The following is a 72,089-nucleotide window of genomic DNA, read 5'->3' on the forward strand; positions in this document are numbered from 1 at the left end:
ACTGTACTAGGGACTTTTAAGTAAAATCAATATATCAATTGGATATGATCTAATATTACCAGGTTTTTGAGAGAAAGCATGTACACTTTACCACTGGTTAGTATTAGTCACATGGTCAGAGTCCTATTGCAAACAAAAATGAACTTAAACAAAAAGTAGGAGTGAGCAAGAAGTTTGAGGGTAAACCTGCAAAAAGGGCTATTTTCAACAAGAGGGCTTTAAATTAAAATTCCCAGACAAAAAACATGATATGTTCACCTGTTTCCAATCCAAGATTATCACTTATTAAAAGTAATAAGGTACCCCATGTTATCCTGTGGGAGAGGTAGGCCGCACAGTAGTGAAAAACAAAATTAGGAGTTTTTCACAACCAGCAACATATAAAACATAAAGCACATGTCCAGCCTTCTCCCTGCTCTATAGGCTACCTAGGACCTGCCTTAGGGGTGACTTATATGTAATAAAAGGGGAGTTAAAGCCTTCACAAAGGGGTTATATTGCAAAGTCGAACTGGCAGTTTAAAACTGCATTCAGGCTGTTATGGCAGGCTTGAACATGTTTTAAGGGGCTACATAAGTGTGTGGCACATTAAGTGTTTCAGGCCCACTAGTAGCAATTAATTTACAGACAATGGGTATATCGTATAACACTTTACTGGGGCTTACAACTAAATTAAAGATGCCAATCAAGTGCAATCCACTTTTACAATGTTTTAGGAGTGAGCACAAGAACTTTAGCACTGGTTAGCAGTGGTAAAGTGCACAGATTCCTAACACCAACAGAAACAAACTCAGGAAAATAGGAGGGTGAAGGCAATATGTTTGGAGGACGACAAACCTTAGGCTGACAGGTCTAACAAACCCGTAACGTAAGCTATAGTTTAAGATATCGAAGTAAAATAAGGTCATGTTGGTTATTGCACTCAAAAATATAGTGCTGTGCTGAAAATAAATTGAAGACTTACTTTGGCACAGTAAGGAACAGTGGAACTGCATGCTGACATTTGTCATTTTAGGTACAGCTTTCCGTTCAGCATGACCCTCAAACCCCTTGCTTCGGTCCTTGCTAAAATATACTCATTCATCAAGTTCAGAAACCAAGGGGCATATTTACAAGAGAATGGCAGCATTAAGCTAAAATTGCTAAAGCCGCACTCTACCATTCTGAAATCGCACTGATGCACAATAATGTGGCACCCCCTGCATTTCCCCTAACACTGCCGCCTAATTTAGCTGCCTATTGCCAATGCAAGCACCCTTGCACTGAAGTGCATGGGTGCCTGCATTGCAGGGAATGAATCAGCCATGTGCAGGAAGGTGTCCCTTCCAGCACATTAACAATCAGTAATGGCGATTTGTGACTTCTATGTGTGCTGCTTTATGCTGCACACATAGAAGTTGCAACTCCTCATTTTGTAATGATATTTCATGTCCAGGAAGGGACACCTTTCTGCACATGAACAATCACTGTTGGTGACTTGCTCTTTCTGTGTGTGATGCAGAATGTAGCACACATAGAGACAGCACAAAAGAGGAGAAATTAATAATTTTTAAGTTTAAGATCAGGTATTCTCTGGTCTTATTTTTGGCGCTACCTACTATTTATGCCACCCTTGTAAATAGGGCCAAGTGGCAAAATTCAATGGGTGTTGCAGTGGACGCACACCGCACCATCCATTGCATGCCCCGTTCATCTTAAGTTCTGCATGAAAGGGGGCCTTATTCACAAGGCAGCATTAAGCCTTGTAAATAAGGTGAAGGGCTTACCATCATAGGAATGTTCCTGTGGTGATAAGCCCTTGTAAATATGCCGTCAAATTTTGTAAAAATGTTTACTTTTCTTCCTAAAACTATGAGTGTTGTCCATGAAAGACTGGCATTTGAATGGAAGATCAAAGAGTTTGAATAGGTTAGCAGGTAAATATTAAAGACATATGGAGATAAAGATGGATGTTACAGAACAGCACATGCCAAGGTCATCAAGGCATGAAAGGTACCAACACTGATTATTTGAGATACTTATTTTATGCTGTACTCAATCAAAGTTAAGATTTTGTTCATGGCTGTCACAGACAGAACCCTCATGCTAATAATCATGAGGGGATCTATAGCATCAAAATTTCTAGAGAAATCCTGGAAAATGTTGATGGCTGCACTTCTGCTATGCAGCATTCAGAACTTCCTGCCCAACGAGGAGAATGCAAAAGACACACAATTAATGGACGGAATGCAGAACAAATCAAAACATTCACCCCAGTCAAGAATCTGGGTTAAATCCATCATTCTTTTGCTCACCATGTAGGAGTCCTAGGAGAATTGCCTTGGATCACATATGAAGAAAGTTTTCCGTATCTAGATAATTGTGCACTTCTTAAACCGTTCGCCATTGGATTATTGTAAATTTCGCTAGAACCAAATAGAAGTAGCGCATTTGGATGCACGTAATGTTGGTATATTGTGGTCAAGTAGTAAACAACCTTTACAACGAAACTTTTACAACGCACTACCATTACGACGCAACTTTTACAACGCAAACCATTACAACACATTTCGCTGGGGGGCGCTCTAGGATAGGGAATAGGTTTAATGTACTATCCAACACCTTCCCTACTATCCACAGGGACTGGAGTTGGAAAAGTAAATTAAACTATTCACTATCCAGCGCCCCAAAGCACTATGCGTTGTAAAGGCATGCATTGTAAAAACCGTGTTGTAAAGGCATGCGTGGTAAAAGCATGCGTTGTAGCGTCATACATCCTGGTCAAGTTGAATCCCTTTCCTACCCTACTGACATGTATACATAATAGAAATGTATCCTGAGGTTCCTGTTAAGACGTTTTGTACACACCAAAACACCCTCCCAAAATTTGCCCAAGCTTGGAGCAAACAGGGGCAAAAATATCTGCATGTGCAGTAATCCACACAATGAAGAGTACTAGGCAATCCCCTCTTAATGTATCATTATACAGCTACCTCAGTGATATATTGACCAGGAGTTATATTTCTGAGGATGAAAGTGTCTGCATACTTTTCAAAAGTGTTCTTGGTAGTGGAAGTTCACAATTTGCTGCACCAGTTAATAGTGAACGTCTGGTGAAGTATTGTTGTTTATTTCCTACATTGTGCTTACAAAGAAATTGCAATCTGTTGTATGTGTCTATGATTGTAGGACTTAACATTGTTTGCACACATTACATGGTTTGTACAGTACAACACAACACTAGTCCTTAGGTAGAGCATCACATGTACATCCAACAGAAGCTTTGTTGTTTTTTGGGACTTTAAGATTTTAGGCTATATTAAATAATTGTTTAAAAACACTTTGAACTTCTCAAATCTATTGTACCCTTGAACAATAACTTCATTGTTACCGATATAATTGTTGACATTTCTATAATGTCATCAAACAGTTTATGTTCAATGTTAATATTAAAGGTATTGGTGAATTTATTAGAGCAAGTAACTCTTAACTTTTAAGTTTTTATCAAGAAAGCTATAAACATTACTTTTATTGGCTTTTTTTTAGAGCATATGTTTTATAGCACTCCTGTGCAAGACACTTCTTTCTGTACAATGTATGATTAATGCCACCATATTTAATTGCTTTTAGAAGTGTAGAGTTGTAGTTTTGTTTTGTCTGCAGTGTTTTCAAATGATGCATTTGTTTAGTCTGAGAAACATAAAACAATATTTTCAGAACCGCAAGTGTAATTACAATCTCAAAAAATAGATGGGGACGGTTTACTCAGTTGGTCCAGTGAACCAGCTTCTTGTTCATATAGCAGTTCTAATGACAAAATATATAAAAATGAAATAAGCAATCTCTCAGTCGTAAACATCGCTCTTTATTACTAATTGCACATAGACTTTAATAATTGACCATAACTTGTTTATTACGTAATGCTGCTTCTAGGCACTATACTTAAAAAGTGCAACGTTTATCCAATGTAATGATACTTAACGTACTTACTGAGTCAGAGAGAATAAAAATGGGTAACCACAGGTCCCATTAGAGTCTGTATAATTGGACAGGCTACATGAGCTTGATTTGCACTGTGTGCGTCCTCAGTTGGGGTCAAGTGTACAAAGATTTTTTGAGGACAAAGGTTCCGATTCGTGAAATTTTATTATTTGCGACTGCAAAAGGGCCTTTATCTATGTACCAGATCCAAACTGAGTTTACGTAAAGTTGCAGAATCACAATCGTGGTGTTGGAACTGGCCATTTTTGCGGGGTTATCCCCAAACATTTTGCCTTCCTCCTGTATTTTGTCTCACCTGTTTTTGTTGGGTTTATGACTCTGGGCACTTTACCACTGCTGATCAGTACTAAAGTGCATGTGCTCTCTCTTGTAAACTTGGCAAGATTGGTCTACACCTGTTTGGCACATTTAATTTACCTATACGTCTCTTGTACAGTGGTATTTCATATACCCAAGGCCTGTAAATTACTACTAGGGGGCTTTCAGTGCTGCTCGTGCCACCCACCGAAGTAGCCTTTTTCAAATCTGTCTCAGACCTCTGCCGCTGCAGGGCCTATGCGTGCAGTTTACTGCTGCAGTGGCGTGGCACTTAAAGTGGTTGCCACATCTGAAACTCCACTTTTGCTACATATAAGTAACCCCTAAGGTAGGCCCTAGCTAGCCCTAGGGGCAGGGTGCTGTGTAGGTAAAAGGTAGGACATGTGCCATAACTGTGTGGCATGTCTTGGTAGTGACAAACAGCCTATTTGGTTTCTCACTGCTGTGAGGCTACCCTCTCATAGGTTTGCATTGGGAATTCCCTGATCTGTACTTTAGTGGTAATTTCTGATATGAAAGGGGTAGCGTGGCCGTGTTTGGTATGTTTAGAATAGTAGTGATAAATCCTGCTTATTGGTGAAAATGGATTTGCTAAAACTATTTTAGAATTGCCACTTTTAGAAGTGGGCATTTATATGTGTTTATGACTCTATGTGACCTGCCTGGTTGTGTATTCACATTCTGGTTTAGATTGACAGGAGAACGGGATGTGCATTCACTCTAGATAGTCACAAGGGGGATTGAGGAGTGTCCTGCCTTTTGTGGGTGACTCAGCTTTGGGCTAAATAGAACTTGGCTACATTTAGAGTGGTGGAAGAAGCTTCCCATGCCCCTGAATAGGCCTGGTCTGTATTTAGAGTGGTGGGAGGAGTTGCACCTGCACCTGAATAGGGCAGTGCCTGACTTTCACAATGTTGCCTCAGCCACCCTGTAGTGTGTCTGGAGCCAGGGCTTGGGATGCAAATAAGAGTGTTATGCCCTTCTAAAAAGTGTTTGAAATGCCCCCAGAAAAAAGACTTGTGGAGTTTCAGTACAAGGGATGTGACCCCATATGTTATAACACTGTGTGGACCTGTAACCAGACGCTGCTGCCGGGTCTACACCAGAGGACTGCTGGACAGCCAGGAGGAACTGACTTGGGGCACAATTACTCTGAAAGAGCTAACCTGCTGCCTGTAGGGCTGAAATAAGGAGGTCACCCAGAGCTCTCCAAGGAGTGCTATTATGCCCCTTGTCCTGGCCAGCTTAGCAACTGGAGAGTGATTGATTCCTTTGGGCTCTTGACTCTAAATCTTTGCGCTTGGAGCACTTACAATTGTTGGAGACAGTGTATGTGTGTTCTCCAGCTCAGGTGCATCAGTGTGTGAGCACTCCCTCTGTGGCACTAAGCACGTGGAGAGTTCCCTTTGCTGCACATTTTAATGAAGAGAGCTCTCGGCTGCAGTTAGAACTCCTGTTTTGGCATCTCTTTGTGCCCCGAGGCGCTGCTGCACCTTGAGCAGCCCTGAGAGGAGCGCTGTGCCTGCCTGATACGAGTGATTGGTGAGTGCTCCATGACCACTCCTAGCAGGCAATCTACGCTGTTGGAGGGAGGGGTGCTGTACAACAGGATTGATTGGCTGCCAGGAGCAACAATGAGGTCCATCAGCTTTCTCCCTGATAGGGCCCGGCTTCCCCTTTGAAGAGGAAGACCATGGCAGAGGAGCAGCTCCACCAAGCCAGTGCTGCAGAGGACATCATCATCTGCCACTCACCATAAGGGACGGCAGTGGCGAGACCCTGGATCCAGGACACACCCTTGGTGGAAAGCCAGGTTAGGGCAAGCAGGTCCGCTAGGCTGCTGTGGGAGACATGAATAATGCCTCAGACTGTAGAAATCAAAACTCCTTCTCAGGGGTCTCACTGATAAAGAAGAAGTTGGCACAGAAGCTGTAATATAAAAGAATATCTTTATTAAACTCAAATGAGTTGAGGCTACGTCACACAGAAGCCATAGCTACTGAATGAGGCAGCCTAAGGAGTACAGAAAGCTGGGGCTTTATATATGCTTAGGGTTACATAGTAAGCATAAATGCAAGGGGCAGTCCTGGCTCATGTAATGCCTAATATGGACATGCAAGATCTGCTTGCTCAACCAAGTGGGAGTAGCTAACAGTTTTCAGAGAGTAGTAAACACATTCCTATCTGAAACTAATCAGTAACAGCTGCAGACCCTACTGGGCATGTCTGGGCATGCGTTAAAGTGGGGGATGCTAAATATAGCCTGTTGCTGGACAGACTTCAGGCGCAGTTAACAAGAAGGTAGGACAAAGCACATGGTGAGCACATTGCAGCACATGGCAGACAAGATGGCTGCCAGAAATACAAAATGGCTTTCACAAAGCAGATAAGATAACTTCTAAATACAGGATGGCTCCTGCTAATGCTAACCCATTGCTGCCAATTTACAACAAGACCGCATCAGACGTCCCGGAAGGCCCCAGCAGCTGTTGGTTTTTGGCGTCATTTGTGAGTGGACTGAAGGGGGAAATTCCCATGGCCCTGGGGGCAGCTGCCTTTCACAGGCTTGTGCCGGGAACCCAGTGAGGTTTCCCCATGAAGCCCTTGTGTTGGCCTTCCGTTGGTTGCCCCCTTCATTTTACGAAGTATACCTGAGGCGGCGGGGGACTTTCTGGCTGTGGTAACAGCCGAACCCATAAAAAAACCTCAATGGAGGTCCCGATCTTGAAGCATGGCTAATTACCCCATTCCAAGTAGTAAGACCACAGTTGCTTCTGGCCCGGTACTTTGTTTTCTGTACTTCACAAAAAATACTCCAATAACACTATACCAGGACAAAGTGTCTAGTAGTGTTTAATATGAGGAAGACTACACTATAGACAGTAGTGAGGATTTTCTGTGCCACATAGAGTATAAAGGAGCTTAGGGGTGCTGGGCCCTATGGTCTTAGTGTGAGCCATGTTCTTTCACTCATCTGTGTTACTGCTACCTTTCATGCCCGGATATAATTCATATCGTGTTTGGTGCTTAAGATTGTCAGACTAGCCTTTAATCATGCAGTATGAGGATCCATGTCTTTTCATTTATGTATATAACTGCTGCATCAAATGCCCTGATGTTATGATTCATGTCCTCCATGCCTTGCATTTGTCAAGATAACAGGCATTAAATCAGGATTCCCCATGCATGTGCTGTGATGTTGATTAGGTAACCTGTCCAATCTCTAAAGTGTTTACTTGATTGCACTAGTGATGCAGTTATGACCATTGCCTTAGGGCAAAGGGATTTATGATCTAAGTGATGTCATGACATTCGCCTGGTTGGAGAATTGAATTGATTTATGTGATTGTGGTCTAATGTGTTTTTATGAAAAATACAAAGGATCTTTTTATATAACCTTGTGTGGAGTCTCTTTTTGTGGTGTGCCTAGTGTGTCACTGGTGTGTGTGTGTGGCACTAATGCCTTACAGATTGCCTCTGGGATAAACTGAGTGCTATGCCAAGCTACCAAGGGGGTGAGCAGGGGGTGTGTGTAGGTCTGTTACCCTGACTAGAGTGGTGGGTTCTGCTTGGCTTAGGTGCATACCCTAGACAATTAGAAACCCCATTTCTAACACTAGGTATGCAACTACGTTCCTAATTGGCTTTCAAAGAGACGTGCTTAGGGCATCCCTTGCAAATAGTGAATCGAAATGGATTGTATTAATGTAGTGCAACCAAAATCTGGTTGCAAAACATTAATATTTAACTAACTACTGAAAGGTAGTGGTAAACCATTCAAAAATGGAAAGGGTTGGAATTAATTAAAGAATGTCAAATCTTTGGCGGTGTTTGAGTTGGGATTAGAGTTAAGACCGAATTAAATTCTGCTTTTATTTTAGCAACAGGTTTGTCAAAGATGGGTAGAACATTGTGGCATTTCTTTTTGGTAGGTATGAATATCTGTGCTTTGTGTTCTTTACATCTTTTATAAAACTGAATAGAGATCTGATTGGGTTTCTGGATCGGAACATTTGTTCTTGGATGTAGATAGCTTTCGCTTTCTGAATTTTTGCTTCATACAGTTTTGGAGTTTTCTTTAGTTATTATTGTGATCTTTCTAATAAGCACAACCAAAAATAAAAGGAGAGGAAGGCATTAAAGGGAAGTGCAGGAACAGTAAACAGGGAAACAAAAACCAGTGAAGTTATCCAAAACCGTAGCAAAGTCAAGCGAGAATCAAAAAGCCAACACAACCTCGCAACATGTTGACAGGAACCGGACTAGGTTCCTACAAGTAGTAACTACAGCCCCACTCCTCTTGATCCGGAAACCCAGAAAGTGAGACATGTGAGTCACTAACAGAGGTCTAGGGTTCCTGTCTGAACTTCCAGTGACCCATTCTTCAGCACCATCATCCATGTGAGTCTGTTATCTAGTCTAAATTCTGGCATACCTCATGAACACTGCTCTTGAATTATTGATATTGTATTACGTGGTAGGCCTGGAGCAAAAAGTGGCCAACATGTAAAGAGGCCATTAGCATTCCCTCTAAGCTCTTTTAAGCAGAGGGCCTGCCTTGGACTCAAACTGTACCCTATTGAAGGGTCCCAAATAAGCCAAAACTGGTCTGGAGTTGTTTGTATTCTCTTTTTGAGGGGGCCACACACTTCAATTTGGTATGTATTGTTCCTGTCTGGAGCTGATTTGCACAAGGTGGGACTCTGTCTAGAGTGCCATGGTGGGTGAAAATATTTAGACTGGAATGCGGCTATTAACAATTGCCAGCAGCTGAGAATAATTCAGACTTTCCATCCATTGCCTTGATGTTTGTTGCTTTGGAAATACGGCACAGCCAAGGTTGTTCCCTCATTTGTCTTGAGGCAATTTTAAATTGTGACTTTACTCGCTTTGCACATGCTTAATGCATAATACAGATGTAAAACATGCATGTACTGCATCTTCTAGAATGTCAAAAGGGCCTGGGCACAAAAACGCCCCTTTAAAAATATGACACCCATGCATCTGTCAGCTCTTAAATCTCTGACCCATCCTGTCGCCTAAACGTAAGGGGATTATAGCGCTGAAGTAGAATAAGTAGCTAATGAAAATCAAAAGCACTGCACCACGTTATTCATACACCTGGCCCCAGTCATCAGAACAATCGTAAATGAGGCACACCCAACTCTTACTAAGGTTTGTGCCTATCACTGGAGATTAAACTCAACACCATCAACAATTGGTGCTTCAAAGGCTGCTCATACTGAGTGAGTACTATTAGAGTCATGCTGTGGTGTGGTATCTGGGGTTGTCTGTCTTGTCTTTCTCATTTGAATCCTTATTGCATTATGTTTCTATAAAATGCATCTTTAGGGTTGTGTGCTCTGAATAGGGCCAAATATACTATACTGCGATTATGTTTGAAACCTGTTGGATGGTTGCTTGAGCTTCTATGCAAAAATACACTCATGAGTACAACTTCATTCATTAGTGCATCTTTTTCCTGGAAGATTCAATTTTATAAGTTCTATCTCTCCCACCCAGTGACTCAAAAGAGTATTCGAGGTCTTGTAAGTTTGGTTCCTGTTGTAACTGAAAGTAGCTGGGGGCGTGGTCTGGACGCCGGCTAAGATGGCGGCGTGACCCGGAGGCTCCGTCACCATCCTCCGCACCTCACCGTTTTAGGGCAGATATTCCGCACCTACAGCGGACATGATCCTGGGCTCTTGCACCGGAACATGAGGAGAGCCTAACGCCCTCATTGTTTCCCGGTTTCGGCGAATTTTGGAGGTGTTTGCCACGGTGTCCCGTTTTCAGCGACCTGCGGCCGCCATTTTGAGTGCCGGCCGCGGTATCGAGCGGCGGCCGCCTGGAGGCTCCTAAAAGCTCCTGTTCTACTCCTTCGCCCTCTGGTGGGCTCTACACACCCAACTACATGCTGGTGAGCACCCAAGAGTGACTTTTATCTTTTTCCCTGCCTGTTACACCTTTTGCGGCTCGTCATTGCAGATATGGGCGCCATGTTGAGGCTCTTGTGATTCTCCTCACGACCTGCTGTTCCCCGGACCTTCAGTATGACCTGGGGGTGTTTGCTCGGTGGCCCCCCCTCAAGTACTCTTTCTTCATGCGCTTTTGAGATTGCCTGACTTTCCCAGGATAGCTCTATCTCCCAGCAGCGCTTCAGGAGTGTAGGACACACCTCTTTTGCGTGCCTCTTTGCTCCTCCACCTCTGTGTTCCTGCATGGGAGTGGGAATTGCCTCCTCATGATCTCCCAGTGTTTTCCTACTCTTGAATCCTTCTGGAGCATCACTTCTTCCCTCATGCTTGTCGCAAATTGCATCCTACTTTGCAACTCAACTGTCGTCGCTCTGTTGGTTTGAGGTGGTGTTTCCTCTTCTATCTACATTTACTGCATTTACTGCGCTTCTTACTACACCATAAGAGGTCCTCTTGCTCTATTTACTTTTTGACTCTTCTTGCTTGCTCCCCTATCATACATGGGGAAATTGCGCAATTTAAAGATTGCCGCGATTTCAAAGTTGCCTCTTAGTTCTGACTCTGATACTCCTGCACAAGATATGAAAGAAAGTATGCCGTCTAAATCTGATTCTCATCAAGGGGCCATCCCTAAGAATCATTCTGGAGGCAAACTGCCTACTCCCTCCGTTTCAGCCTCATCCAAACGCCTGAAGAAGGACCCACCATCCCCTGGGAGTGCCTCCTCTGCTTCTGCTATGGAGCTCATCTTGGAGGAGTTACATGCTTTCAAACCCTTTATGGAAGCCACCACAAGCAACATGCAAGCCATGCAGGAGAAATGGTCATCTCTGGACTCCCGAGTTTCCTCTTTGAAGTTATCCTCAGACTCTTTGCAATCCGCCTGTTCGCGCATCCCTTCAATAGAATCAGAGATCCTACAACTTAAACGTCTAACGGAGGATTTGGAAAATAGGAACCGCAGAAACAACCTGCGCTTATACAGACTTCCGGAACTCACAGAGGGATCCAACCCCACTCTCTTCTTCCAGTCCTTCCTGGCCAAGATCCTGGATGCTCCGGCCTTGTCTTCCATTAACATCCAGCGCGCTCATCGCCTCGGTCCTAGGACCACCTCCAAGCCAAGGGGCGTCATCATGTTGTTCCTGCAGTTCACTGACCTCTTGCAGGTCCTTTCAGCCGCCAAACTCAAAAAACAAATTATGTGGGAAGGCCATCATCTCTACCTCTCTCAGGATGTCTCCAAGGCCACTGCTGATCGAAGAAAGAGATCTTTGGACATGAGACCTCAACTCCGAGCTCTTGGCGCCAGATATGGTTTTTTGCATCCGTGTCTTTTCAAGGTTACTTACAAGGACAAGACGACCACATGTGAGGATCCTGCAGCTCTACGCGCCTTTCTTCAACACCACGTGCCGGATGTTATGGACACTTCCAAACCTGGTTGATTGGATTTTTACTTGCTTTGATCCTTTCATGATGAAGCTTTGATGTTCTCTTAATTGGCGTTGTTGCGGTATTGCGTTTCCCCTTCCTCATGGTTTCCGTTTTAATCTTTTTATACTGTTTCATTCCGAGTTACAACTTGGAATGTTAAGGGATTAAACAATCCCATTAAAAGGCAAAGGGTTCTATCGCATTTTGCTAGATTGCATACAGATGTTGCCTTCCTCCAGGAATCTCATCTGTCCGAGGAGGAGGCTCTCAAGCTGAAACGTTGTTGGGTGGGCCATGTTTTCTGCTCCCCTACTGTTGCTAAAAATATTGGCGTTGTGATTTTACTTCACAAAAAGTTAAATGTTACCTCTATTTTGCATGAATGTGATGTTAATGGTCGTTGGGTCAATGTTAACCTTTTAATTGATAACATTCCGCTCACTTTTTTCAATGTATATGCCCCTACAGGAATTGATAAATCTTTTTGGCCCTCTGTCTCGGACAAGCTTGTTTCCCTTTCTGGGGACTATATTCTCTTTGGTGGTGACTGCAACCAAATTATGGACCCCTTCCTGGATCGGAACTCTAAGACCAGATTTACTCCCTCCAAAATGCACTCTCAATTTGTCAAAACTTCCCAACACAACGCCCTAGTGGATATATGGAGATTGTGCAACCCAGACCTCAGGGAATACAGTTTCTTCTCCCCCCCGCACCATTCCCAATCCCGCATTGATCACATTTTCCTTAGCAAGTCCCTATCTCAACACGCCATCCGTTCTGAAATAGGCTCAATCCTCCTTTCTGACCATGCCCCTGTCTTTGTGTATTTGGATCTCCTCCCCTTTTCTCCGCCCTCGGGCAGATGGAGATTTAACAACACCCTGCTTCAAGACCCCAATTTCTGCTCCGAATTCTCTACCTTCGCTAACGAGTTCTTCCTTCTTAATCATACTCCCGATTCATCTTTCGTCATGGTTTGGGACTCCTTTAAAGCAGCTCTAGGGGTTTTATTATCAACTTCGTCGCGAAGCGGAAGAAACTTCGAGAAGCCAAATCGGCTCAAATCCTGACAGATATTAAGCGATTAGAGCTTGAATATTACTCCTCTTCTTCTGATTCCTCCCTTAAACGTCTTATCGAAGCAAAGATCTCCTTCAACAAGTTCACGACCGAAGCAGCCTCTAACATATTATTAAAATGTAATTCCAGGTACTACGGTGGTAAAAATAAGATGGGGAAGCTCCTTGCCAACTATTTGAAAATCCGGAAGGAGCGTACGAAAATTGAATCCATCTGTACTTCTTCAGGTGCCTCTTGTTTTAAGGATAAGCAAATTCTCTCTGAATTTGTCAACTTTTATGATACCTTATACACTCCTGAATCCGTTCCCTCACCCTCAGATCTTGATTCCTATTTCCAAACCTTACCCTCCCCTTCTACTTCCCACGTTAATCTTGCCTCATTAGACCTTGATATCTCCCTTTCAGAGATTTCTCTTGCGGTTTCTAAACTGTGTCATGGTAAAGCCCCTGGGCCCAACGGCTTTACTGTCGAGTTTTATACCCACTTTGCTTCTCGACTTCTTCCTAAACTCCTCCTTCTCTTCCAATCCTTCATTGCAAATTGTGCTTCGAGCGGTTCTTTTCAGCAGGCTTTGATTTGCCTGATTCCCAAGGAGGATAACGATCACTCTCTTTGCAAAAACTACCGCCCGATTTCTCTTGTTAACACGGATTACAAAATACTAGCTAAGATTCTCGCTCTCCGAATGGATCCCCTTCTTCCTGACCTACTTGGCCCTGAGCAATCTGGGTTCATGAAAGGTCGCCTCTCTTCGGACAATGCGCGTGTCTTCCTTAACATTATCAGCAAGTCTTCCCGGTTGAATCTTCCCTTTGCGGCTATATCCTTAGACGCGGAAAAAGCCTTTGATAGGATTGGTTGGGATTTCATGTTTCGAGCTCTCCATTGGTTTGGCATCTCTCCAAAATGTATTTCCCTCATTTCCTTGCTCTATTCTAATCCTCAAGCTTCCATTTTTGTTAACGGTATGACTTCCGATTATTTCTCTCTCCATAGGGATGTACGTCAAGGCTGTCCTCTCTCTCCTCTTCTTTTTGTTATGGCTTTAGAACCTTTTCTCACTAAAATCGGACAAGATGATACCATTTCCGGATTTCATTTTGGCTCCCAACAGGTTAAACTATCAGTATATGCGGATGATATCCTCTTTTATTGCTCTGACCCTCCCTCCTCTCTGCCTTCCTTTCTACAACAGGTCTCCTCGTTTTCTGCGGTATCTGGCTATCGATTGAATGTTGACAAGTGCGAGGTCCTTCCTCTGAATTCTCTCTGCCTCCAACATCATTTCGCCCAATCCGGTTTCTCGTGGCAATCCTCCAAAATTAAGTATTTAGGTGTCCTATTCGCTCCTACTCTCTCGGACACTCTTAAGCTTAATTTTACTTATCTCACTAAAAAGTTAGACACTAATATCACCCGTTGGCATCCACTCTTTTTGTCTTGGTGGGGGCGACTTAACTCTATCAAGATGATGCTCTCTCCCCTCCTTCTCTACACCCTTTCCATGCTCCCGATACGTATTCCCATTTCATACTTCAAAATAATTGATTCTCTACTTTTGAAATTCCTATGGCGTGGCAAACGCTCCAGAATCGCCCTTGCGACCCTTCGACAAGATAAAGCTCGCTCCGGTGTCCATTTTCCGGACTTTAGGCAGTACCATCGAGCTTTTTCTATGAAGCAAACTGCTCGGTGGCTCTCGGACGATCCCCCCTTTTATCCTCCCGTATGGCTGTCCATGGAATCTTCTTTCATCTCTCCCTTCACTTCCCGTGAAGTTCTGTCCTTCACATCTTGCTCGGCTCGCCTCCGCACCCCGGTTATCTCGCATTGCCGCACTCTTTTCCTTCCCTTCCTGTCTTCATCTTTCCCTTCCATTCAATCTTTTCAAGACCAACCTATTTGGTTCAATTCTCGTCTTCAAATTCGTAATCGCACGATTTACTGGAAGGTCTGGCATTCCCGTGGTTTATGTTGGATCTCTCAATTACTTTCTCATGGTGTTCCTTTATCTTTCTCAGTCTTACAGTCCTCTTTTCATCTACCCTCCAGCGCCCGCTCTCAATATGATTTGCTTTTACCTGTTCTCATCTCCTTTCTTCAGTCCCTACCTTCCTCATGTGATATGCCTGCTGATCGTCAGACCACCTCCTCCTTGCTAGTGTCTTCCCCCTCCGCCTCTTCTCTTTACAATTCTTTTCGGTGCTCAGTAGATAGTGCAAAATCTAAACTTGAGGTTACGTGGGAATCCGATTTTTCTCAGGAATGGTCCACCCTTCTTTGGGATAAGATCTGGTGTAAACTTCATAAAACCTCTAGAGCTGCTAATACTACCCAAACTTTGTATTTTCTTTATAACAGAACCTTATTTACTCCTCTCTCCCTCTCACGTTTCTCACCTGATACACCTTCCACCTGCTGGTCGTGCCCTTTTCCCTCAGCTGATCTCAAACACATGCTTTTCGAATGTCCACACATTTCCAAGTTCTGGATTTCCGTATGGGCTCAAATTCAGAAAATTTTTCACTTTCAAATCCCCTTCTCCCCTATCTTGATTTTTCTGGGCTCCTTATATCCTGAACTTCCTCAGTCCCCTGGCCACTACCAACTCCTGGATCTCTTAATTGCTATTGCTTTTCATACTATTACCTCTAACTGGAAACAAGCTGCCAATGTGTCTTATCGTTCCTGGTGGAATGCAGTCTGTTTCCATCACCGATTGGATACAAACTATGTCTCTCCCATCTCACTAGCTATCAAGCGGGACCTTTTATGGATCCCTTTGGTATCATATCTCTCTTCCACTGCTCCTGCTTGCCCTTCCTTAGCTCCTGATTCTGTTGAGGTTCGCAAACCACCTTGAATGTACTTTGCCTTTTTGTTTCATTGTTATTTCATCATTCGTATGCAGAACATTTATTTATCTTCTTTGTACCTTATATGCTCATATTTTACATGCTCATTGTAATACTTGTTTATTATTCTTTGTAATTTTCCTTAAGTTGTAATTATTATTAAACCCTTTTGCTGTTTCTTCTTTTCCTCCCCCCTTTCCCCCTTTTCTCTTATTTCAATAAAATCAAACTTAAAAATAAAAAGTAACTGAAAGTAGGTGAAATGCATTTGTGTGGAAACCTTTTTGTTTGGGAATACATAACAGAAATACATTGTAATCAACAATAAGGCAGAAAAGCAACGCCAGTGACGTAATTAACATCCTGAATCATCCATATTGAGGCACAATAACGAAAGAACCAACGACCATGGGCACAACTTCAGAGTTGCTGCAATGTAGGGGGTGCAGGCAGCATCAGTGATGAGAGGGAGGCATATAACACCTTGCCTGAGGGAAAGAAGGGGCTCCAGGCAGTACAGCGCCATGCAGACCGTCACAGTATCCTTCCTATTCGGGATTCTGCTGCAGTAAAGGAGCCTGACAGGAGCACAGGATGGAGTGTGAGCTCTAGTGCGCCTCCATCTGTAGTAGGGTAGGACTTTATTCGTTTGACTTTGTATGAACGTTGGCAGGCAAGGCATCACATATTTACAATCAATGTAAGAAAACCTCCGAATGTTGAGAGCAGCAATTCTAAAATCTCATAGGAGCAGTTTGCAATTGGTACATTGCAATGCAATGTGGAGTTCATCGATTTACAAATATTTTAAAATATATACAAACAAATGCATTACGCATGAATGTGAATATAAACTAGGTTAGTATGTGGAAAGTCACATGAAAAAAATATGTGCCAAATATACCCACGTCAGGAAAACTACTGACTGTTGCATAGGATTAATCAGCAATTTATGTAAGGACCAAAGGCCATATGTACAAGGAGTTAAAGCTGCCTTAAAAGCACTTTTTCGATGGTTTGGCAGAGATATCTATATCGCCATATGTACAAGCTGTCACTAACCTCTGTTAGCAGTAGTTTTTCTGCAAAAACATCCATAGAAAAGATCGCCACTTCTGTTAGCGATAATGACATGTAAAGGAGGCGATCCTGTGCAAAAACGTCCGCTAACCCCACTTTGCGATATTTACAAGGGAATATTTGAAGGTAGGAGGACCCAAAAATCTGCCTCTCACTGCAGTTAGAGGCAGTTTTTAAGACCAGAAAATAGCTGGTCTTAAAAATGGAGATAACACTTGGGGGCTCATTTCAGCAGGTTTTGGTGCTGGACAGTGCTGCAAGCAATGTTGCTGCGCTGCCCTGCCACAAAACTACAGGGCAGGAATGCGCACCATCAATAAGATAGTGAGAATTTCTGTGTCTCAGTCATGAAAAGTGTTGCAGCACTGCGACAAGACAGCGTTGCAACACTTTTCACTATGCCCTTCTTGCGACACCATGGAAGTGCTGTATTCACTGGACAGCACTCCATGACGCAAGTAATGACAGATATGTCTAGCATCTTGATGTATCTGTCTGCGCTAAAGTCATGCATTGCTGCAGTTGTGTCACAATCATGACGCAACTCCAGCAATGCATGGTGCCAGCATATCCATGTGGCACTCCGTCACCCTTACACCTGCCATCAGGCAGGCGTAAGAAACTGATGCATTGGCGTCCTACAATTGTTGCAGTGAAATATGATGGGTTTCCCTGTGCCACATCAATGAGGCCTTGTCATGTGGGAACGCACACTCTACATACGTCATAAATGATGCAGGTATGATGTAGCACAGGGCTTCACAAGGTGACACATATGCCTACATGCGCCACTTTGCAAACAAGGCGCAAAGTTGGGCTAGACTTTGCCTGGTCTTTTCTTGAGGGGTGCCAAGGTGTGAACACAGTTGGAGATTTATAGGTGGCGGTTGCATGCTGTGGTGTTATCACCTTTTTTTATAGTTAACAATGGTCCTTGGCTTCAAATTGGGAAAAAGATGAACACAGGCTAAAATAAGGACTGTGTGTTTTTCTTCAGTGTCCAGCCGGACATAGAAGTATTTATTTAGAGGATTTAAAGAATTCATGCATTTAAAGTGAAACAAGTCACACAATAATAACTGGGCACAAGCCTATACCAAGTCAGGAAAAGACAATACATAGGGGAGAAAGTAACAGGCAAACAAGCAGGAGAAACGGCGGCTTACAATACAATAAAATCTTAAGTAAGCTCTAACCCACTGTAACTGCGACACAAATCATAAATTGCAAAAGGAGCAGTACTGTGTAAACAGTCGACGAACGTTTCGATCCCTATCTCCAAGAATTATGTTGGGATCATCTTCAGGACTACAATAAGAGAGCTTTGCCTGATTGAATACAATTGCAAAAGCTTGTGGGGTTAAACAGGAGGGGAAAAAAGAAAAAAAGAATTGTCTTATGAATTATTTACATCAATAAAAAGCAAGTCAGTTGCAGTTCTATACATAGGGATGCAAACAAGTGCACATGCAGAGTTGTGCAGCGAGCCTTAGATAGCTATTTCCAAAGGGCACGGGTGATGATGTGCTCATATTTGGAAGAAGTGCAGGGTCATGCAGTCGTGCGAGCATTGTTTTGCCCACAATTGAAAGGAAAAACTGGTATTTATATTGTGCCAAGTGAGGGTGATGATTGTGATAGTAGCGGGGTGGTGGGTATGATATAGATTCCGTGCCGGGTGAAGCTACTGGTGAAGACCAGAGATTGTGGCCGATTGTGAGGGCGGCAGATTGTAAACTAACCGTGGCATTCAGGAGTAATGCGTACATGTCTTGGTAGTGGTGCAGTAATTGCACTTCTGAATCAAAACAGAAAAAAACGTAAGTGATTCGAAACCGCTGGTTGCGCGGTGGGTGATTGTGCCAAGACAAAGAATTACCTAAGTGGCCGTGCTCACGGGCGTAGGCAATGTCCCAGTTAGCAAGAGGCATGTATTTTGTGGGTATCGTGAGAACCTGTGTAAAGTAATAATGATTACGTTAGCGCTTAATGAGAGCGAGAATTCGTGCGGAGCGTAGCAACCAATATATTTCCTTACTCAGTACTTCTTGGCAAACCCCATGATGGCGTGAGCCTTCCACACGAGGAACCTAAATAAATAAATAAAGACAGCACGCGGTCCGTAAGTCAGGAGGACTGTTTGGACCTAGAGAGCAAGGGGTAGTGCGAGGTGCACCGAGGTGAAACTTACCGCTATTATAAGCGTCTCGGGACGAAACGATGGGTCCCGTTTTGGTCAGCGTGATGGCTGGATCAATAGTGCCGGTGGGGGAAGTGAGTCGTAATGTCCTCGCCCGCAGTGAGTGAAAGTGAGGAAGGACTACTTGTGATGACTTCATGAGGGGTATACAAAAATGTTTGTTTTCACCCTCGCTCCATCACATGCTTTAGTATCATAAACTACTTAGGGACTCATTTTGATGTAGGTTCGCCCGACACTGTTGCTGTTTGGAACCATCCAACTTTAGGTTGGCAGTTCAGACCACAGGATTAGGATGTACCTGCTGTGCCTGCCACACAGTGCAGGGATGTTTAGGGGGCACCTTAGGGGGATAGGGGGTTTGCTAGGGGTCCCCAAAGTAACTTTCAGACATCTTTTCCAAGTCGGAAAGATCGACATGGAAAAGCTGTCGGAAACTAATATCGTAATCCCTGAGGTAGAGCCGAGGCTGGCTCCGCTGTCATTCAAGGGATTACAATTCTGCTCTTCTTTCAATAGGCTCTGTGAGCCAATCAGAAGAGGAGCAGAATCCCCCCATGGATTTCCTTCTGACCACCATCATGATGAAATGGCAGTCAGAGGGAAACTCTGGATGTCGGACGGAAAGCCTCTGACAGACTGCCGGATGGCTTCTGCCCGACATCCAAATCGGGCCCTAGTTACCAAACATATTTCCATGAGAAAATTATTGTGCAGAAAGAGCCTACAAAGCAACAGAGCTCTCTAGTGGAGAGATGCAAATGTGAGGCTTGGAATATATGTGTTATTTGAAGTGAATGTAAAATCATCAAAAATGTGTCAACAAGATACCTCTTCTGGCCAACAAGCTTTTACTAAAGGGTTGTAATGGTAGAGAAATCTGAATAGTGACATGATCTTGAAAGGCCTAAATTCCTTTTAGTAATGTCCTTACACAAAATTAACAGCATGGTCGTCTCATGTGCAATGCCCATGGTGTAGGCCACTCGAGACATAGACAAACAAGCTAACAGTGGGCTTACCAACACTGTATAGCAACTGTCAGTAACTGTAATATGCTATCCATGCCTCCTCGTCACAGATTATATTAGGTTGGATCCAGGTAGTGAGGCTAAAAAAGTGTCTTTTAGGTGGCTCCTGCAAATAATAACTGGTAGTTTCATGGGCTTCAGCAGCTCCGTTAAAAGTTGCTTTTGGTCAGAAAAGGCTTGGAGCCAAATAGTGGAAGTTACAGTGCAAACACTATGCATGTGACTGCTTAGGGATACTCACTAGAGAAAGGCCACTCATCAGGGCCGGACTGGGAACCCACACCAGCCCTGGCAATTTTGTCAGACCGACTCCCACCCCCAGGGGAGGGGTGGGATGGGCACAATGTGAAGCACTGCTGCTTAACAAAACTAGCCCCCAGGACTGGTGTTTTTGTCACTGGGGGTTGATATTGCAGCATCTATGAAAGAGGCCTCCAGTAACAAAACCTTCCCCCCACTACTCCAAACCCGGCCCACACCCTTCCAGCCTCCCGGGCAAATGCCTGATGCATGCTATTGCAAGTCCGGCCCTACCACTCCTGATTTCTAAGTTCCCTTTGAAGCTGCAGCAAATATCCTGCAGACAACCTAGCCCGTCTCCAGTAGCTTTGTGCTTTTGTTTGTCCAGTGTCATTGCCAGCTTATGCAACAAAATGGCCGCACAGCAGCAAATGCCTAGAATCCCAAAAGCCCTATTTATTTACAGTACCATCAGCTCTATCGGGAGCAGATTGGACGTTGCTTCCTCTTCGATAAATTACCTACTGTTGGCTACTCCAGCGCCCATCCATGCCAGACCCCTGGCCCCAATACCTCTACCCTCACAGGCTTTCAAATTGCTTACACTTGCATATGCTTAAACATGAGCTCATGCATACTTACAAACATACATTCATAGACATTCAGTCCCAGACACCCATGCTGAGACAGTCAAACAAACAAATACATGAGGTCCCAAATACTCACAAAGACAGTCGCACAGACATACACATGCGCTCTCTGGTACACAGACACACACTCATGCAAGTCTGAGGCTGATAAACACAAATCGTATCTGAGTCAGTCCTCTTTGACATGAGCTTGAACACAGTTTGCCTGCAGAGCAGACCCATGAGTCATGACTCCCCCGGCTCCTAACTGCATCAAGAAGCACAACAGGACCAAGTCCACAAGGTTCTACTCAATCACAAGCTGGAATGGCAGTAAAGTAAACGTTTTTCTTTTTTCCAACTTCTGATAGGTCAAGAGAGCAGATGATTGACAAGCTCTGAAGCTCCATAATCTGACGTACTGCAGTACCTGAAGCTAGTGCTGCATGTCAGTTATGTATTGTGATAGTGCAAGGCTAGGCTGTGAGAGCCACTGCCTGACACATGCACACTTGAACCAGGGAGCCCTCTTTTGTGACAAAGGTGATATTACAGTTTTTACATGAGAAATATTTTCATGGAAAAGCTGTAACATGGCCAGCAATTAGAATTAGTAGCAGAGTGAGATGGCAGGTAGGAATACTGGCTCCCTCTCTGGAAGAGCCATACTGCCAACAATTCTTTTTAAGTTTTTGAAGTTCACACTTTTGCTGCAGAGGCAGGTTTCTGGTCTTCAACAACATAGGCCCCTAGTTTCTTGGTGATTTCTGATTTTTAAATGCTGATTGATCTTCCACTGTCAAAATCAGTGTCTGCAGTGCTGTCCATGGTCTGCAACTTTTCCACCTTCCCTGTATGCTTTTATCATTACCATTGCTGCTGCATACAATTTAACATGCCCTGCTCCCCACCTGAGCCATATCTGACCTTGTACTTTAATATCACCCAAACTCCTTATTGTAAGACAATTGCAGTTGTTTCCATGCAATTGTTTTTATGAGATAGAAAAGAACACTGACAAAGGTCAGTGCTATAATAGCATACAAAGATTTGCAATCTGCTCAAAGTCGATAAATAGTTCAATTACTTCACAATAAAGTCATGGCCGAAACTGTTGATACCTCCAAACTCATTGCCAAAAATAGCCAAGTAGGTAATAGGCTAAAAATGCACTGCTTTTTTAACACAACAAGTTATATGGAAAAAACTGTAAAAAAAAATGTCATATTTTCCATATAGTTTATTTGTATTAGTCTTATTGTAAACTGTTTTATTTCAGTTTAGTTCATGTGGCCACACTTAAAAAAACACAAATAATCTCTCTCCCTCTGTCTCCCCTAGTGCCTCTCTCCGTGTGTCTCTCTCACTCTCCTGTCTCTCGCTCTGCTTCCTACTCTATTATTTTACTTTCTCTTCCCCTCTCTTTCTTTCACCCTCTCTCTTGCTATCTACTTGTGCCCAAATTTACATTGCTGCATTGCATCAGAGGGTGAGCAAAAAACACTGCCACAATCTACTCAGGTACATGCTGTTTTTCTCTCCACTAGCACTGTTGCACTTTAGACTGCCATGCTTCAATCACGTCACCCTTACTTCACAGTGCAAGGGTGTGTGTGTACTCTTTCAATCATGGATTTTGCAGAGGAAAGTTATGCTTCCAGTGCAAAAACGTTGCTTTATACTTTTCCCACTTTGCATGTGTGCAGTACGGTGCAGCAAGTAGGAAATATGAGGAAAGTTTTACAACTTGGTCTACCTTTACTCCTGCCTCAACGAGGCATATTTTTGTTACAAATCCCTGATAACAAATATTAGTACCTAGGGATTTGTGTCAAAGTCAATGGCCGACGCCATGGAAACGCCCAAGTACTGGCATTCGCCCTCTTGATGCATTGTGTCCCGCAGAGCTATTGTGCTTCATTTTAGGCAAGCTTTCAATACAAATCATGATTTTCACTGAAAACTAAAATCAACCACAATCTTTTGCTCTGGTTTTGCTACACTTTTGTGATGCAAACAAGGTGTAAGGTGTTAGTTAATTGAGGCCAAAATACTCGCAGTATCTGACAGCATAAACCATGAAGGTTAGTAGTATTTACGAATGTTGCAAGCACACAGTTTTTCTCCACTGGCACAGGGAGACCGTACAGTCTTTGGCTTTAAGGCATTATTTTGAGGATTTGCACAATTCGATACGTACTTCAAATGTGGAAAGGTTTATGGTCTCCTCTAGCTTTGTAAGTCAAGAGTTTTCTGAGGGCAATCAGAGGTACAATACATATATGTATCCTTTTTAAATAACATCATTGTATTTGTCACATATGTGCTCGTCTTTTATACATTTAGAGTGGGTCTGCCTCAGCAAGTCAAGAGGTGAATATATTTTCTTCTTATATGGAAAATAATCTTATTGAACTGTAGATACCAATAATTCCATACAATATGTTCACTTAGTGATCCCAAGGCTGGTGGTAGGGTATCCATAGGAAATTGTCTATAGAACTGAACTGTATATTTATTGTGATTATCAGTGCATCATGGCACTGCAAACACACGTCGCACGACAACATAACCTCAACATCATCTCCTATGCCGACACCCAGCAGATCATATCCCTCACCGAAGACCCCCACACCGTCAAAGCCAACCTCCACCATGGAATGAAGGCCGTCGCCGACTGGATGAAGGACAGCAGACTGAAGCTGAACTCAGACAAGATGGAGGTCCTCATCCTCGGACCCACCCCATCAGCCTGGGACGACTCCTGGTGGCCCACATTGCTAGGCACAGCCCCGAAACCCACCAACCAGGCACGCAACCTGGTGTTCATCCTCGACTCCGCCCTCTCCATGACCAAGCAAGTCAACGCCGTCTTCGCATCCTGCTTCAACACCCTCCGAATGCTCCGCAGAACCTTCAACTGGATCCCTTCCAACACGAGAAAAAACGTCACCCAGGCCCTCATCACCAGCAGACTCGACTACGGGAACGCCCTCTACTCAGGAACAACAACCAAGCTCCTGAGACGACTACAACGAATCCAGAACGCCTCGGCATGACTGATCCTCGATGTCCCCCGACGCAGCCACATCACACCCCACCTGAGAGGCCTACACTGGCTCCCCGTCAACAAGAGGATCTCCTTCAAACTCCTCATCTACGCACACAAAGCACTACACAACACCGGACCAACATACCTCAATGACCGATTTAGCTTCCACACCCCCACCCGCAGCCTCCTCTCTGCCAACCTCGCCCTCGCCACAGTCCCTCGCATCCGGAAAACCACCACCGGCGACAGATCCTTCTCCTACCTCGCCGTCAAGACCTGGAACGCTCTCCCTACCAGCCTAAGACAGAACCAGGACCTTCTGGCCTTCAGAAGACTTCTCAAGACCTGGCTCTTTGATCAGTACCAGCCCCCACCCCAGCGCCTTGAGACCCTTACGGGTATGTAGCGCGCTTTAGAAATGCATTGATTGATTGATTGATTGAATGAGCCTTTGATACACCAAAGTGCCCTAATCCCATTTAGCCACTGCACACACACAAAGTATGGAGTGTGTAGATAGTGTATCATTCATGTGGCCTTCTGTCTCGGTAACCAATTTTTAGTAAATTTTTGTATATAACATGGGCATGCAGCTATCTACCTTTTATTAATTATGTAGCTCAAATTTCACAAACTTCCTAGTAATAAAATGTTAAAAGAAAGCTTTTTGAATCTTACATGTGCTGCGTATGCACAGCCATTCTTTCAATGATACAGTGATAGAGAGAAGGAGAGGAAGAGAGAAAGAGAAAGAAAGAGAGGGAGAGCCGATTGTTAACCCGTGCATTGCACATCCTCCCAAATCAAATCCGTCGATTAACAAAGTATAATCCACTGAGTAAAAGACCCAGAACCATTACAAATTGGGGCAAATTCACGAAAGTATGTGGAGTATATAAATTAGTACCCCTTTACACACTCTAACACATCTTTATGAATTGCCCTCAAAACATCTAAAACTGAAATAAAAAGGGAGCATTCATAACATTTTGACATAGAATTATTGCAAATAGAAAGGACTGTGCCATATTTTCCCTTTTTCTGACATAGAGCTGGGTAGATCAAGGGCAGGTCACAACGCCATTTTGAAAGTATGTAAAAGAGTATGTCTGAAATACTACTACCTTACCTACAGATTGTTTTCTGAATCAGCCCCAAAGTCACCAAAGTATCTTTTTAATGCATACTGTTTTTTACTGCAAACGATACAATGCATTACAAAATCATTTAGTCCAAAGTCTGCAATTAAAAGACAAACCCTAATATATATAAAAAAGCAAAACTAGAAGAAATGACATGTTACACAGGTGCACAGGTAGAATTACATCTTAAGAATTAATCCATATGCAAAAGACTCACAAATAAACTTACACATCCATACAACATTACAAGCAAACATTTTCATAGCAACACTCCAAGAACATTATAAATAATAATTGATTGTTGAAGCACAGTAAAACACAGCAGTGACATCTCAAATAACCCCATATTTGCCTTAGAAATATACTCTCACAATTCTGGAGCTGAAGAATACCACAAGAAATCCTCTGGTTGAAAATAGTCCATGAAGGAATACCCAATGAATACAAAAATGGTAAACATCCAAAAAGAAAAATATCCACTTAGGTAAGGTTCCATCTCAAATTAATCAATGCCCTTAAAAAACCTAAAATCCATTAACAACAAGAGTTGCAAATGGCAAACCAAAAACATAGGAATATGGTTGGAAATGTTGAATCCCAGAGAAACGGTTATGGTTACCTGAGATTGCTCACGCCCTGCGATTCACTGCTCATGACCTCACATATTACATTGCTCATGACATGGTCAGTGACATCACTGATGATATCACTGATGACATCTACACTGACATCGCTAATGACATCACTGATGATATCATCCCATGAGTGTGTTTCGTAAATGTTTCTGAGGCTTAAAGATATATAGTAAGCTACAGCATAGGATGAATTACTACTCTTTTTGTACTAGTAATTGGCCATACTCTTTTTGCTTATCTCATTTGAGCGGCTATGTTACTGTCTGTATCAGTATGTTTGTGTATGCCTGAGTGGCTGTGCGGGTGTGTTAGTGGGTGCGTGAGTAGCTGTAAGGGTGAGTGAGTGGCTGTATTGGAGAGTGAGTATATGTGTGAGTGGCTGAATGGGTGAGTTAGTGGCTGTGTGAGTGGATTCATAGGTGTGTGAGTAGGTGTGTGTGTGGCTGTATAGGTGACTTAGTGGCTGTGAGAGTGACTTTATAGGTGAGGGAGTGGGTGTGTGACTGAGTGTATGTGTGACTGAGTACTTTGAGTGTGTGTATAGGTAAGTGAGTGGATGTGAGTAGTTGTATTGGAGAGTGAATGTCTGTGTAAGTGGCTGTATTGGTGTGTGGGAGGCTGTATGATGTCTGAATGGGTGTGGTTCTGTAGGTGTGTGAGTGGGTGTGTGAGTGGTTGTATGGGTGAGTGAGTAGCTGTATGGGTAAGTGATTGGGTGTGAGGTTAGCTGTATTGGTGAGTGAGTGACTGGTTGGGTGTCTGTGTGGGTGAGTGTGTGGGTATGTGAGTACCTGTTTGGGTGAGTAAGTGCCTGTAAGAGTTTTTGTATGGATGATTGAGTGGGTGTGGGAGTGGCTATAAGGGCAAAAATGGGTATATACGTGTATTTCTGCATTTATGGATGTGTCAGTGCCTGTATTGGTGAGTGAGTGGGTGCATTAGTGACTGTATGGGTGAGTTAGTGGGTGTATGAGTGGCAGCATGAGTGAGTGGTTGTGAGAGTGGTTCTATGGTTGAGTGATTGGTTGTGTAAGAGTGGGCGTGGGTGTATGAGAGGTTCTGTGGATGATGGCATCAGTGATATCACTTGAGATGTCATCATTGATGTAATTTGAAAAGTCATCAGTAATGCACTGAGTAATGTAATATGTTAGGTCATAAGCAGTGCATTGTGGGGGCCTTGTTTTAAAACAACATAGAAATTCACTGAAAAACCCAAACAAAGGTTACAGAGACATTATAATTAGGGAATAGCATTAAAAAAAAACTTTAAAAATTCACTGAAAAACTGACATAATTAGGCTCAGATTTCACTCATACAAAATCAGTCAAATTCAGCAGTTATAATTACCTGAGCTAACTATATCTGATGAGCCCGCAATATACTGCTTATGACCTCATATATTAAACCACTCATGACATGGTGAGTGACATCACTGATTACATCATCCTGTGAATGTGAGTGTTTTCTGAAATGTTCTTACTGTTAAAGATATATATTAAGATACTGCAAATATTAAATTAGTAAACTTTGTATACTACGAATGAGTAATAATGTTTGTCACACATATTATGTGAGTAGCTGTGTATAATTAATAAAATGCTTCATGGTTTTTAAGAAAATATGATCCATAATATTTTATTCTGTAAATAAACATATTCCTTTTAATCAATGTATTTAAATAAAAAAATAAGAAATATAGTTATTAAATAATTCATTTAAAAAACTCACCTAATCATGCATGTCCCAGAAGTACATTAAACAAAATTCAAACAACACTACAAATCAATTACATTATTCATAATGTTTAGAAAACTTAATAGGAAAAACAAACCATTGAATTCAAGCTATATGAAATGCCTCAATATTTAGTATATAATATTTTTAACATTGGTATTATGAACATGTATAATTACCTCACCTAAAGAAACAATGCACTTACCTTAAATATTCTGTCTAAGAATGATTTTTTCCGCAATATTTCACTAAAGTAGCATTTTGAAGTTGATAATCTGGTGCCTAACTTTGTCTGTAGCTGCCACAAAATGAAGCAGTCTGGCTTTTATGAAACCTTATCCAAGAATATACAATGTCTCCTAATATAAGTAATCTTCGCTGGCAACCCACTGTCTTTCTTTAAAGGTCTTTGCATCTGTCACTAACTCCTTTCCACTCAGTGTCTTAAATTTTTCAGTGATTTTTTGTTCTTTTGTCAGCCACCTCACACCCTCTATTCACTTTCAAAATTTTCTTTACATTTTCCTTTTTCTGTCAAGCAGCTAAAGCTTGGACTGCCCACTTTCCATCTGTTTATGCCACAAATCTTATATTTAGAAAATCTTTATAAATCTGGGCATTTAAACTCTACTCTTTGAATATTTGATTTATGTGTTTCTAGTATTGTATCATAGTTGCCAAATACATTAACTGGCAATCACATGCTCTGCAAAGTTAATAAATAAGTAAATCTGTCTGTAAATCTCAATACATTGTTGCATAATTGCTAATATCATATGACAATTTATGACCTTTACCCTGCCATCTTTTAACTGTGTTGGGCCTGTTGAGTGATTCACTGTCATAGCTCCTCCATGTTTCTTATTGGGAGGATCCCAGCATTGTGTCATAATGCTAGCTGCACATGTCATTAAATTCTGTGCTACATCAGCATTTTAAGTACGGTAGTAATGCAAAGCATCTTGCGTACTTCTGCATTTGTTTTTCTGTGGTAATAATGCTGTGAGAATCATTACTGGAAGTGCTACCAAACATTTTGAGTTTCTGTGGGTGGGGAACTGGTATCTATACTACTATTATAAAGAGAGAACTGGGAACCTTTGAGGTGGGTAAACTCCAGAAGTACACCACCAATCACAACACCCAATACAGCGTTGGAAAGGGGAGGTCCAGGAGATGGACATAGGCTACACATTTGGCCAACATATACATTACAAAGGTCAAACAATATTAGGGGTAAAGTAGTTCCTTGTGGGTGTTCTTATGCTGTTAGGGAGTAGCATGGGCGTGTCAAAGTAAACCTGTGGGCTGAAACATTGGCAGAGGGGAATGGCCCATCCAACTTCACTCGCTTACAGGGGCTGCGAGCTTATCCAACTTCACTCGGTTACAGGGGCTGCGAGCTTCAGGCACACAGAGCGCAGCAGGCACACAGAAAACACCGCGAGTTCGGAAAGACAGAAACTCGCTGTAAACGATATGACAGGTGCCGGTGGTCACATAAACAGCATTGTTTGGAAGTTAGGGAGGGGCGTGGCCATGTGTAAGTTACTGAGGGGCATGGCCATGTGTAACTAAACATGTCGGCCTAAACATTGTCATGAAGACACACTGAAGACAATGAAGTCAATCCACTCAGGGGCCCCCATGGACCCCTGCCCCCACCACATCTTCAACAGAGCCGCCGACACCATCGCACCCATGCTCCGCCACACCATCAACCGCAACCTGGCGACCACCTTGTTCCCCGATGACTGGAAACACGCCGAGGTCAACCCCCTCCTAAAGAAGCCCTCAGCAGACCCCTCCGACCTCAAAAACTACAGACCGATCTCCCTGCTCCCCTTCCCAGCGAAAGTCATCGAGAAAGCCATCAACAGCCAACTCGCCACATTCATTGAAGAACACAACATCCTCGACTCCTCCCAATCCGGCTTCAGAAAAAACCACAGTACGGAAACCGCCCTCCTCGCCGCAACAGACTACATCCGCACCCAACTGGACAAAGGAGAAACAGTAGCCCTCGTCCTCCTAGACGTATCAGCGGCGTTCGACACAGTCTCCCACCGCACCCTAATACGCAGACTCTACGACGCAGGAATCCAGGACAAGGCCCTCGACTGGATCTGCTCCTTCCTCTCCGGCAGGACGCAACGGGTCAGACTCCCCCCTTTCCTCTCAGACCCCACACCTACCACCTGCGGAGTCCCCCAGGGCTCCTCCCTCAGCCCAACGCTCTTCAACGTCTACATGGCTCCACTTGCCCCCATCGTCAGAACCTACGGACTCAACATCGTGTCATATGCAGACGACACCCAGCTCATCCTCTCCCTATCCAACGAGCCCAACACCGCCAGACGCAACTTTCGAGAAGGCATGGAAGCCGTCGCCAAATGGACGAAAAACAGCTGCCTACAACTAAACACCAACAAAACAGAAGTACTCATCATGGGCCCAAACCCGACGCCTGGAGCGACACCTGGTGGCCCACCGCCCTCGGAAACCCACCAACCCCCACAGACCACGCACGCAACCTGGGAATCATCCTGGACTCCGAGCTCAAAATGGACCGCCAGATCAACTCTGTCTCATCTTCCTGCTTCCACACCCTCCGCCTCCTTAGTAAGACCTTCAAATGGATCCCCCTCGAACACTGAAAGACAGCCACCACTCCCTGGTCACCAGCAGACTCGACTACGGCAACGCACTCTACGCCGGAATAAACATAAACCTCATCCGCAAGCTACAGAACATCCAGAACGCTGCCGCAAGACTGGTCCTCAACCTGCCAAAACACTGCCACATCTCCCAGCACCTGCGCACACTCCACTGGCTCCCCGTCGAGGCGAGAATCACCTTCAAGATGCTCACCCACGCACACAATGCCCTCCACGGCACCGGACCAGCATACCTGAACAGCCGGCTCAAATTCCACGGACCCCAAAGGACCCTACGATCAGCCCAGCTCTCCTACGCCGTGGTCCCCCGCACCAGAAAGACCAGATCCGGAGGCCGCTCCTTCTCCTTCCTCGCGGCCAAAGCATGGAACGCCCTTCTGCTCCAGCTCAGACAGACAAGATCTCTCCCCATCTTCGCAAGAAACCTAAAAACCTGGCTCTTCGACAGACCCCCTCCTTGATGGAATGGCACCTGCACCCCCCCCACCCCTAGCGCCTTGAGACCTTTACGGGTGAGTAGTTGCGCTTTAACAAACTCCTGATTGATTGATTGATTGATTGTCATAGGGCCATGAATGTACAAGTTCAAACTAAGGCATCGGCTCGCACTTACATGTGTACTCACTTCAGGCAGACACACTGGGCGCTTCATTCATGCAGTTCTATAACTACGCGTTATGACTGGGCTCAGGGCGGACATAAACAAAGGGGCGTGGCTTCCATAAACAAGACGCGTTACGTAGGCACGCGAAATTCATGGGGCGCGGATTGCTACTACATAAGTCCCAGCCCACTTCACGATGCCTTCCTTCTCAGTAGGCTCCGAGCACAGCAAAAGGCCGAGCCTTGCACAACCAACCAATGGCGTGCCATTAACAAAAACGATCCAAGTACTTGCCGCGGTAAATGTGCAAAAGCTTCACTGATTGCTCAAACACGCACGCTTGAAGAAGAAAGGGTTCCCTAAGGAAAAGACTTAACACGCTACTATCTAAATTTGCATAAAGACGATTTCAATAACAAAATGTACACGGATTGGTTTACAAACTCAGGGCATTATTTCAGTTGTAGGGACGAAGGTTCAATGTCGTGCCAAGGCAGAAAGTGTGTGTGCTTCGGCGCAGCAATTGGAGGCAGGCCTGCCTCCAATTCTCTCAGGCCTGCCTCTAACTGCTGCGCCGAAGCACACACACTTTCTGCCTTGGCACGACATCGAACCTTCGTACATGGGGCTGAAATTTACATAAACAAACGCGATTTAAATACGGACCATTTCACTTGCCGGAAGACACGTGTTGTGTGATAATTCACGGCGCTTTTTTAATTTTTATTTCAACAAGCCTCTAAATTGCTTCCACGGTCACAAATGTATGCTTTACTGGCTGAGAACATTCTTTAAACATCCATGAGAAAAGCCTTCTCGCACTGCTCACTGTAATTGCAGCACCAACACAAACACAGTAATACATTTTGGTCACAATCCATAACCTTTTACACATTCATTTTCTTCCCCGGACAACGTTGGGACGGGCTGCTAGTCTATACTACTATTATTAAGAGAGAACTGTGTCCTTTGAGCCAGGTAAACTCGAAAAGTACACCACCAATCCAAACACCCAATACATGTTTGAAAACGTCAGGGCAAGCAGAAGGACATAGGCTATATAAATTTAAAAAATAAATGTTATATACAAAATTTATATTAAAAAAAAAGTAGTCCCTCCAAAGTAGCGCCGGCCGCAACGTGCGTGCTAACATCAGGAGCACTGGGAGGAGCGGCGGATATGGTGCGGGGGAGGAGCAGTGACCTGAGGAGCAGCCGACAGGCCAGCGGCGGTGCGAGCAGCGGAGAGGCGGACATGGCGCGGGGGAGGAGCGGCGGCGGACAGGAGGTGAGGAGCAGAGCGGCGAGAAGCAGTGAACTGAGGAGCGGCAGATAAGGTAAGGCTCCGGGGACAATGTCGGGGCAGGCGGGTGTCGGACCAAGTGGGGGACGGGGAGTTACAACAACACAGGCGGTGAGGAGCAGAGCGGCGAGGAGTGGTGAACTAAGGAGCGGCGGCTGAGGTAAGGCTCCGGGGGCAATGTCGGGGCAGGCGGGTGTCGGGCCAGGCGGAGGGCGGGGAGTTACAACAATACAGATCGGCCGAGGAAAGGCAATGTCGGGGCAGGCGGGGGACAGGGACTAACAAGGTGACGGGTGGAACATTTTGCAGGTAGTACTGTCCGACCTCCATTGACTCAGGCCAGGCGGGGGTCGGGCCAGGCGGGAAAACAGATCGGCTGAGGAAAGGCAATGTCGGGGCAGGCGGGGGTCGGGGAAGGCGGGGGACGGGGCGGGCGGGGGCAAGGGCTGCTTACCAATGTCGGGGCAGGCGGGGGTAGGGGAAGCCTGAATGCTCCCGGACAAGGTCGGGACGGGCTGTTAGTATTGCATAAAGTGATGATGGTAGGCTGCAGGGATTAAGTTGCTGTATTTTATTGTCAGGCTTGATATGCTGGTGGAGGGTATAGTGAGTTTGGCTTCAGGGATTAAAATGTCTCCCTTTTCACTTTACTCTTTCTGTGTAATTTGTGCAGATTATTTACATTTCCCATGGTTAACAGATTACTATTTGTTACTGCCTAAAACAAGGATATTACTAACTAGTTGCTGATCCACAAAGGTGATTAATTATGACATTCACCAGGTACTGTGGTGTGAATCGATAAAATCAATTACATTTTGCATGTATATGACAAAATGTGTTATTTCTTCTACTGTGTTGAGTTAATTTTAGTACCTCTCACATCTAAAGAAGAACATGACCTAAGACCTCAGCTCTGACCACATGGCCAACAACTCTGTGGTATCCTCCGAGTTAGGGAAGGAGAGTCTCTCTTGTTTACATCTTTTCTCTACTCACCACAACAGAAAGGTGAGCAGGAGGAGGACGCTGGAGGTGACAGCTGTGGCTGAGGGGTACGCTACCATGTTTAGTTATTAAAGCCTCTTCTTCCTCCTAGCTTCGTCTCCTGTGGTCTACCAGCTCGTTGTTACATGCTCCTACTGCAACACACTGCTCTAGAAAATAATGAAGGCACAGACCTAAAATAGAACTCCACAGGAAATAACGTTAAAATACTGATCCAGCGGGCCAAAGGAAATTCAGTCTCATATACACAACTCTACACCACGATACTCACCATTATTTACAAAATTAACACTAGGCCCATAAATGATTGAGACATGAATTGACCAACTGAATCATATGACCTAATTAATCAAAACACTTTCATAAAAATGTAATTAAGTCAAAATCATAGGCAATGGATTTAACTAATGGTAACTAAATGCGAAAAGAACAAGACCAGCTTGTCATTTCAAAATCTATTTTATTAACTTTATTTTTCAAGCAAAGAGCATTTTAAGAATTTAATTCTTTTATTTGCATTTTAATAAGCATCATTTTATTAGAAAGGCACGTTAGACTGTCAGTTTAAATCAAAATCAGCATGAGAAATACTTAAACATTTAGAGTCTCATTCCCTAAACCCTATTTCCCTAACTTAACTAAAGAAACCTAAAGGGAAAATGTAAAGTACGAAATGGTCTTACGTGAGTCAAAAGTACGACAGCATCTTCCAAGCACAAGAACGAGCCAGCAAAGCTCCTTCCAAGGGACCAATTTTAATACCTTTTCTCTATCTAAGACTAACTAAAAGAATACAAATAGATGGCCAACACGGAGCATGATTGGTCGAGAAATGTCAGTCCATGAAGTCATTCGCCTTTCACATTGCAAAAAACATTTTTCCTTAAGAGCGGCATTGTCCTTTGTCTGCGTGTGTCACAAGCTCTTAAGAAGCTTGCAACATTTAAGAAACAGGTTTTTGCTTCCTCAGCTCAAGCTTTTCCGCCGCAATGTCCTGTCCTTGGCAATGAAAGTTATACAATGATTATCTCAACGTTCAGCACAGCTCTGCTTCCGCATGTTTGTTTTTCAAAGAATTATGAAGAAAATGTTTTCTTTCATTCTTTGCTGTGCAAGGCCCATCTCAACAGGAGTTCGGACATCCATTTTAGAAATAGGCCACAGGCCTCTTTTACCGAGACTCTAGTATGCAAGGAAACACAAGACATCAATTAATTCGAGAAATGATAATTATTCTGTTACAGACCCCCTTTACTAATGTTAACCTATTAGACTATGTTACCTAGCTTTATGCACAAAAGACGAACAAAACACTGTCACATAAAAGACACAACATAAACAAGAGCACATTTAAGAAAATGCACATGCTATTATTTAAAACAGCCGCAGTTATTGTAGACAAAACAAAAAACAAAGTTAATATATTATTTAAAACGTAATGACAAATGCGACAAGCGCACATAATATTAGACCCACGTGTTCATGATGGTGCACATTATTCTAGGTTGAATTAGTACAAAAACATGCAACACTCGTTAATATATTATAAATTATGGGAGTTTAAATCTGCAGACAAAAACTAAACTTATTTCTAAAGTCTGCTTCATCAACTCCCTCATCTGGTGATTTCTAAATCACCAAACAAAACCCCAAAATTTTACTCAAAAATTGTACTTTTTCAAAAATGTCATTTTATGATCTCTCGCTGTATTAGTAAATCTAAACTCCTGTTTCATCAGTTTGTCTGGTGCTCCCATATTGAGCCACTGCGAAATTCTTCCATTTCTATTTCCTTCTCCTGAGCTTTTCTGAGTTTGTAAATCCTCTTCTTTTCCCTCACATGCTTCTTTCTCTTGTGAATCATGCAACTGATTTTTAACAAAAGTGTCACTATAACAATGATTATTACAGGATAAAGCACGTTGCCAATGATTGAACTGCCAATTTCAGCAAACCATTCCCTGATTGCCCCAAATCTTTTAGCCAAACGCTCTGAGAAATTGTCACTTTCCTTGGGTTCTATTTCTGAGTGAAATTCAGTGATATTCTTTATCAGCTTTTCTATGTTCTGACTTTTATCAGGTATATATGTGCAGCAATGCTGGACGTGCAAAATCCCACATACTCCTCCCTCTTTTGCTAGGAGAATATCTATAGCAAGCCTATTCTGCATAACCATGCTTCTGGTGGCAATGAGCTCAGTATTGACCAATTGAAAACCACTTGCAGTATCTGTGGACAATCTGTCAACAATTGTGGAAACCTTTCTGATTGTGATTGCATTCAGAGTTATTCTCACCATAGGAATTATTGCACCAAATATATCTCCCATGATCTCAGAGAAACTTTCTCTCTTGTACCTATTCAGGTGTTTGCCAATTTCAAATGAACCTTCCCCATTTCTGTCCCCATGGAAAATTTTTGGAAAGACTAGACCAAGGTAACATGTGCCATACCAATGGTCCGGGAGACTAAAATATGCTTTGTTCCCACAAACAAAATAAATTCCAGAGAAAATTGGGTCCTTACCACCTTTAAAACCCCAACCCCCTACAATACGATAAGTGTCCTCACATTGGCTTGCACCGACAAAATAATTGTCGTAAAGCGTGTTGTCTCTTCTAATGCAGAATTTTCCACTAACTGGATCATCTATGTGAATAGCAGCATATCTATTTTCACCATTAAGCTTCTCATCCTCTAACTGCCAAAATTTGGATTTAGTCTGTTTCAGCATTTCATTTCTCTTGTAAATCGCCCTCCTCTCCTCAACCAACTTGAGAAAAGATCTTTCTTCATCTCTCATTTTGCAGGTTAAATTATTTTTGTAAGCATACTCATAAGTGAGTTCATTAGTTACCAGAAAGAATTCCCTCATCTGTTTGGCAGGTCTGATTTTGTTAAGACTATGTACAACCTTCAAGTTAGCAAATATTTCATCGAAGTCTGAGTAATAATACTACAGACGACCTGTCTGATAGAACAGACTAGCTATAACAATGCATGTTATTCCATAAGTAAGAGGAAGCATATTATACTTGACCCCTTCAGAAACCCAAGTAGGAAGCTTAACACAGACATAGCAATCTTTAACATCCATGACTCTAACATACTCTGTCAAGAGTCTTGAAAAGGAATTAGGAGAAAAATCACCAACAGATCTGTCCAGGTGAATCTCTGGCTTGTGCTCAATAATCCTGTTAGTTTTGCCTGTAACATCATGAGCAGCTTGCTTAGATTCAGCTTTGCTCGTCATGTTCATTTTGTAATCCTCTTTGTCTATGCCAAGAGGAAAAATGACTGCTAAGATTAACCAAACTAAAATAATTAGAATCACACAAATGGAAGACATTTTACAACATCTCCTGAGGATAGCACACCTTGAATTGTCAGTATTAGGCATTCTTTTTTTTAACTTCTTTTTACTTAAAACAAAAATGTAATAATTAGTAGTAGTAATAGTAATAATACCTCCCCTTTTCAATTTTTTTTTTTTAGTAACCCTCTAACAGCTTTTCTTCGACCTTGCGTCTTACATAAAAGTGTTTCCAGCTAACACAATTTCTTCGACCTTGTGTCACCTAACACAATTTCTTCAGCCTTATGCCAAAAATAAACCTCAACCTAAAGAAAACTAAATCTAATCATTGTCACTATTTTCTCCCAAGTCCTCCTGACTGCTACTACTGACCTCAACTACTGGTGGGATAATTATGTAGGCCCACTCTAGAGACTTGTATTTTTGATTTGGCCTCAATGGTCTTTTGCTTTTTCTGCTAATCACTTCAATTTTCTTTCCAAATTGTTCTTTTTTATCTGTTTCACTTTTCTGACTAGATATCTCATTAATCTGCTCCTTTGATCTTTTCACCAACTTGAATTTCAAATCTTCTTTTGGCCAGACATCCCCTTTTCTCAAGAGTTTTTTCTTAGGCTCGATTTCATGACATTCAGCTTTCCAAGCCCTTTTTCTGAATTTTCTTATTTCAGACTCTTCATCACTTTCATCTGAGTCAGTTTCAGAGATTTCAATACTGTATCTCAGAACTTCTTTACTCGGCAGCTTCACTCCGTTAGGAACAACATCTCTGTAGCTGGTACTTGGTAATTCGTCTTCCTCCTCTTCTGGAATTACTTATAGCTTCCCAGCTCCAGAATTTTCGTTCCTGCTTTCAGAGCTTCCAATCTGCTTTTCAATACTCTCCTGATCTTGATTCTCGTCTGACACAGTTTCTTTTTCAGTTCTTGTTCTAGAACTTCTTCATCATTTTCTGAATCAACAATGACAATTTCTAGATCTTTTTCATTTGATGCTTGATCCGCATCAGAATTTTCCAGATGTCGACTTCCTGTCGATCTTCAGAATCTGGATCTTCAGGTTCTCCTTCTGAGTCTGAATCAGTTGTTGTGTCGTCACTGTCCTCATCAAGGTTATCAGGAGGTGGAACGCGAATGGTATGACTTGCATGCACCCACCTCTTCAGACCCTTACATTTAACAGCATTTGTTGTGACTAGTATTACCTATCTTGCTTTTTGACACCTGGGTACTAAACAGTTCCTCCTCCGATGAACTTTTGTTCTGACCCAGTCTCCTGGCAATAGATCATGAGCCTCCTCCTTTTCTTTTGAAATCACATCTGTTCCCACCTGATGGAATACAGAAGTTACCACATCAGACAACTGCTTACAATAATCCATAATTGCACTATCATTTATTGTTAACAATTTTCCAACTGGAATAAAAGCCTGTCTCATTACTCTTCCCATGAGAATATCATGGGGACTAAGACCTGTCTTTTTATCTGGTGTGCTCCTCAAAGACATCAAAACAAGTGGAAGTGCATCTGTCCACTGTATTCCTGTAGCTAGGCACATCTTTGAAATTCTGTTTTTTAATGTGCCATTAATCTGTTCTACAACACCTGATGCTTCTGGTCTGTATGCACAGTGCAATTTTTGCTTTATGCCGAAGGCTTCCCAAATTAATTTAAGCAGTCTGTTTTCAAAGTGAGTGCCACGATCACTTTCAATGGTCACCGTGTGGAAAATAACGAAATTGATGTACATAAGCAGCGTTCATTTGCCCTTTCCCATTCCCTTCCCTGTACGTTAACCACACCACTCCGCCAGTAAAAGCCCGTGCCCACATGTACCTGATAGCCATTTTTAGGCACCATGGCCTTTTGCCCACTCATCGGAATCCCCGGCTTCCCTCCTGCGCGTATTTGAACCCCCCTCACATACATAGACCATGCAACCCTCTCCCTCTGCGCGACCCTGCTATGAAAAGCCATCCTCTTGCTTGACCCACGCAAAGTCCCCCATTTCCTCTTGAAAAAGCATCCCTCGCCTCAGCTGACATAACCCCCCCCAGCTGTATCTGACTGCCCCCGTTCTCTCATGTACAGGTCACAAGACCTCTCTCTCTGTGCGACTCTGTCCCTGTGCGCACCCTGGCTCTCCCCTCCTCCCTCACATGGGCAAGTCATAAACCTCCTTCTTCTGCAAGACCCCGTCCTTGGGAGTCACAGCCGCACCTGACCAGCACCTCCTTTCCTTTCATGAATAACCCCTCTGTTAGTGAACCCTCCCTCCGCGATGGACTGTCCACACGTGTCCGAGGCCATCGCCTAAGCCGGAAGATACTGTTTATTGCCCCTTATTGTATGGAGTCACTCCTCTTCAAAGAACCCACTATTGGAAAGGGGCGACCACTCGGTCCCCCCGAACGTATGGTGGAGTACCCCGATCCTCCCGGGAGGCCATCTTGGGCGGGGGGCGAGTCTCGGCTGGTATGCCCAAAGCGGCGTAGCCGGGGCGCGCCTTTTTCCCGCCCTGGAGTGGGTTGTCCTAGACGCTGACGCCGCCGGCCACGCCCCCGGGGGGCAGGCGGAGGCGGGTTTACGCCCGCCCGAAGACGGATAAAAGGAGCAACAAGCCAAGAAAGCATCCTCTTGTTCCTGTGCTCTGAAGCTGCACCTCCCCGCTGCACGTGAGCTCGAGACGGAACGAAGAGCCAATTTTGAGCGTTGTAATTTTGTCCTTGTTCTTTCAGATATCTTCGTTGGGGAATGCCGAGCAGGAAGGTCGGAAAGCGGGTCGGTACCGATCAGATGCTCCGCATGCTCGTAAAGGAGGTAGCCGAGTTGAAGAAACAGATGGCGTTAAAGAACGGGGAGGGAGGTCCGAAGAAAATCGTCGGACCAGCATTGCCGGGAGTGGTCCCTAGCGGGAGAGGCAGGAGGTCCAAGAGGGTGGCACCTGGGGGGGAGGCCCCGGTTCCCGATACACCGATAGAGGAGCCGATCCCGGTTCCGAAGGAGGGGCATCCGATCCCCGTGGTAGTTACCCCCGTGAACGGAGAAGATATGCCTCCCGAGTTGGCTGCACAACTGGCAGCGTGGTTGGGAAGGGATAGTGAGGGCACCACGGCGGACGACGCCAGGACAATGATGAGGCAATTGCGGGAATCTAGACAAGCTGCGAGGGCGCCAGCTTCTGTTCCCCCGCAGGTTCCGGGGGTGGAGATCGCAGCAGGCGCAAGTTCAGCAGCAAGTACAGCACTTTGTTCAGGTAAGCGGCTACTGCCGATTGCGGGGGAGGGGTCTGTGCCCTCGCGAAGGGAGAAAGTGGCCCAGCATGTTCCACTCAAAATTAAGGAAAAGATTTGGGCGAATAAGTATGTGAACATGTTTTCGTTGCTTACTGACCATTACGAGATCGAACATGTGAAGGCCCAAAAAGAGCTTATGCATCCAAGTGTTTGGCGCGCAAAAATGGCCGCCTTTAAGGTCGATGAGACTATAGGTACTTGGGGCAGAGCGTTTGGCATTTTCCCCTCCATTATGGGTGAGCGAAGGCCTGAGTTGTTGACGGAATTGCCCATTTATCAGACACGTATTATGGAGTATTCTCTAGCGTACGAGGGCAATCAGTGGTTTTGTTATGACAATATTTTCAGGAAGGCTAAGGAGCACGATCCAGCTCTAACTTGGGATTGTTATGACTCCATTTCTTGGCAGAAAATGGAGAATTCAGGCATGTTGAAGGTACCATTGTTGGGGGGTGGCGGGGGTGAGTCTTCCCGCCAAACCTCTGGGACACCCTTTCGTACAGGTACAGGTAACGAGCATCACTCGAAGTCGAGTGGCAACGCAGGTAAAAAGGGGATTTGTTGGAATTTTAACAGGGGAAAATGTACAAGGCCTCAGGGGTCATGCAAGTTTAGACACGAATGTGGGGGGTGTGGACAGTCCTCTCATCCCGAGACCATGTGCAGAGCCAAGACGGGTGATAACGGTGGTAGGGGAAGCGCCAAACAGGTCTGAAATAGTCCGAGGGGCGCCTTTACCTACCCCGGTTGATACCATGGCAATGATTCCTTGGCTCAATGTATACCCAGATCATGTCTCTGCTGGGATGTTGCGGGACGGGTTTTCGTACGGTTTCCGCATTCCAGTGGGGAATTTTCAGGGTCAAACAAGTTGTAAGAACCAACTGTCGGTCCGGCAGCATACAACGGTGGTACAGGTAAAGATTGGGAAAGAGGTGACTCGAGGGCGGGTTGCCGGTCCGTTCGATTTACCACCAGTTGCTAACTTTGTTTGTTCCCCTCTAGGGGTGGTCCCCAAGAAGGACCCGGGTGAGTTTAGGCTAATACATAATTTGTCAGCCCCACGAGGTCTTTCCGTGAATGATGCGATAGACCCGGAAGTGTGTTCGGTGCGGTACGCATCTTTCGATGAGGCCGTCGCCATGTTGAATCGCCTGGGGCCCGGAGCGCTGATGGCCAAATCGGACATCGAGTCAGCGTTCCGGTTGCTCCCGGTACACCCAGACGATCAGCGTCTCCTTGGTTTCATGTTTCAGGGTCGCTATTATATGGATAAATGTATGCCAATGGGATGCTCTATATCTTGTGCTTATTTCGAAAAGTTCAGTTGTTTTTTGCAATGGGTATTCACAAGAAAGACGGGTTTTCAGCATGTTATGCATTACCTCGATGACTTTCTGTTTCTGGGGGCAGCCGGGGATCCAGAATGTGGACAGGCTTTAAAAGAATTTTGTGGCTTAATGAATCATTTTGGTGTGCCATTGGCACCAGGTAAGACTGTGGGTCCCTCGACTTCACTCGAATTTCTTGGGATAGAGCTCGACTCGGAGGAGGGTTGTTTTCGGTTACCCAAAGAAAAGGTGGTAAAATTCAGGGCCTCCCTTGAAACATGTATTCGAGAGACTAAAGTGAACTTACATCAATTGCAGCAAACGGTGGGCCAGTTGAATTTTGCCCTTAGAGTAATGCCGATGGCCCGCCCCTTTTCCCGCTCGATTGCACAAGCCATGGTCGGTCTTAAAGAGGGACACCACCGCACGAGGCTCTCGGCAGAGATTCGCCAGGACATGCGTATTTGGTTGGCGTTCCTGGCGGATTTTAATGGTCGAATTGTCTGGAACAAGCCGGCGGTGTCCTCCGAGGAGCTGGGGCTGTGGACAGATGCGGCAGGGAGTATAGGTTTTGGCGCCATATTCGGTACGCGATGGTCGGCTCAAAGATGGCCGTCATGGTGGCACGAGTGCGGCCTGACGAGTAACATTGCGTTTCTCGAACTCTTCCCCATTTTGGTGGCCCTGAAAACATGGCCTGAGGGGTTCCGGGATCACTCTGTGGTGTTCTGGTCTGATAACATGACCGTGGTTGAGTGTATCAACAGTCAGGCAGCACGTTGCAAATGGATTCTGAGACTGCTCAAAGAAATTGTGTTATTGTGCATGCAGTTGAATGTGCTCTTTAGGGCAAGACATGTCCCAGGGGTGCTGAACCAAGCGGCTGATGCGCTTTCTCGTTTCCATATGCAGGCCTTCTGGGGTTTTCTGCCCACAGCGGACCCGGTGGCGGCACCCTTTCCCGAAGCTCTCTGGTCTCTCGGTGCCCCGAACTACAGAACCTCGTGGGAGAGAGTTTAGCACCCAGGACAAGGAAGGCATATCAAGGGGCGTTCCGTTCCTATTGGTCCTTTTTGGGTTCTGCCAGGGGGGAGCTTTGGGGCCAGGAAGAGCTTGTCGTAAAATTTTTGCTGTCCTTACATCAGGCAGGCAAGTCAGTAGCTACGGCCCAGAGGCATCGGGCCGCCATTTCCTTTATGGCAAGGGCTCATGGGATCCAGGACCCGACAGCGTCTTTCGTGGTTCAGAAAGCGCTACGTGGGTGGCAACGCCTTGAGGGTCGCAGGGTAGATGAGAGGCACCCGATAGGTCTGGATAGATTGGCCCTGGTATTTTCCGTACTCCCTGCGACATGTTCATCCCTGTATGAAACAGTGTTATTCCGGGCCGCCTTTGCGTTAGCATTCCATGGGGCAATGCGGGTAAGCGAACTAGTGGCGAAGAACAAGCAGGATACGGTGGGGGGCCTGTGCCGAGAGCACATTCAGGTTAAGGGGGAGACGATGAATGTCTCGTTTGTCATGTCCAAGGCCGATCAGGGTGCGGTTGGGGACTGCGTAATAATACATAGGATGCCCGGATCTCCCATGTGCCCTGTGGTTTGCGTAGAGGAATATTTAGCGCAGAGGGTGGCATCATGGGAAGGGACCTTGTTGAGACACGCTGACGCCACCCCACTGACGAGGTTTCAGTTCCAGCGGGTGCTTACAATGGCAATTTCGGCCGCGGGCTTGAACCCCGGCGAGTTTGGGACCCATTCCTTTCGGATAGGGGCTGCTACTGAGGCTACAGCCAGGGGTCTGAGTGTAGAAAAAGTGAAACGTTTGGGGCGGTGGTCCTCGAATTGTTACAAAAGGTATGTGCGGTTGCACATGTTGTGAAGCGGCTATCATGTACTCACGCTTCTTGTTTTTGTTTGGTTTACAGTTTCGCAAGCTTACGAGGCGGGGCGGACTGTGCAGTCGACCCGACACCTGGGAACCAGCGGTCAAACATCACCGGCTGCGGGAAAAGTGGTGTGGGTCGTGGGCCACTCATACGTGAGGCGTGCCGCGGACGTATTCGAAGCAGGTGACATGGGTCACATAGCTGGGGAATACGGGTACAGGGTGACCTTCTACGGAAGGGGCGGGCTCTGTATTGACCAGTTTCAATCTTTTTTCGAGGGTTTGTTAGGGCGGACAAGGTCACCGCCGTCTATAATCATAGTCCATCTTGGGGGTAATGATTTGGTGACCACTGGTAGACGACTGCTTCTCGAGGCAATGCTTTCCACTGTAAGTTGGTTGGCGAGAAGAGTTCCAGGGTGCACGATTGCATGGTCCCATATGATTCCACGAAAAGCGTGGCGGGGGGCAATTTCGGTTTCTGCTCTGAATCACTCAGTGAAGAAGGTAAATAACAAGTTGGGTAGATTGTTTCGTTCAAGTACACTGCATTCGATTCCACATGGTTGTATCAAGAGGGACAGTATGTATTTGGGAGATGGGGTCCATTTGTCCCGGTTGGGGAATGAGTTACTCATAGGAGACCTCGTAGCCTGGCTAAAGAGTTTAAAACATGACCTTTAGGCAGGAGTTGTTGTGGGGGGTCCGGATAGCCGGTCAACTATCTGGCCTGTGGCGGTAAGGTCATGATCGGTGAGCAGTAATTGGAAGATCCCTATGGGGGGGCGTCACCCATTACGGATGGGAGCGCCCGTGGGAGGTGGCCATTGGCCCCTCAACGGGGAGGCGGTCCCTTCTAAGGATGGGCCGCCGAAAGTGAAGGAAAGGCGGTCAAGGCCCCTTCCTTGATAGGAGGGGTTACGTGCCCCTCCTGGGGAATTTCCCGGGGCCAGGACACCTGCGACGGCCGATGTGGTAAGTTGTGTGGGTTGGGGAGGGGGTTTACGCTACCTTCTAGACACCTCACACGAGTCCTCGGACGACCTTTAAATGGCGTCGAGTTCATTGGGGCCCCCGTCAAGTCAAGGGAAATTGGTAGATGCATGTGAGGTACAGCCTCTGTGCGGTCGCCCCTCCCAAGTGGGGGGGGGTAATTCTGGTTTAGGGATCTGACACCGGTTACGACCTTGCCGTTGGCCCTTAACGTTAGGATGTACAATTTCAAGTTAAATGTTTTGTAGGATGTTAGTTCGGCTAGGAGAACCTTTGTATTAGAAGTATGTTAAGGTTAGCCAAACATCGTAATGTGGAAATGAAATTGTACATAATATGAAACCGTTATTTAATGTTTTGATTTTGTTTCATATTTTAATAAATACGGCCGGGAGGGTCACTCCCTCCCGCCTTCCAAAAGTTCAGAACCGTTTCCGTTTTCCCATCCTTGGGGATTGCGTCGAGAGGGGGTGGCGGGTATCTCAGCCATATGATCCTGGGCTCACCACCCCTTGGGATACGATCAGGCGCACACATCCTAATAATCAGCAGAACACTCAGCTGTGTGATTGCCCCTTCTCTTATCGACAGTTCAAGGGTCTCTATTGTGGATTCATGTGGGGTGGGATTGACACGAGGATAACGGGAATGTCTTTTCCTTGTTTCACAATGTCATTTATTGTAATAAGGAGTGTTTTGTAAGGTATAAAAGGCGATGTCTCAGACCACTTGTTAGAGCACCTCCCGAAAGACACTGTGTTTCGTGTCCGAAATGACAGGCTCTCCTCATGAGTAATAAATCCTGTTCTTGTGATTCCTGCTTCCAGCGCCCGTCTCTTTATTTGGTAACTACTTAGAATGGGAACTAAGAGGCGACTTGCGCCAGCAGCCCGGGCATCGATAGTAATTTGGGCTCACCGTTTACAATTGGCGTCCCAACGCGGGGTCCATCAGTGACATAAGGTCCAGTAGGAGAGATCCAGACGAAGAGGTGAACATCTAAATGATCGGAGTATACCTGCCTTGAGAGGGCCCTCGTCCGGCTGCCGATCGAATGAACTTCACCGATTCTGAGTGGACCTCTCTCGAGTGACCTACTGTCCTGACTGGAATCCCACAGGAATGCTGCATGGAGTAAGAGAACGATCGGGCGCTGGAGGAGGAAGACGAAGAATTGTTCGTATGGTCCGGTCCGGGTAAGATTAAGTAGGGCGTTTTACGCCTGATTGGTAGGATGGTTTTATCCATCTGATTGTTTGATTGATTGTATTGGAATCGGTATTTGGATACTGATATTGTTTGGTTATTGGTTCATTTAGCTTTGGATGCTACTTGAAATATTGGTTCTCTTCTCGAGAACGAGACATTCTCTGTTTACAAACAGCGGCGAATAGGAACGTTCGTCTCTCTTTGCAGATAGAGAAGGGTAGGTAATGCAGACTTTTGTCCCCGTTGTAATCCGTCATGCCTACTTTTCTCCCCACTGATTGTTTGAAATCGATTAAATAATCGATTGTTGCTCTTTGAGATCTTCCCTGTCCACAAACAGAGACGAATAGAAATATTCTGTCTCCCTTTGCAGATAGCGAAGGGCAGGTAATGCAGACGTTTGTCCCCGTTGTAATCCGTCATGCCTGTTTTTCTCCCCACTGATTGATTGATTGACTGGACATTGTTGTCCAAGGAATTGTTTGTTTGAGGTATTTTCTGTTTGCAAACAACGTGGAATAGAAATATTCTGACTAGTCTTTGCAAGTAGTAAAGGGTAGGTTATGCCCCTTTTTTTGATTCGTCAGTCCTACCCACTCCCCACTGATTGACTATTATTTGGGGGGTAGCTCACCTGGTCCGTCCAGGAGGCTACCCTACTGGAGGACACATGCCCCCACCCGTTGGCCATTTATTAGAAGTAACCCATCTGGTCCGTTCAGGAGGCTACCCTAGTAAGTGGAGGTACATCATTTGGTCCGTCCAGGATGATACCCTAACGAAGGAATATGTGTTCCCCTCTGATTGATAATCTAGTTCCACCCGGACCATTTATTGGAGGTAACTCATCTGGTCCGTCCAGGAGTACCCCTAATGAAAGGACATATAAAAATGAAGTGATCACCGTACCCTACTAACAGAGAACTTTAGCTCGAAACACGCTAAGGAAAGGAAGGAAAAATAAAAGAAATCGGGCTAAGTCAGTAACCCCCTGATGAGCTTCCGACTTCACTAAAAATAAGAAACATTAGGAATAGTTCATAATGAGAAATATAAAATGGCGAAAGCTTGACGGCAAGACAGCCACGAGGTAGCTAGGCTCCACTGCCTATTCCTGCTCCCAACATGTCTGCCTCATTGCCCACCACGCCCAAAGAACGGTAACATGAAATAGATACAAATCAATAAAACACCTACCCCCATTCCGGAAGCTCCCGAAGTGCTGCAGGTCCGCGGTTACGCCCATCCGGAAGGCGAGGCCTCAGCGTGTGCAGAGCAGGGCCTGGCTGGTCGCCATCGGAAGGGGAGGCTGTAGGGCGGACGACCCGAAAAATCGTAAAGGTCTCTCCTTTTCCCCTCTCCTGCTGCCCTGCAGGCCACGGGGGGGGGGCTGTCTTGCCTCAGCCACCGACCACCCCCCCCCTCTCTTGCCTGATCCGGCCATCATCGAAGACCGGAGCCAAGGCGAGGTCGTCAGCGTTTTTTCAATTATGTCTTGGACAACCCTTGAGAGTTGCAGGTAGTCCCGCCACAAGCGGCAACCCCTGACAGTTGCAGATAGTCCCGCCACATGAAGGGGGGGGATGTCTTGCCTCAGCCACCGACCCCCCCCCATCTTCATCAGCTGGCATGGCCAATACCGAAGCACTGGAGCCGAGGAACGGCGCAGGGTCGCTGGAAGGGGGAGGCGGCGCGAACGAGCCTCCCCCACCTCCCTCCAGGTGGAGGCTTCCAGCGACACCCCAACGCTCCTGCTTAAAGAGGGTCCACATCGAAAAGCGGGTTTTTTTGCCCGGGACGGGCGCACGCCCCGTGCCTTCTCTCCTCAACTTTGAAGATTCTATGAAAGCCGGGGGGCCCCCCGACCCCTCCGCATGGGCGCACCCGTCCCCCTCACTGGGAACCGCGACATCGGCGCACTCCTGCCGGCACCAGCCTCAGTTTGGAAATGGCTAAAATACAGCAAAGGTACAGACTTGTTCAGTTCCGGTGTAACACCAGAATGACCCGGTAGGAAAAATTGTTACCGCCCTCCCCACTCTTTGACTGATGGTCCATATTGCTAAACTGTTAACCCATTGCGAAAAACTTTTGAAACCACCAACGGAAGGTTCTGGTCCTACTACGAGTCAGTGGAGGCAATCTGACTATACTGGGACTTGCCTGACCTCGCCCAAAATGGCGCCGATACAAAATGAGACTTTTAAAAATCCTTGTTGCACCCTGATTGCTCGGCTTTGATGCCCCAAGATATGTATGCAGTTTTGGACAATGAAAGTAGATAAGAAGGATATTGAGTATGTGCTAGGAAAAGAAAGGGATATAAGATGGATATTGATTATGTGCTGGGACGATGAACTGATTTAGAGTGGGTACTAATTATGGGTTGGAAACAATGAATTGATATAAAATAGGCACTGATAGAGCATTTGAACAATGAATTGACGAACGTTAGGTATTGAGTAAATAGTAGGATAATGAGATGATATTATTGAACGCTTGACACGCATTATACTTGCCGCTTAAGAAAGTTCGATATGATTTTCATTGCACTACTGCACTTTATGAAATAAACGGCCACCGACTTCGTTCCTCTTATGCCCAGTTCCAGTCTGCTCCCTTGCCGGCCCACTGGGTTGTAGGCCCGTATTTGTGCGCCAACCTTTTCATTAAAGTTTTTTGAACAACCAACTATTATCGTAGCGTTTGTATTTATGAATGTTATTGAAATGTATGGCTACTGTCACCGACATAAGTAAAATGCATGCAGTATGACTAAGGTTGGAGGTTAAAAGGGTCCGATACTTAGCAGCTACATTATGTGTCACAGACAGCCGGAAAAGTGTTTCAGACGCCCTTAGAACGATACCGAAGAAATGCCACTTGACCGCCACCCTTGCGCATGACCTAAAAAGCCACGATCAAGTGATTCATGTAGATACGCAGACCATCGATGATTGTCTATCTAACACTACTGGTCCCTCTGGGCTTAAACGCCGAGATGGTAGAGAATGCACCCCGTGGAGATAGGTCGAGTATGCGGTAGGTAAAAACATTTTCAGATCTATGCTCGTTGGTGTGTTTTGAATGCTGCCCCCACCCCCTTCTTCTTCTCCTTCTGCAGGTCGCGTCGGAACGTCGGCTGAAGTATGGAAGAGCGATGATCGAACGGCCGACGATAAGGGAAGGAGGGGATTTCAGCATAGTATTTATACTAGACTTAGATATGACTGTTCCTCCTTAGAACATAGCGACTGGGAGGATGGACTGACATAGAAACTTGACGGGAACTGTATGACGGAAATTGACTCGAATTAGCACGTTGGATAATATAACTATGACGGTTAACTAGATAGGGAAAGGACAAAGGAGAATCCTGGGGTAAGGATTCCCAGGCACCACCCGTCTGGGAAGTTAGAAACGTTGTTGATGTTCGAAATGTACCACCTCCTTCTCACCCTCTTATAGATATAACCAAGCTGTCTGACTGTTCTCCTGATCAATACCCTCTGTTGCCTCAGCCTGGAGAACTTCCAACCAAAAGAAGAAACTCAAAAGTGGTTTAAGATCCACCTATGGGCAATAGCCCGACCAGGTTAATTTCTGACCGGCTGAACGAGGTGTAAGTATTGGCAATTGGGAGCGCTCGCAAAAATAGCAAACGAGAAGAAAAGGAGGAAAGGTAAAAAGAGCTCAGCCCATGGATAAATAGGATATTAAAAATGCGCAGCATGCGCAAGGAGATTTTTGTTTGGCCAACAACTGTTCTATGTTTTGTCGTGAATCTTTCTTTTTGTGTAAAACACGTACTGTTCTCCTCCCAACCCTTGTTTGAGTCTGTGTATGTGTAGTGTAGGGATTTATGTCTTCCCTCTGTTTTGTGTTTCCGTGTTACCTGACCCTGCTGTTCTGTGTTGTGAGCGCACTAAATGACCTATTTTCGTACACGTCTCTCTCTCTCTCTCTCTCTCTCTCTCTCCCCCTCTATCTATCTCTCTCTCTCTCTCTCTCTCTCTCTCTCTCTCTACATGTCATACGTGTACTGAATAGCTCGTTTAGGTTGCGGATGACTCTCACTATCTACGAGAGTCCCCCTGTTCCATCTTCCTTTTTGATAAAATTGTGCCCCGCTGGCACCAGTCTGATTGGATACTAATCGAACACGAAGGTGTTCAGCGAAATTAACAGAAAATAAAATGATTGTAATTTGCCATATTACTACCCCTGCTTTCTGCAAAATGAATGAACTCGAATTGGCTAAGAAAGAAAGGACAGGTGAGACGACAAAGGTCCCCTAATCTGGCCTCCTTAAAAGGGGAACTATATGTCAATGGCACCCTATTTCAGTTTGTTAGAGACAAGCGCCAACGCCTAGATTGACCCCCAACACCCAGATTGCCCCACCCTCTTTTCACCCAAGCGCGAATGTCCGTAGCATCCCACTTCTGACACCACCTGATTGACCCCAGTTGCTGTCCTCGATACATAATTAATGACCATGACCAACTGTCGCCCCTCGAGAGAAATGCGTTATCGCTGCCCTATGATTATTGCACCCCCGCTCTGCTTAAAAAAAGGTTAGCCGGCTCTAATAAGGGAAATGTAAGACTGCTAAGGCTCGGGTTGGAAGGACGAGTCTCCCCTGAATGTTTATTTTTTTTGATGAAATGCACAAGTGATAGGAATCTGACCTCTGTCCATATGTATCATGAATGAACGCCGACTAGACTTGGTACAAGCACAGTAGAAATACCCACATACTTACTTCACGATAATAGACTTCTGACCATGACCAGTGAGCATGACCCCAAGGTGCTAGGATTGCGAGTGGAATTCAAATGTTAAAAATCTCTTCTCCTGCCAGTTCTCTAAAACTTGTTTTTACCCATTCCAAAGATATACGATCATCGGAGGAGAAGGGTCGGATGTGGCGCACAGCCTGGCTGGAGATCACGAGACACATGCGACCTCGACCAAAGGTGGAGCTGCAGCACAACAAGATACGGGGCGAGGCAGCACTCTCCAATGTGGTAAACGAAAGGATGAAAGGCTGTCCTGAAGCCCTATGTCCGCCTACCCACACGTGCCTGAAGCTTCCGTCCCCCTCTTCAAGCCCGGTTGATGGGCTTGCCCGCTTGTTATCCATTGCTCCCTTGGTCCCTTTGGTGTGTCCCAGAAAATCCGACCCCACTCCGCTCTCTCTCTCTCCCATCGACTACTGAACCGTACCCCCTTTTCCACGTGACTTTTTGTCAAAAGGAAAAACAGCATTTAGGTGGAAATGGGGTTACGCCACAGGAATGTAGGTGCCGCGCATAAGGCACCATTAAAAGGATTGGTTAAGGAACAGGACTGTGGTCTAACAGCAGAGGACTGACCGCACCCTGCAACGCGTAAGGATGGATCCGAGCTGGACCTATAGCTCCACCGCCGGTGCTCAACAGCGCCAACAAAAGGACACGGACTAGAGCCTACCAGTGATGGCTCACTGCTAAAAAGACACTGTGACGAAGAGATCTTATTTGGACTGAATTCCTCCCTCAATTGCTTGGTCAAAATGTTCATTGGTCACCTTTTTGAGAAAGTCGGAAGCATTTATGCTATGAAGTTCGTTTGCAAATGCAATTTCCTATGTGCTGCATTCTGCCAATCACACCAACTGTTCATGATTATATGCAATATGTTAGTATTGACAAATGCCGTTTCGTCAACCACACATGTTTATATGTACACCCATTTACTAGGAAGAATAGGGAAAATGAACTTTGTTATGTAAAAAGCGGCGACTGTGGAAAATAACGAAATTGATGTACATAAGCAGCGTTCATTTGCCCTTTCCCATTCCCTTCCCTGTACGTTAACCACACCACTCCGCCAGTAAAAGCCCGTGCCCACATGTACCTGATAGCCATTTTTAGGCACCATGGCCTTTTGCCCACTCATCGGAATCCCCGGCTTCCCTCCTGCGCGTATTTGAACCCCCCCTCACATACATAGACCATGCAACCCTCTCCCTCTGCGCGACCCTGCTATGAAAAGCAATCCTCTTGCTTGACCCACGCAAAGTCCCCCATTTCCTCTTGAAAAAGCATCCCTCGCCTCAGCTGACATAACCCCCCCCAGCTGTATCTGACTGCCCCCGTTCTCTCATGTACAGGTCACAAGACCTCTCTCTCTGTGCGACTCTGTCCCTGTGCGCACCCTGGCTCTCCCCTCCTCCCTCACATGGGCAAGTCATAAACCTCCTTCTTCTGCAAGACCCCGTCCTTGGGAGTCACAGCCGCACCTGACCAGCACCTCCTTTCCTTTCATGAATAACCCCTCTGTTAGTGAACCGTCCCTCCGCGATGGACTGTCCACACGTGTCCGAGGCCATCGCCTAAGCCGGAAGATACTGTTTATTGCCCCTTATTGTATGGAGTCACTCCTCTTCAAAGAACCCACTATTGATCCTGGGCTCACCACCCCTTGGGATACGATCAGGCGCACACATCCTAATAATCAGCAGAACACTCAGCTGTGTGATTGCCCCTTCTCTTATCGACAGTTCAAGGGTCTCTATTGTGGATTCATGTGGGGTGGGATTGACACGAGGATAACGGGAATGTCTTTTCCTTGTTTCACAATGTCATTTATTGTAATAAGGAGTGTTTTGTAAGGTATAAAAGGCGATGTCTCAGACCACTTGTTAGAGCACCTCCCGAAAGACACTGTGTTTCGTGTCCGAAATGACAGGCTCTCCTCATGAGTAATAAATCCTGTTCTTGTGATTCCTGCTTCCAGCGCCCGTCTCTTTATTTGGTAACTACTTAGAATGGGAACTAAGAGGCGACTTGCGCCAGCAGCCCGGGCATCGATAGTAATTTGGGCTCACCGTTTACAACCGGAAATCCATACCTAGGTATAATCTCCCTTAAAAGCAATTTTGCCACAGTAACTGAGCCATTGTGACGAGTTGGGAACGCTTCCACCCATCTTGAAAACAGACAAACAATAACAAGGACATATCTCAACTTGTTATGTGGTGGCATATCAATGAAATCCATTTGCAACCTGGTAAAAGGACCACCCTCCCGTCCTATGGTTCCCATGCTTACAACTGTTTTTCTGTTTGGATTGATTTGTTGGCAGATCAAACAACTCTGGCAAAGTGACTCCGCAATAATCCTAAATTTTGGATTATACCAAGTTTCCCTGAACAGTCGAATCATTGTGTCTCTTCCTAAATGACCTGGACCATGGTACATCCGTGCCATGTCAGCAATTATGGAATTGGGCATAACAGGTCTGCCATCTTTGTAAACCCAAATTTCATCTTCCTCTCACTGTCTGCAACCTTCTTTGAGCCATGTGTTTTTCTCCTCATCATTTGCCTCATCTTGTAAGTCTTTTACTCCCTGCCATGTTTCTACTACAGATATTAGCATGAGAGATTTCATGACATGATCATTATCCTTTTCCCGATTAAGTGAAAGATTGTTTTTCGCACAATAACGTGCAGTTTCATCAGCAAAGGCATTTCCTTTAGTTATATAGTCTTCTCCTTTTTTATGCGCTCCACATTTGACAACAGCAATTTTTTCTGGTAATTGATGCCATTGATCAGTCTTTCGATCAATTTTGCATTTCTGATTGGAGTTCCCGCAGAGGTCAAATAACCTCTTTGAGACCAGAGCTGGCCATAGTCATGGACTACGCCATATCCATACTGACTATCAGTCACTATGGTAACCTTTTTCCCTTTTGCCTTTTCACAAGCACAAATTAAACCAACTAATTCTGCCACTTGTGCTGAACCCTCAATTATTTCTGAAACTGTGCAAACTGAATATGCTGCTCTCAGAATGCCTTCATCTGTTCTTAGACATGAGCCATCAAGAAAGTAAACAATGTCTGACTCTGGTAAAGGCACATCTTTAATATCTTCTCTTGGTTTAGTACAGTATTCTAAAACATCCAAACACTCATGATCAATGTCATCAGCTTCATTGTCAATTTCAGAAACCACACTATCTGGTAAAAGTGTAGCAGGATTGAGAATAATGCACCTTGCAATAGAAACATTATCTGATCCCAGAATAACCTTTTCATATTTTGTCAATCTGTTACTTGACAGGTGCTATGTTTTACTTCTGGTAAGAAGTGTTTCAACTGAATGAGGTACATACACTTTTACAGGAAATCCCATTTTGATTCCTTCACTTTGCTCAAGGCTTACACTTGTTGCAGCCACTGCTTTTAAGCAACCTGGCAATGCTTTTGCAACAGGATCAAGAACAGCTGAAAAGTATGCTATTGTTTTTCTCATGTTTCCATGTTTCTGAATTAGAACTGACAATGTACAACCTTCCCTTTCACTGCAGTACAGCTCAAATTCCTTATCGTAATCAGGCATCCCCAATGCTGGTGCTTCACACAGACTTTTCTTTAGCTTTTCAAAAGCCTCTAATTCTGTTTTTTTCACAACAATTGGGTCTTTTATGTCGGCCTTTGTCAGCCTTTGCAGGGGTTTCGCAATTACTGAAAATCCACAAATCCATTGGTGACAATAACCAACCATTCCTAGAAACATTCTGATCTGTCTTTGTGTTGTTGGTGGTTGTATTGCTCGAATCATTTTTATTCTCTCAATTGTCACTTGTCTGATTCCCTCTGCAATTCTGTGACCAAGGTATTTAACCTCTTGTTTGCAAAACTGTAGTTTCACAGGTGACACTTTAGGTCCCTCATCTGCTAATCGATTTAAAAGTCTAATGGTGTCTGTTACACAATCTTCTCTTGTTTTTCCTGCAACAAGGAGGTCATCTATCTACTGGACCAATGTTGACTCTCCAGGTAATTTTAAATCTTCCAGGGATTTCTTTAACAACTGATTAAAGATAGATGGACTCTCAGTATACCCTTTAGGAATACAACACCATGCTAATATGCGATCCTGGAACCTGAACGCAAAAATTTGTTGGCTATCTCGATGCAGTGGAACTGTAAAGAAGGCATTACATAGGTCAATGACCGTATACCATTCTGCATCATGCGGAATCTGGTATAGAATTACCGCTGGGTTTGGTACAACTGGACAGCAAGGAACAACAATTTTATTGACCTTTCTCAGGTCCTGAACTATCCTGTAAGTTCCGTTTGGCTTTTTAATTCCCATAATCGGTGAATTACATGGGCTGCTTTCAATTTCTCTCAAAACACCTTGCTTAATGAATTTTTCAATCACAGGAATAACACCCTCAATAGTTTTAGGTTTCATTGTGTACAGGGGAATGTTTGGAAAATCTATTCCTTGCCTCATAGTAATTTTTACTGGGTCCACATGTTTCATTAAACCCATTTCATCACCAGTTAAATCCCACATTTTCGGATCAACTGCCTCTTTCAATTCTTCAGGTAAATTGTTTTTATCAAAAGCAGGGAACATTTTATTTTCTTCATCAACCATTAGCATTGTCAATTTATACAGACCATCTTCTTCTAAAGTCTGAAGCTTAATACCATCCGGTGGGCAATATATTTTACAATTCATCTTACACAACAAATCACGACCTAATGGGTTAACAGGACTGCTGTTACAGACAACAAATCTGTGTTTGTCTTTGTAATTTCCAATTTCTACATCAACTGGTTTTGTCAAATCTGTTTTTATTTGTTGATTAGCTACGCCAACCACCTGGATGGTCTTACTCGAGAGAGGAAGATTTTCAATTTCCACTGATCTAACAGTAGAACGGGTAGCACCAGTGTCCACAAGAAAACTGATATCTTTGTCATTCACTTTACCATTTACAAATGGACCTGCCTGATCTACCTCAAGAGTGGCTCCAAGTACACACTCTTCTTCCTCTCTCAGGCACCGTCATGAGTAATCCTCTGAATCACTGCTCTCATTTTCTTTCAGCCAGAATTGTTGAGAGACATTTGACACATTTACTTTTTGTGATCTGTTTACCTGTTCAGCTCTGCAGAAACCTGTCTCTGGACTGTATCTCTGTGCATTCATGCAATTAGGCAAGGTTGGCTGTGGAATTTGGCTCTGCTGATTCAATTGGCTCTGCTGATTCACTAACTGTCGCTGTAGCTGTTGCTGCTGACTTATTTCATTTAACTGTCACTGTAGCTGTTGCTGCTGATTTATCTCACTCTGCATCTGTGGATTTAATGATGAATTTTAAAAATTTCTGGGCGGATTTTTACACTCTCGCTTCCAGTGTCCAATTTCACCGCAATTATAACATGGTAGCTTTTGTTTTAGCTCTTCAATATTTATATTAAATTTAGGCTTATTTACAAAGTTCCCTTTAAACTTTCCTGGATTCTGCTGAAATGTTTTATTTTCTAAGGTTGCTATCTGCTGTTCAGCTACCTTCACCTGTGCCCACATTGCCTTCTCCTTGAGTTTCTTTTGTTTTGCATCTATCTCATCACTGCAGTATTTTGCCTTCCTCAGGATATCATCAACTGAAAGTGCTTGCCAGCCGACAATTCCGTTTCTGATCATTTCCCCAATTTCAGGTTTCAGGCCATAAACAAATCTATAAATGAAGTGGCTCATGTCCTTTTCACTTAATTTTTCATAGCCACTGTATTGTTTAAATACCAGGAGTAATCTTTCATAAAAGGAATGAACTGATTATTTTGGTTCTTGATTTGTCCTGTCTATTTTAACCCAATCTACTTCTTTTGCAAGAATCTTGTTTTTCAGACAGACAATTACTTTATCATAGAAATCCATGACATCATCTGAAGGAGCACCTGTTATTCTATGTCGAGGTGGTTCCTCTTTACACCAACTAACGGAAATTTTACATTCTGTCCAAAGATCTGATGGGACAACAATGTCAAAGAAACCATCAAGATCAATCCACAGAACTTTCGAAACCTTTATAAATCTGTCAACCTGACGATACCATTCTACTGGCTTTTCTCTCAGCCGAGGGAAATCATTTGTAAAGAGCAAAATGTCCTGTCTTGTCCATGGAACATGAACATAACCTCCACCAGCTATTTCCCTCATAGGAAATTCACCAAAAACTTCTCCTTTTTCTCTCTTTTCTTCTTTTCTTTTCTTTGTCCATTTAACTCTCCATTTACTTAACTCACCTAACCTTTTTAGAAACACAATCAATTCTTTTACATGGGTTATCCTGCCTGTGGTATTCAGGTTCTCAATATCCTTCTCAGAAAAATCCACTCTGTAATGTTTTTGCAATTGCTTCTGACGACTCAAATCTATTTCTAATTGAGCAGCCACTTCTTCAAATTGTTCATATTTATGTTTAGTTTTCCACTGAATGCTCTTGCAAATGAACAACAGTTCATCATCATGATATTGCTTCAAACAGTCAGTACCAATTGTGCCAATAATTAATTCTTCTAAATCTGCTTTTAATTTTGCAACATCAAGTTGTTTAGACTCAGGAACTTGTTGAGGAATCTGTGTTAAATCTGTTTTATTTGTGGTCTTTTCTAAAGAACCAGAATCAGAATCTGCAGCTGATGGTGTGACACAGTTTGACAAACTTTGATTAAAAGTTAAATTTGGCATTGTTTTATCTCAATGAATTTCTGTTAAATCCGAATAAAAATTTTCAGCCACTTTTTGAATTTCTGCATTTAATGGATTCGTTAAGACTGAATGTCTATTTTCACCTTGCTCAAAAACTGGTATGACAGGACCAATTGTAACTGGTACTGTTACTGCTTCCATGCCTTTTGTTAATTGCTGAATTAATTCTCCCTTCGCTTTTAAATATTCTGAAATGTTTGGTATATTTTCAGGTAGCTCTGCTTTTTTGTCATTTTTGGGAAATTATTTCTCGAATCTGAAATCTCTTGATAATTTCTGGTTTCTCTAGGAGTATTTGATTTACTTCTTGATCTTGCCCTTTCAGTTAATCTTAAAAAATTGGGTGAATTTTAATCAATTTCTCCAGGGGGTGCACTAGGAAAAGTTCCTGAAAAACTTCTCAGGGTAGACTGTGAACAGCTTGGCTGATAGGGTGGTGGATTAGCAAAAATTTCTTCTAAAACTGCATCATCTAATTCTTCATCAAGATGACCTTTTTTCTGGGAATTCTTTTGACCTGAAGTTTCAACAACCATTTCTATAACTGGGTACAAACCATCATGCATGTCCCCTTTTCTCCAACGACGCACTCTATCCTGATGTGTTTCCCTATTTATATCTAATTTCTGACCTCTTGATGTTCCCCAATTTTCTCGTTCGAGCTCCATCATTTCAATTTCCCATTCAACTAAAGCTTCAAATTGAGGGGGTCTGGGCCATGGTGAAAGAGCCATCATTTTATCTCTTAAGTTTCTTAAAACTTTAATATTAAACGATCCATCTTCTGGCCACGCTAAAACACCATCATCTTTGGTATATTTCATCCAATTTTCAAACCAGAGAACCGTATGATAACCATATTCTCCTTCCATATATGCTGCGAGTGTTTTCTTCTTATGAAGTAATTTTCCACCACGCGCTTCAATTTTCTTGTCAGGATTGAATACATTTTTAAGTTTCTGAAACCATGAAGGCTTCTTTTCTTCTTTATACCAATAACTCATGTTTTAAAACTACTCCAAACTCAGGAAAAAGAACATGAAGGTGTTATTAAAGACCTGATGCAAAAGGTTGAAGACCTTGAGAACAGAGGCAGGAGAAACTATCTGCGCTTTCTCGGCATTCCCGAGGGCACAGAGGGAAATGATCCAAAGGGCTTTCATGGCTGATCTTCTGAAAACATCTTTTCCCGAACTCCAAACTTGGAACCTGAATAAAGAGATGCAATGCGCACATCGCTTCCCCTTGGTACTCCCCAAACGTAACCATCAAACCCCACAGTACCCGAGTGCCATGTTGGTCAACTTCGGAAATGTCATCTTAAGGGAAAAAATGTATGATATTGCCAGACCGCCAAGTAAAACAGAATTCAAGGGATTTACTTTCTTTGTGCGCCCCGACTTCGCTCACGCGACAGTAGAACGCAGATGGCGAATGAGACAACTATTCGCCCCATTTGAACAAACTGGAGCAACAGTATACCTACAAAACCCGGCGCGTCTGAAAATCATCTATAAAGGAACAATTAAAACTTTCACAAGTGAGATCCAGGCTGAGGCCTATTTAAAAGAAATTACTGAGAAAAGCAAGCAGAACACTGGAAAATAACAAAAGGCATTCTGTAACGGGCTTAACCATCACAGCATTACAATTTATTGAACATATACGCCAGCGGATTACACAACGGCAGTTCATTGGAGGGGAAAAAAATAAATAAATAAATAAAATAAATAAACAAAAATAAACAAAAAGATAGGACCAAGATAAAGAAGGAGAGCATCTCAATTCTGTAAAAATTTGGGTTAGGATGATAACAAAGTGAAGTAACTTATGTGTATTCTATGTACCCAAAATGTATATATTCTTGATCAGGCCACGGTGCATGCGTGCTGGGACGTTCAGTCCCTGCCGACGGCCACACCTGGGCGCCCTATGACCCAGGATGTCTCGTAGGGAGAGGGGGGGTAGGGGGAGGGGAGGGGAGACGGGGGAGAAAAGTGGGGGAGGGGGGAAGCAGTTAAAAGAAACTTAATAAACAGAACCAGAGTCAATCCAAGTCTTACTTTTTATTTTCAATCAATATTACTCTTATGGAATAGGGCAATTAAAATCAAGTCAGATCAAACAGACTATCAATATGAGCTGAGGGCACTGGCTGATTATGGCTCGCTAAACATAGGACCATGGGGAAGTTAACTATACAAACTTGGAATGTTTCAGGACTCTTAGATAGTGATAAACGCCAACGGCTGGGAGAGATAATCTACCGAAACCCAGCAGATATTATCTGCCTTCAAGAGACACACCTGCCCTGGCTTGCAAAGACACCTTCTTAAAATCAGAGGATATAATTTATTAGCATGTACCACACAAACCTCCAATATTAGGGGGTAGCAGTGCTTGCTAAAACTTTTCTGGGACAGGCCACTCATAAAATAGTAGATACTCATGGCAGATGGGTAATTATCAAACTAGGCATTGGTATCACTATCTGCTCTATCTATGGATCTAATCAGGATGATCCGACTATATTTGAGACACTTGAGCTCAAGCTAGCACCTATACAGGACCCACTTATATTATGTGGTGATCTAAACATATCATTAGGCCCTCGATTCAGTAGTCATACACATCCTCACTATATTGGCCGTAAGCCACCAGTCTTTAAAGCTTTTAGCAGACTTTGTGATAGCTTTGGGTTAAGCGATGTATGGGACCTAAAAAACTATCCGGACCCTGGCTACACTTATTACTCCTTCCCCCATAGCAAATATGTCAGGATTGACTATATATTTGCTACTAGTGATTTGGCTGACAATGCCACAATTTTAAAGGAATCTAAAATTATCTCGGACCATAATGCTATAACTCTTACTATTGAACTTGGATTCATTAAAAGGGAACGTAGAATCTGGACATTTGATTGGAAGCTGCTAGCCAACAAAGATTATATTACTAGCTGGGCCCAAGAGTTTTTTGATATAAACAGATATAGTGCCTCTAGGGTTGTTGTATGGGATAGCTTTAAAGCAGCTCTAAGAAGCGAAACTACGAGCTATCAAGCTAGAATACGGAAGCAAAACAATATGGGATATCACCAACAATTGGCTGATTTGACCAGAGCCGAGGAAGAGCACATGGCACAAATTGCTCAAGGCGAAAAAGGGAAACTAGCTATGCACCGTCTGCTAGTGTTAAAAACCGAACTTAACTCTGGCCTGACTCAGAAAGCTGCTGAGACATATAAAACACACCGGAAAGAAGTGTACGAGAACGAGGAGAAAGTTGGCAAACATCTCGCACTACATACACACCAGCAAATGTCCCATAATGCCATCACAAAGATACAATCACAAGGGCAGACGTTCACACAAACACCAGAAATAATCGGGGCATTTCAACAATACTATCAGACCCTCTACCAGGATGATAACAAAACCAGCAGGGCAGACGCAGACTTATTCTTGAAAGATCTTCTTGATCAACCAGGGGTAAACAAGACTTTAGATGATACTACCAGAGAAGAGCTTGAGAAAGAAATTACCCTTATAGAAGTCCAGCTTGCTTTGTCTTCACTGGCTTCTGGGAAGGCGGCAGGCCCCGATAAAATACCTCTGGAACTATAAAAAATTCTCAGTCATACCCTGGGCCCACTAATATATGATCTATTTTTAGGGATCCAATGGAGTGGTATCCCACCCACCTCATGGAGAGAAACAAATATAATTATCTTTCCAAAAAAGGGCAAACCTCAGGATCAATTATCATCATATCGTCCAATTTCCCTAATCAATTCGGATTCCAAATTATACGCTAAAATAATGGCCATCCGGCTCGGACGGGTCGTCGAACATCTGGTCTCCTCGTGGCAGCACCGGTTTATTCCCGGCAAAGGTACGACCGACCATAATCGAAGAGCAATCTCCCTGTTTGATGTAATGTCGGCAACAGGAGGCCAGATGTCGATGATCCTTCTGGATGCCGAGAAAGCCTTTGACCGGGTGTCCTGGAACTTTTTATGGGCAGCCCTGACGCAGTATAATTTCGGCCCCAAATTTATCAAGTCTATAATGGCTATGTATTCTAAACCAATAGCAAAATTACAAATAATGGGCTCTGAATCAAGTATAATTAGAGTATCCAGAGGCACACGCCAAGGCTGTCCATGTTCTCCGATATTATTTGCCCTGTATATAAACCCTTTAATTTTGAAACTTTTAGAGAACCCACTAATCACACCTATAGTTGTTAATAAATTTGAAACCAAAGTATTGGCCTATGCAGACGATATTGCAGTACTAACGCCTAATCCTTCTGTGGCAATATCAGAATTGGAGGCAGCAATGCAAGTCTATGGACGCTACTCTGGATATTCTCTGAATAAAGAAAAAACATTCATCCTATGTACCGATAACATTATTTGTAATGATCACAGGAAAACTGATAATGCTACATACCTAGGTGTTAGCATAAGCCCCGATGTTACACAAATCTCTCAACTCAATTATGAGCCATTACTAAACACTGTAGATCTAGATCGGGTTAATAGTCTACAGTTGTCAATAATTGGTAGAGGAAACTTTTTAAAAATGAATATCTTGCCAAGGGTGCTTTATCTTTTCCGGGCTATTCCATTGATACCCGAAGAAAAGGTCCTCAAAATTCTAGACTCTCTTATGTCCAAATTTATGTGGCAACAGGGTAAAACCAAAAGATCCTTGAAGCTTTTGTCACTACCACAGAACAAAGGTGGACTAGCTGTTCCAAACATTCTGCTATATCTCTGGGCTTCATTTCTCCAACAGATGGCTCCTCTACTTTATGAGAATCCTAAGTTCAAGTTCAGAAATTTGTATAGCGCACTACTCACCCAGAGGGTCTCAAGGCACTTGAGGGAGGGGGGGGGTCATTTATTTATCGAATATCCAAGTTTTAAGTTGCTTTCTGAAGGAGAGGTGGTTCTGTGTAAGGCGGAGGTGGGTAGGGAGAGAATTCCAGGTTTTGGCCGCTAAGTAGGAGAAGGATCTTCCCCCCATGGTGGATCTGTTGATGCGCGGAATAGCAGTGAGGGCCTGATTGGACGAACGAAGTTGGCGGGTGGGGGAGTAGAAGGACAGGCGCGTGTTTAGGCATTCGGGTCCTAAGTCGTAGAGGGCTTTGTGTGCGTGGGTGAGGAGTCGGAACATTATCCTCTTATTGACGGGGAGCCAGTGGAGGTCTTTCAGGTGACCGGAAATGTGAGCCTGGTGGGGGATGTCTAGTATGAGTCTGGCTGAGGCGTTTTGGATGCGTTGGAGTTTTTTCTGTAGTTTGGCTGTGGTTCCGGCGTAAAGGGTGTTGCCGTAATCCAGTCGGCTTGTGACTAGTGCGTGGGTGACCATTTTTCTTGTTTCGGTGGGTATCCAACGGAATATTTTTTTGAGCATGCGTAGGATGTTGAAGCATGATGAGGAAACGGCATTGACTTGCCTGGTAATCGAGAGGGAGGGGTCCAGGATGAAGCCCAGGTTACGTGCGTGGTCCGTTGGTTTGGGTGCATTTCCCAAGGCCGGTGGCCACCATGAGTCGTCCCAAGCAGAGGGGGATGAGCCTAAGACAAGGACTTCCGTTTTGTCCGAGTTCAGTTTTAGATGGCTGTCCTTCATCCACTCGGCAACATCTTTCATTCATTTGTGTAAGTTGGTTTTGGCGGTGTTTGGGTCTTTGGTGAGGGAGAGGATCAGCTGGGTGTCGTCTGCGTAGGAGATGATGTTAAGGTTGTGTTGGCGCGCGATGGATGCGAGGGGACTCATGTATACGTTGAAGAGGGTGGGACTGAGTGATGATCCTTGTGGTATGCCGCAGATGACTTCGGTGGCCTCTGATCTAAAAGGGGGGAGGCGGACTCTCTGTCTTCTTCCGGCGAGGAACGAGATGATCCAGTCCAGTGCTTTTCCTAGCTCGGATACTATGAAGGATGCACCTATTCCATCTATATATGAGCTATCCCTAGGGGGAAAAGCTAAAGGTCTTTTTCTAAGACAAGTAGAGAGAAGCTACTACAAGAAAAATAAATTCAAAGTTATCACAAGTGCCTGGACAATCTGGTTAAGGATTACGAAATATATGCACATCCCAAAGCTTAACAGGTATTCTCCCCTATGGCATTCTAACCTTCTTCCTGAACTAGGGAGCGATGCTATCGCAAAGAAATGGCACTCTGTAGGAATTACCTCAGTTGGTGACCTTTTTGGTGCGAATGAGGCTTATACTTTTACTGATTTACAACAAAAATGTCATCTTCCAAATGGGCACTATTTTAAATATTTGCAGATTCATACTAAGCTCAAACATAAGAACCCTAATATTAACTCTGAGAAAATTTAAATTATCGATACTATCGCTAAAAGAACAGCAAGAATAGGTACAATCTATGGTCAGCTACTGGATAAGATACAAGATGATCTAGAACATACAGAAATTGCGTGGGCAGACAGACTTTACAATCCGAATGTAGATATTGATATGAGTCTCTGCCTATCATCACGACTACTTATGTCAGCTAGTTTAATAGCCCCGACCTATAAGACTATCTATAATCTATACTATACTCCGGCCAAATTATATGCCTGGGGTAAAAGAGAGAAGGATCACTGCCCCATATGTCTTAAAGGCCCTGCAATGCTTATTCACATGTTCTGTGAATGCGACCAACTAACACTTATTAAAAAAATGATCTGTGAATTCTGGGAGGAAGTGTTTGGCCATAAAATACCCGACTCCCCTACTCTATATCTGCTAGGTACTGCTAATACACTAAACCTGAGCAGGGAAGAAGAGGACATGCTTTTTATAAGCTCGGCAGTCCTCAGGGTAATACTAGCAGCACGGTGGAAAGACTCAGATCCACCGAGTTTTCAAATGTGGTTAGCACGCCTTCTCGGGGTCTTCAATCAGGAAAGTGCTATCTATGCCACTAGAGGGCTAAGATCCGCTATGCGTGGTATGGCGATCTGGCAACCCATCACTAATTGGAAAAGGAGGCTTAGCACAGTATGATAGTATGATAGGATCACTGACAGAATATCGACGTCATAAATATCGACCTACAAGAATATCGAGTCAACAATATCGAAGGCAAAAATATCGACATCCTATCTACAACATGGTAAGTACAAAAATATCGAAAAAATAATATAGATGTAAAAAATATCGATGTTAAAAATATCGATTTTTTTTCTTTTAATATGTAAATGTAAAATTAAGTATATAACACTAATAAATAAAATATACATATTTAAAAGTATCTAATAATGTTTAAAATTAATAAATAATACATATATATTAATAATACATTAATTAAATATATACAGTAAATGTATAATATCTATGTACTGAACAATAATTATTAATAATTATTTTACTAATTTATAAATTAATAAAATATATTCTAAATTAGTAATACATTTTCAAACATAAAACAATAAATAAATAAAATGTAAGTAATATAAAAAATAAAGTAAACATTTAATTTTTTTACAAATAATCATATAAAACGTTGGATAGCGTAAGGGTAAAAATTACTATTCCCACTCCAGTGGGTGCAACAGTACGGAAAACTGACCCTGAACCCAAAAAATATCCCTTTACCCAAGAACTGAAAACTGACCCTGAACCCTAAAAAGACCCCTTTACCCAAAAACCCAAAACTGACCCTGAACCCTAAAAATACCCCTTTACCCAAAAACTGAAAACTGACCCTGAACCCCAAAAATACCCCTTTACCCAAGAACTGAAAACTGACCCTGAACCCTAAAAATACCCCTTTACCCAAAAACTGAAAACTGACCCTGAACCCTAAAAATACCCCTTTACCCAAAAACTGAAAACTGACCCTGAATCCTAGGGAAAAGCTCGGAAAAGTCCTACTACTTTTTCCGCAACGAGTTTTAAAATGGGCTCTTAGTCCCTATTCTCAGAGCTACAATTTCATAGGCAAACCTCACTATACATACAATCTGTCATACCTAAAAGTCCCTAACCTTGTGTTGTACGTCTACAACACTTAGTGATATTTCTGTACCACTAACTTGAAAACAGAACAATTGAACTGTGTAACTTCACTTGTCACACTACTCTGCCGGCGCATAGGATTTTTCTCACTGCTGGAAAAAATCTTTCGACAACATATACCAACTAGACAAAACTTAACATGTATTAAACTTGTATCCTATGTAATTACCATGTAACATGTCAGTTACCATAGTAACCGAACTCTGCTACCAGAGATTTGATCCAGCGGGCCAAAGGAAATTCAGTCTCATATACACAACTCTACACCACGATACTCACCATTATTTACAAAATTAACACTAGGCCCATAAATGACTGCGACATGAATTGACCAACTGAATCATATGACCTAATTAATCAAAACACTTTCATAAACATTTAATTAAGTCAAAATCATAGGCAATGGATTTAACTAATGGTAACTAAATGCGAAAAGAACAAGACCAGCTTGTCATTTCAAAATCTATTTTATTAACTTTATTTTTCAAACAAAGAGCATTTTAAGAATTTAATTCTTTTATTTGCATTTTAATAAGCATCATTTTATTAGAAAGGCACGTTAGACTGTCAGTTTAAATCAAAATCAGCATGAGAAATACTTAAACATTTAGAGTCTCAATCCCTAAACCCTATTTCCCTAACTTAACTAAAGAAACCTAAAGGGAAAATGTAAAGTACGGAATGGTCTTACGTGAGTCAAAAATCCGACAGCATCTCCTGAGCACAGAAACGAGCCAGCAAAGCTCCTTCCAAGGGACCAATTTTTATACCTTTTCTCTATCTAAGACTAACTAATAGAATACAAATAGATGACCAACTCGGAGCATGATTGGTCGAGAAAAGTCATTCGCCTGTCACATTGCAAAAACCATATTTCCTTAAGAGCGGCCTTGTCCTTTGTCTACGTGTGTCACAAGCTCTTCCGAGGTTGCAACATTTAAGAAACAGTTCGTTGCTTCCTCAGCTCAAGCTTTTCCGCCGCAATGTCCTGTCCTTGGCAATGAAAGTTATACAATGATTATCTCAACGTTCAGCACAGCTCTGCTTCCGCATGTTTGTTTTTCAAAGAATTATGAAGAAAATGTTTTCTTTCATTCTTTGCTGTGCAAGGCCCATCTCGACAGGACTTCGGACATCCATTTTAAAAATAGGCCACAGGCCTCTTTTACCGAGACTCTAGTATGCAAGGAAACACAAGACATCAATTAATTCGAGGAATGATAATTATTCTGTTACCCACCCCCTTTACTAATGTTAACCCATTAGACTATGTAACCTAGCTTTATGCACAAAAGACGAACAAAACACTGTCACATAAAAGACACAACATAAACAAGAGCACATTTAAGAAAATGCACATGCTATTATTTAAAACAGCAGCAGTTAATGTAGACAAAACAAAAAACAAAGTTAATATATTATTTAAAACTTAATGACAAATGCGACAAGAGCACATAATATTAGACCCACGTGTTCATGATGGTGCACATTATTCTAGGTTGAATTAGTACAAAAATTGCAACACTCGTTAATATATTATAAATTATGGGAGTTTAAATCTGCAGACAAAAACTAAACTTATTTCTAAAGTCTGCTTCATCAATACATTATGCTATTTTTACTTTTTTTATATATATAAATGTAATGCAATGTGAAGAAATATATAATTGAAAAATACGTCATTTTTTAGTTTCAATTATTTATTTGACCATTTCAATTAAAACATAACTGTAACATTATTTTTAAAATATTTAAATAAATTTAAAAGCATTGTGTATATATAACTCAGTAACTTTTAACATTTAAGAAATAAATATAACCACTTAACGTTGGTTGTTTTTTAAAAATAAATCTGTGTAAAAATAACATCAATGTAATTTAATATAATTAACTTAATTACATTCTAATTTCAAAATTAAGTTAATAGTGCTAGCATATGTGAACAGGGCCCAATATACATACAGGTTGACCCCAAGGAATTCACAAACACAGCCCATGATAGTCCCTCCTGTCTGGCGGTAGAAGTATTTTTTGTATTGGAAAACATTTCAGCATCCTAGAGGCACATTCCAAGATTAACTCAATGGGGATATGGTATCGTCAGCCTTCAGATTTTAGAAGTTTTCTCACATTTGCCCTGAAGAAATTGTGTATACAAAGTATTTATATCCAAACAGCATTAAATATGGTTTGAAGGATTCTCTCATAAGGTATAATGTATATTCTGTGTTTTGTATGTAGAAAGGTATACTTTTTACCAATGGTTGGATGTACAACTCAACAGATTGGGTCAGTGGTCTTAACAAAGAACCTATTCCTTTTCAATTGGTGTTTCAAATATCAGCATTTCTGATACTGTTGGTATTCCGACAGCGATTTGTTTTTGTGTGTCTTTGGTACACAGTAAAAATAGGGTGTTAATCCTTGGTCCACCAAATACAGTTCAATATCATGTTTTGGAATGACATATATAGACATATGCATATGCTTTCTCTACATCCCCACTATAATATGGAATTTCCTGCATCTATGCTATAGTAGAACATGACTCATGGCCATTTTTGTAATGTGGTATTGAATGAAGCAACATAGTCCCAAACGAGATACTTTTGCAATTTTCAATAATGTTCCTGTCCAAATCACAGTGGCTAGAACTCATTTAGGTTAGTGCATTCACCGCCAATCCATACTGCAAAGTTGTTAATACTTGGCACAAAGTCTGTTATCTAAGCCTTCATTATACTCCAATGTATGGTTTCCATACCTTTAAAGTTACTATTGGAAAATGCAATATTTCTAAGTAGTGAATGAGAAATTTATAGTGGATTAAAAATAAATCAAAAGCTTCACTGCTTTGTTTCATAAGCTTAACTGAGATGGTAAATAAATTAATTATAATAAGGACAACCTGAATTATATAGCAAAGGCTAGAACCACCTCCCTCTCAAACTGCGGCAAACCCGCAAATTGCCCCAGTACAGGAAGGACCTCAAGACCTGGCTCTTCAGATGACCCCAGCACTCAACAGAGCCGTGCCCCACCCCCCAGTGCCTTGAGACCCTTGCGGGTGAGTAGCTTCCCTATAAAAACCCATGATTGATTGAGTGGCAGTGCAGAGGAGGCCCAAAAACATCTCCTCACAGCCAAGGCCTTGGTCCTGCTCTGTGAGTATTTTTCACAGCTCCTCAAGAGGGCCATACAGCTGCCAGGTGACAATTGGCGCTCATGCAAATGGGCCTCCAGAGGCTTCAGGCAGGGAAAGGGTAACTTTCTAAAAGTTCATTTTCCACAATACTTTTTAAACATCTAACTTCATTAGTGAATAGGAATGAATTTTGTTGCCTTTGCTGTTATATATTCTTCTGCTTCCATTCTCAATTTCGCTAACTTAATTATAGCAGGATTTGGCACATACCCATTACTATTGGGTGAATCTACCCCCTTACTCACTTCTTCCTCTGCTAATAGTATCTCCCTTTTTAAGGCCTGACTTCTCTCTTGTTCCTGCTTCCTTTTCCTTACTCCAAAACTTAGAGTCTCTCCCCTCACCCCAGCCTTAAAACTATCCCAGACCATACCTTCAGTTGCTGTATCTCTATTTATTGTCAGGTATTCCGCTATCCATATTTTCATATGCTGGATATATGCCTCATCTTCAAGCAGTGCTCTTTCAAAAGTCCAGACCGAGCCCCCCCTTGCCACTGATAATCCTTTTAAGTTAATAATCAGGGGGTTATGATCCGCCAATAATCTTGGCAATCTCTCGATATGTGCACCATCAACACCCTGACTACTGACCAAAAAATTATCTAATCTTGCACTTACTTTATGCGGTGCAGAGTAATATGTATATCCATCCTCTCCTGGTTTGAGAGTATCCCGAACATCCAGTAAACCGTTATTCCTGGCTAGGGAGCAAACTGCTTGAAACACTCTTCTTTTCCTTCCTTGATATTTAAGTGGGGGTCCTAACCCCAATCCCAGGCCTCCTGCGCCATTAATGTTAAAATCCCCTCCTAATACTACATATGGGGCCCAAGTTGCCAACTCTATATCGACCTGTTCAAAAATTTCCGCATCGTCCCCTGTAGATCCATATATAGAACCAAGAGTTATCCATTGTTCTCCTACCAGGCATTCTACCAGAGCCCATCTCCCCCAAGCATCCTCCCATTTTTTCCTAGTAATGATGCCTCTCTGTCTTGCTAGTACTGCTACTCCCCTATTCCTAGACCCCTGTCTTGAGTACGCTAAAACAGAGAGTCCCAATTGTTCAAGCAGATGAATTTCAGACACCTGGATATGTGTTTCTTGCAGTATTAGGAAATCTAGTCTAAGACTCTTAATTAAAATAGACACCTTCTGTCTCTTTTGTCTGTCATTTAACCCGCAGACATTCCATGTCATTATTCGAGTATTCATTCTGGATTATTAAGTGAGTCGACATTTCTTATATCAAGACACAGCTCAAACCTTATACATGATAAACTAACAGCCATATAAAAATCATACAGTTTTCTTTTATTAGTCATTATCTTCTGACTTGCTTCCTTTGTTCCTCTACAATATCTCCAAAATTTTTGTTCCTCACCCCCCCCCGCCCTCCCCCCCTGAGTTCCCACCCTGACTATCCCACCCCCCCTACTGGCAAATAGGTCCATGGGACCTATATGTGGCAGCTATGACTGTCTGGGAACACTGTATCCCCCACTTCCCCTTTCTTAATACCAACCTATGCAAACAAGACGAAAATATCCTATATATATACATACATCTTAGCTTACTTTGCTATAAATCATTTGTACATCTTATCCATTTTGTGTGCTTTTACGGCTTCTTGCTTCCTTGCGCCACCAGAGCTACCGCTCGCTCTTTATCAGCCTGTGTCTGAGACTGTGGGTTATTCTCTTTCAACCATATCAGAAACTCCTGAGCTTTAATTTCAGAATAAAAAATTTTAAACTGTCCATCCCTTACCACTTTTAGCCTGCTAAGGAACATCAGGTACGCCTCACATCCCATTTTCTGAAAAGGCACAATCAGCTCCCGCAATCTCCACCTCCTTTCTACCGTTGTGTGGCAGAAGTCAGGCCTAGCAAAAAACTCAACATCTTTATATCTGCACTTGGCCTGTGGTTTTGCCTTTGCCATTATCTCCTCTCTTAGCAGATAGTTACCAACATATATGAGTATTGCTCTAGGTTTGTTTGATACATCCCCCTTTCTCTGTGTAAATGGAAATCTATGCGCACGCTGTATCTCCGATTCCCAATCCCAGCCTTCTATGCCAGGAAGCGCACCCTTGAGTAGCTCTATAACGCATGATCTCACATCCTGCCCCTCTTTCCCCTCCGCAATACCCAAGAGTCTGATATTATTTCTATGCTGCCTATTTTCAAATTCTTCCAATTTCCATAGGACATCTGATGTAGTCTTCTCTTGCTCCTGCCTGAACTCCTGCCATTTCTTCATTTCATCCTCCAACATACCGGTTCTTTCTTCCACCTCTGTAACTCTCCCTGACAAATCTGCGTATAATTTATTCACTTTACGGAGAGATCCTTGTATCTTTTTACTTTCCTGCCTGGCTCTGTGGCTTTCCACTCTCGCCTCTACCTGTATCTGCTTCAACATTGAAAGCATCATTTCAAACCCTTTAGGTGGTGATTGCCCTTGAGACTGACTCTGACTCTGCCTCTGCCTCTGCGTTTGTTCTGAATCTTGCTCTGATATTTCTATAGTACCCATAGCTTTATCTCCTGTCACCCCAACAGTCTCTTGGTACATCTGTGACATCGCAGAGTAATCCCAATCCAATCGCTTTGCAATATCAGCATTTATAGGACTTACAATATTTTTTGATTTCCTTTGTTTTTTTTGTCAAAATTTTTGACTTACGCTTAGCAGATAGCTTTTGAACCGAACCCTCTCCAGATTCTGATGTGGCTACTGCCTCTGTCGCTAATCCAGACATTGTTTGATCATTCTCTGTCTCCACAGAACTTGAGGAGGCTACAGAAGTGCTCCCCCCCCCAACTCCTCTTCCCCGTCCACCTCCTCCTCCTCCTCCTTCTCGTCCTCCTCACCCTCATTTACAGAAAAAAAACATTCATCGGAAGGAGAGCCTGGAATTGCCAAAGGGTGCCTGCTGGATTGGCCTCCTTTTTTTGAATAAGGATCATCGGAATCTACAATAGCCATGTCATTCACTATTATCGTGGGTCCGGATTTAGTAAGTCCTTGAATAGACCCCGCCCCCATAATATCTTCTGGAGTAAGAATCATGACTTCATCCTGTATTTCTGCTCTTACTTCCCCTATTAATGCCCCTATTGATGCCACATCCTTGTCCATACACACAGAGACTGTCCCCTCTTCGTCCTGACAATTGCCATTATTGCCATTATTTCCCGCCCTTTGCTCCTGCCGTGTTGATGTTGCTTCCATTTGGGCTATAATGTTCGCTTGGTTCACTTGATTCGCAGCCTGTTTCTCCCCTTCCAGTGAAACACTCTCATTCTCATTCTCGCCCCGCTCCGCGCCATCCGCCTGCAGCGTTACTCCTCCCGACTGCTTTGAAGCGCCTTGCCCCGCCCCTTGCTCGTTTGCTGTGACCGTTGCCTCCACGCTTACCGGTACTGTCAGAGCTGAGTCCATAGCGCCGTCTTGATCCAAATGTTCTAGAGCAGGGGCGGAGGTTGACTCAACCACAGCAAGGTCTGCGGAAGCCGACGTGTTTGCTAATATCCCGCGAGCGCCGACACTGACAGGCAAGAAAGCCTCGTAAACCGTAGGTTGCCTCATGTCTGCCTGTTCAGCCGCTTTACCGCCTGCATTGCATTTCTTGTTAGATGCCGCCTTGCTTTTTTCCTTTTTCTTCTTCCTTTCGGTCATGCTGCTAGCTGCACCATTTCTAACAGCACTCCTGTCTTGTTCGCCGGCACGAAGATTATCACGCTCCTCCTGACTCCGAAGCATTTTCTTCACTCTGAGGTTAGCCGCCGGGGCATCCGAATCACTCCAGGCAGCTCTCTCCCTCTCCTCTCTCAGGTTCTTTGATATTTAATAATAGGGAAAAATGTTATGAGTTGAGTGACCGAGTAGGCAGAATGTTAGCAGTTAGAGCAAGGCAAAAGGCATCGCTTGGGGAGATAAAGGCAATAAAAGACAGTTCGGGAAAGGTGGTAACGAGTGTGCACCAAATTAGAGAAGTCTTTAGAAAATTCTATACAAATCTATACCAAGAAAGCGATGTAAAAGATCCTGGAGAGATAGCGGCCTACTTGAATGATTACGCAGGGGCGGAGTTGGGTGAATCAGAGAGAAAGAGATTAGACAATCCACTAGATCAACAGGAGATAGGAAGTGCTCTGAAGAATCTTCCATCTGGCAAAGCAGCTGGGCCGGATAAGATCCCGCTAGAATTCTATAAGGTG

This window comes from Lissotriton vulgaris, chromosome 6 (genome assembly GCF_964263255.1).
Source record: "Lissotriton vulgaris chromosome 6, aLisVul1.2, whole genome shotgun sequence".
NCBI classification, from domain to species: Eukaryota; Metazoa; Chordata; class Amphibia; order Caudata; family Salamandridae; genus Lissotriton; species Lissotriton vulgaris.